This window comes from Gossypium raimondii, chromosome 6 (assembly GCF_025698545.1).
Source record: "Gossypium raimondii isolate GPD5lz chromosome 6, ASM2569854v1, whole genome shotgun sequence".
Taxonomy (NCBI): Eukaryota; Viridiplantae; Streptophyta; class Magnoliopsida; order Malvales; family Malvaceae; genus Gossypium; species Gossypium raimondii.
The window spans coordinates 48,898,332-48,970,420 of NC_068570.1; the positions used below are offsets into that span (position 1 = coordinate 48,898,332).

Sequence of the window (72,089 nt, forward strand, 5' to 3'; positions counted from 1 at the left end):
TTCTCTATTCTTCCCTGATTCTCTTTTTATTTTTCCGCTAACTAACGACTTTTGGCATTTTTTTATCTTTTTTCCTTAACCTATTCACTGACTTCCTTTTTTCTCTTTTGATGGTCCTATTTTATACTGATTTTTTAATATTGTTCTATCTTTGATCATTTCTGCTATTGTTGATTAATCAAGCTTTTATGATCCGTTTTGCATATGAACGAATTTATCAATCTGTTATTCTTTTTTGGTGTCTTCTGTTTGAAAAATGGGAATGGCTCGTGGGCATGTGTTCACACTGGTGGCTCGCTGTGGTGGTGGCAGCGGCTACCGTTCATAAACCCTAGTTGCCGACTGAAAGATGAATATGCTATCGGCTTGGGCTTAAAAACAATTGGACTGACAAAAATAAATAAATAAATAAACCTTGGATGTAAAATTAAAAACGGACTCAAAATTTAAGCAAAGATAAATTGGGTCGCACAAGTTTTTGACTTTTTTAAAATATTGGGCGGCAATTGAAATTCGGTCTAGGTTAAATTCCAAACACTGATTTTGGGCCTTACAAATTGTAAAAAAAGGTCTTTAGTCTTTTAACATTTAATTTGGGAAGCCCCAAAATAATTTTATTTTAAATTGTCTTTCTTTTATTATTTTAAACAAAATTTTAATTATTATTTATTTAAAAAACCATCTCCAATATCCAGTCCATTAGAATAAATCAAATTAGAAATAATTAAAAATTAATTTCAATATAACTGAAATCAAATTTAATTAAATCTAACTTAATTCCATTTTAAATCTTTGAAAACTAAGCTCCTTAATTCTAATTTTATAATTAAATTGATAACAATTTAATCTTAAGATCCTTCAAGTTCTGTTTCCTTTTCACCGAGCCGTTTTGAAAATTCAGTCATATAATTGTCCTTGTTATTTAATAAGACAAGAAAAGAATATTTAACAATGATTAGGTGTCTACATCTTTATATGTTCCTTATTACACAATTAATAATTTAGTGACTGTTATTCAAGTAGACAAGTCTATCATTTGTATATGTGACATGGAACACTTGAATGTAACCCTAATATGAATGGTATGTGTGATTGAGTAACTATATGTTCAAATGATTTCTGTATATGATTCTTACCGTAATGTGCTTAGTGAATTAGTTAGGATATAATGGCATCTCAATAGGGATTTAGATGCATGCTTTGTTTAGATTATATAGTATGTTTGGGAATGTAATCTGATGCCTTTGGGATTTGAATTTCAGTGTACTCTTATGTGTTTGAAGGTTTTGCACTTACGTGTACTTTTTGTTGCCTTTTGGCTTTGCACTTGCATGCTTTTTAGTGTGGTTGGAGATATGCATTCATGTGCCCTTTGCACATATTCGTTTTGTACATTTGTATTTTTTCAACAAATTAGTTTAAAAATTTATTGATTATTTAACATTTAACTAATACTAAGCGGTATTATGTGGTTGGATCGTAATATGAAAATATAACTTGCAGTAGATACTTGTAATAGATAAACCTAAAGATGTCCTTAATCTAATAGGAAATAAGCGAACCGATTGAAAGGCTAATGTGTTGTCTATCAAGTCCAATTGGAGAGATGCTTTGTAACGATCCGAAAGTCAGTGGTGCCGAAAAATGCAGTTTCAAGACCTCATTTTCATAAACTGAGCCCATAAATATTTTATTAAATATTTACGGAGTTATTATATAAGTGAATTGAATTTTGGCTAAGTAAGTTAGCCAAAATTGCAATTAATTAGGGCCTAGAGACTAAATTGTAAAGTCTAATTGCTAGATATTTTTAATTAAGAAATGAATTGAAGACTTAAATTGCAATTAACCTAAGGTCTAAAATGGAAAATAGACTATTTATAAGGACGGTGGGTGGAATGTTTTTATTAAATGATATTAAAATTATAATTAAATTAATTAAAATGTAAAGTTTATAAAATAAAACAATGTAATTGAAAGAAAGAGAAAAACTTTGCCTTTCTCATTTTTTAAAACCAAATATAGCAAGAAAAAGAAAAGAAGAGAATTGGCCTAGGGTTGGAAGTTTTAAACTTTCAAGTTTTAAACTTTCAATTGGTTAGTTTAATTTAGTCATTTTATTGTAATTTTTATATTTTTATATTGTTGTAAAGTTTTTATAATTCATTTTTTAAATTGAATTAAAGGTATGAATGATTTATTAAGTAGCCTCGAAAACCAATGTTATGCTTTGTACTTGGACTAGCTCTTCAGATTGGATATGGGGTGGTACGCCTATTGATGCGGGATTGAAGTGCAGGAAGCGGATCAAGATCAAATTCAAGTTGTTTGACTCAAGAAAGAAAGATTTGGACCTGATCTAAAAAGAAGAAATAAATTAATTTAGTAATAAAGAAGTCAAAAACTGTAAAAGAAGAAATTTGAGAACAAAGAACGAATAAAAATAATATATAAATAAATAAATAGACAAAATTTAAAAGTGGAGGATGGATTGAATAAACCGATGGATAGAAGGATAAATGTCCAATTGAACCCTTTGAGATATAAATCCCAATAAACTCAATTAATGACTCTAATCAACCCTCTAAGAAATAATCCTTGGCAAATTGAAGGGTGAAGAATGAATTCTCACGACTTTTTGAAGAAAATCGAGAAGAAAACTACTTCTAAAAACCACAAGAAAGAAATCTTGCACAAAAAAAAACTCCCAAAGTTGAAAACTTTATAATGAAAACAATTTTCTGCTTAATGAACAATGAAGAAACCTTTATATAGGCTAGCTAAATAAATCTAAATAAAATTCTTACGTATACTAGAACTCTAATTAACCTAAACAAGAAGTGGTTTTAAACTAAACTTTCTTATTGGCATAAAACTCCTAAATAACTTAAAATACTTAATAATTATAAAAAAATTAATAAAAAAAGATAATAAATACAATATTGGACTCATGTATAATAAAAATTAAACCTGGGACCCGAACCTAATATGAAACGCCTAAGCTTGTGGGATTGATTAGGGTCCTTGAAATGAAATGCCTAAGCTTGTTAATATTCTCAACATGGACTTGTCATCATAGATTGAGAGTTTAGGCCCAGAAACAAAATTAATCCATTCTAATTCATCATCGCTTTAAAATCATCGTCTTGAAGCTTCAACTTTTTTTCTCGAATTTTTTTTGTGATAAAGTTTTGAACGAATAAATTGAGGTTTGACTTTAGTTGCTTAGATTTTGATCTCGTGATTCAGCCTTGACGGAGACTAACCACATCTCTATTATGGCATTCGGCTTGTGTTTAGTCAGAAATCATTTTTTCTCATATGGACCCAAACCCAGTCACCGGGCTCAAAGATAACTTCCTTGCGCCCCTTGTTAGCTTTGTTGGCATTCGCTTCATTTATTTTGGTGATTCATTGTCTTGCTTTCTCATGCATGAATTTCACCAATTCAGCTTTCGTTTCTCCATCTAAATTAGAAATGTTTTCTATATGCAATGGCACATGATCAACTACAGTTAGTGGATCAAAACCATAAACAAGTTTAAATGGGGAATAGCCACTTGTAGAGTGAATAGATCGATTATATGCAAATTCAACAAATGGCAAACATTCTTCCTAACTTTTAAGGTTCTTACCCACAATAGTTCATAGTAAAACACATAATACTCGATTGACTACCTTAGTTTGTCCATCGATTTGGGGGTGACATGTAGTAGAATATAATAATTTAGTACCAAGCTTACCCCACAACACTTTCCAAAAGTGGCTTAGGAACTTTATGTCTCTTTCAGAAACAATGGTACGAGGTATCTCATGTAGTCAAACCACCTCTCTAAAGAATAAGTCAGCCACATGTGTAGTATCATCCGTTTTGTAACAAGGAAGGGAGTGGACCATCTTTGAAAACCTGTCAACAACAACAAAGATACTATCTCGACCCTTTTTAGTTTGTGGTAAACCAAGAATAAAATGCATGGATAAGTTTACCCATGGCAAAGAAGGAATGGGCAAAGGAGTATAGAGCCCATGAAACATTACCTTTACAAGAAATACATTTAGAATATACCATTTCAACGTCCTTTTTCATGTGTGGCCAATAAAAAATTTCTTGTAGAATATCTAGTGTTTTGGCGACACCAAAGTGTCCCATTAAACTTCCACTATGTGCTTCACGAATTAATAACTCTCTCATGGAACATTATGGAACACATAACCTGTTTAGGCGAAAAAGAAATCCATCTACAAGATAAAACTTGTTAAAGGCACAATTCCTACAATTGGAAAAAATATTTGCAAAATCAACATCATTTAAGTATAAACCTTTTATATGATCAAACCCTAATACTTTAGCATTTAATGTAGTTATCAAAGAATATCTATGAGATAAGGCATCAACAACTACATTTTCTTTACCTTGTTTGTATTTAATTACATATGAGAATGTCTCTATGAATTCTACCCATTGAGCATGTCTCTTGCTCAACTTACCTTCTCCCTATAACCATTTTAAGGATTCATGATCCGTATGGATAATGAACTCATGTGGTAGCAAGTAATGTTGCCAAATTAGTAGAGCTCGAACTAATGCAAACAACTTCTAGTTTTAAGTTGAGTAGTTTAATTGCGCCTTATTCAGTTTTTCACTGAAATATACGATTAACCTTTTTTCTTGCATCAACACGACACCAATTCCAATACCTGAAGCATCACATTCAAGTTCAAAAGTATTAGAAAAATCAGGTAATTTAAGAATTGGAGCAGAACATAATTTATCCTTTAAGGCTTGAAAAGCCTTTTCCTGAGCTTCTTCCCATGTAAAACACACAGACTTTTTAATAACCTCAGTTAATAGGGTGGCAATAGTGGAGAAATAATTCACAAAACGTCTATAAAAACTTGCTAAACCATGGAAAGATCTCACATCGGTAATTGATTTAAGAGTGGGCCCCTCCCTAATTGCAGTTACTCTGTCCTTATCGACATGAATAACTTGAGCACTTATTATAAAACCTAAAAGGATTAGTTTATCACAAAAAAGTGCATTTATCAAGGTTGGCAAATAACTTTTCAGTTCTCAGAATGTCCAAAATAGATTTAACATAAAAAACATGATCATCTAAAGAAATTGAGTAAATCAGAATATCATCAAAATATACTACCATAAGCTTACCCAAATAAGGCCTTAAAACATAATTCATTAATCTCATGAAAGTACTAGGTGTATTAATTAGATCGAAAGGCATACGAAGCTACTCATATGGTTCAAACTTAGTTTTAAAGGTTGTTTTCTTTTCGTCCCCTTCCTTCATGCGAATCTGGTGATAACCACTTTTTAAATTAATTTTTGTAAAAATTGTTGAACCATGTAACTCATCAAGCATATCATCAAGTCTAGGGATTGGATGTCTATACTTTACCATCATTTTTTTGACTGGACGATAATCAACACACATTAGGAATGACCATTCTTCTTAGGCACCAATAGGACAGGGATGACACAAGGGCTTAAACTTTCTCTAATGTACCCCTTTTGTAATAGCTCTTCCACTTGCCTTTGTAACTCCTTTGTCTCCTTTGGATTGCTTTGGTAAGCTAGACGGTTTGGAATGGTTGCACCGGGTACTGAATCAATTTGGTGTTCTATGCCTCGTAGAGGTGGTAAACCTTCAGGTGCCTCATTGAAAACATCCTCATAATCCTGGAAAAGAGATGTAAAAACATAGGCAAAAAGTTGTTAAGGTTAGCTAAAGATAAATAATTTTGCCTAAGCCTCACAAGGATACAAGGTTGATTGTGATATAGGGTTCTCCTCACATCTTTTTTATTTACAAATAAATTTCGCACTCTATTTTTACCATTAGAGGGTTCACTCACCATTGGGTCGTTTGTATTTTGACTTTTATCACTAATGGTCTCTTCTCTCTGTCTTTTCAGTTATAGTTTCTTCCCTATAACCCCCTCACAAAACTTTTTCATCTTAAGTTGATCATTGTGTACATCTTTTGGATCCAAAGGGGTCGGAGTAAATTTTTTCCCTTTAAACACAAGGGAGTAGCGGTTCAATTTGCCATGGTGCACCACAGCATGATCATATTGCCATGGTCTACCAAGAAGAAAATGAGCGACATGCATGAGAACTATGTCACACTATATCTCATTAGAATAATTCCCAATTTTGAATACAATTAAAGACCGTTTAACTACCTTAACTTCTGAACCTTTATTAAGCCATTGTAAGTGATATGACTTAGGGTGTCTTTGACATGGTAAAGATAAAGTATCCACTCAAAAAATACTCACCACATTGGTACAACTACCACTATCAACAATAAGAGAACACAACTTTTCTTGAATCAAGCACCTCGAGTGGAATATGTTAGTCTTGCACTTCGTCAGAATCGTCCTTTACTTGAATACTAAGGGATTGTCACACTATAAGACAATGGGCCTTAAGCAAATCCTCCCCATCAGTAGGAGGTTCCAAAACCCCTTCATATTTTTTCTCGTCATCATAGTCACAAACAACATTAGTAGCATTTAAATGGTCATTCTCAGAATCAGAAATAAGGGTACCATCATTACTTATCAACATTACCCTTTTATTTGGACAATCACGAGCGTAATGCCCATTGCCATTACAGTTGTAGAATTTAACATCACGAAAACGATTCGAAGAAGGTTTAGAAGAAGTACTAGAAGGTACTTGTACAATAGAAGAAGTACCTTTAAGTGGCGCCCCATTTTTCTAACTATGTTGCTTAGGTTTGTCTTTAGATGGAGGTAGACGATTCACTTGTGGCGGAATGAATTTTGAGCCCTGAAAGGTAAAGGTTGATGTACTCCAATTAGACGCACGACCCCATTAATGACCTTTTAGATTTTTGATTCAATAGTTCTTCAATCGTACAAGCTTTTTGAATCGTTTTGTCCAAATCAATAAAAGTTTGAAGATCTAAAATCTTAGTGATATTTTCATTCAACCCATTTACAAGTCAAGCTATAGTATATTCTCCTCCTCATCCTTATTAGCTCGTTGCATCAAAATCTCCATTGCATGAAAATATTTCATCACATATTATTACCGTGAACAAGATTTTGAAGCTTCCGTTTGTTGTCCCTATAGTAATGAGGTGCTACATACCGTTTTCACATGATTTGCTTTAAATCATCACATGAGCTAATGGATCTCTCATGGTTCATTCGTTGGGATCGTAATAATTGAGTCCACCAACTTAAAGCATAGTCGGAGATTTCCAACGTAGCTAATGGAACCTTTTCTTCCCCTGAACATTTGCAATATTCAAATAGCAGCTCAATTTTTTTCTCCCAATCACAATAAGCGTTAGGATCATGCTTGCCGTTAAATGGTGGAACATTGAATTTTGGTTTATTCACAAAAAAGTGGCTATCAGAACTAGTACTGGAGGTTGCATCACGAGTATGTGAGCCACTTTAATACATCCAGAAGACTGTCGCGGCTCATAACCATCATCATAATCATCAGTCTTATTATTATGGTGAAGAGGCTACTCATCATCATCATCATTGTTAGTTTCCATTCTAGCTAAAGTTTGACTGAAATTTTTTTGGACCGCTTTGTGATGAAGGACTTAAGCTTCCAATGTGGTGAACTTATTTTCCAAGCGTTGTTGCGCCTTTTTGAATTCTTGTCGAAGTTCGTCAAGCACTGTTGTAAGTTGGCCCATGGTAACCATGGATAGATCATGCTCCTCATCCTTACTATATGTACGTACCATTATTAGAGGCTGAAATAAAAAACACTCAGAGAAAAAAATTATCAAAGAAAATTAAACCTCACCGTTATACACTCGTAATAAAAAAACCTCTAAGAGACAAAGAAAATAAATTAAAATTTTCTCGCTTTTAACTTTTAAAGCATAATCAAACTCAATAATATTCAAAAAGAAGTGTGATCACTCTCTATCAAAGTTGACCTAAGGCTCTAAGAAGCCAAAGAAAAACTCGACTCCAAAAGAAGTAAGTTGCGCGGAGAAAGGATAGTCAACTTATTTGTACCTATTAACACAAGAAACGAAAACATGTTAGAATGTGTAATACAATAAAAAAAGCTAAAACAAAAGAAAACTTAATGCTAGAATCAAAGAAAATAATTACCCAACTGAAAACTCATAACAATGGAAAACAACTTGAATTTTTTTCGTTTGAGGTGTTCCCGATTTCCAAAAATCACGAAATTTAAACTGGAGTCTCCTTAAATAATGTAGATCTGATCTGTAAAATTTTGACACAAAATTCGACCCAAAAAATATTCTTATTTTTTGTTTTTTTGTATTTTTGTGTGTGTATTTTTTATCGCTTTTTTGTGGAAAATATTTTTTATACTCTAAAATAGTACCAAGAAAAAGTATGTAAAATTTTAAATCATTTGAAAAACGTTTACCCACTAAAAAATATTTGTTTTCTGAAAATTTTCTAAGTAAAAGAAAAAAATGTTTTGAGATTGTTCGTTGGAAATCAATTTATAAAATCAAAAAGAACACCTAAAAGGCCCGAATCTGATACCGAATGATGTGGGATTGAAGCAGAAGAAGCGGACCAGGATCAAATTCAAGTTGTTTGACTCAAGAAGGAAAGATTTGAATATGATATGAAAAGAAGAAGTAAATTAATTTAGTAATAAAGAAGTTGAAAACAGTAAAAGAAGAAATTTGAGAGCAAAGAACAAATAAAAAATATATATAAATAAATAGATGAAATTTAAAAGTGGAGGATAGATTGAATAAATCGATGGATATGATAGATAGAATGACAAAAGTCTAACTAAATCCTTTGAGATATAAATCCCAACAAACTCAATTAATGGCTCTAATCAACCATCCAAGAAATAATTCTTGGCAAATTGAAAGGTGAAGAATGGATTCCCACTACTCTTTGAAGAAAATCGAGAAGAAAACTATTTCTAAAAACCACAAGAAACAAATCTTGCACAAGAAACAAACTCCTAGAGTTGAAAATTTCATTAATAAAAACAATTGTCTACTTAATAAACAATGAAGAAGCCTTTATATGGGATAGCTAAATAAATCTAAATAAAATTCTTAAGTATATTAGGACTCTAATTAACCTAAACAAGAAGTAGTTTTAAACTAAACTTTCTTGTAGGCATAAAACTCCTAAATAACTTAAAATACTTAATAATTATAAAAAAATTCGTAATAAAAAATAAAAAATAAAAAATAAAAATAAAAGAGATAATAAATACAATATTGAGCTCATGTATAATAAAAATTAAACCTAAGACTCGAACCCAATATGAAACACCTAAGCTTGTGGGATTGATTAGGGTCCTTGAAATGAAACTCCTAAGCTTGTTAACATTCTTTGCATGAGCTTGTCATCATAGATTGAGAGTTTAGGCCTACAAACAAAATTAATCTCTTCTAATTCATCCTCGCTTCAAAATCCATCGTCTTGAAGCTTCACCTCTCCTTCTCGAATTTTTTTTATGATAAAGTCTTGAACGAATAAGCTGAGGTTTGTGACTTTAGCTACTTTGATTTGGATCTCGTAATTGGACCTTAAGGGAAACTAATCCCATCTCTATTACGGCCTTTGAATTGGACCGAGCTGCTCGTATCACTTATAGTTTTTGAATTGGTCAATTTTAGTTCATGGGGTAACAATTAAATACTTTTGGTTAGATTCTGCTATTAGTCCTGTACCATGTGAAAAGTTGTAAATTTAGTCATGTTATCCAATTAGATCATTCTTAGTCCCTATGTTTTTCAAATTTTGAAATTTTATTCATAACACAAACGATAGTAATTAAATCTATTAATTTTTTTAGAAATATGAGGAAATATAAAGCTAACAGGACATTTCACATGATAATATGTTTGTCAACTCAAGTTTTGGAAATAACATAATTTAATGCAATGAATTTAACAATTATCATTTGGTAAGAACTGAAGTTTTAAAATTCAAATAATATAGAAACTAAAATGATCAAATTAATGTATAAATAGTAAATTTATAATTTACTCATAGTATAGATACTAGTAGCAAAGCATAACCATTTATTAAGTTAGTAGTACGAGATAAGATCGTTGGTTAAACCAAAATTTTTTTTGGGGGCGAAATTAAATTGTATATTTTTATGATAGTAAAAATACAATTTCACTATTTTAATAGTTTATATCTTTATAATTTTTAAAGAATTAAATAAAATTTTTTTATCATTTTTAGAGGGCTAAAATACAATTTTATCATTCCTGTAATAGGTCAATTTTGGCCTGGGCCTAATCCAAAAATAAACCAAATAAAAACCCCCAAAAAATAAAAGTCCAAATAACAAATAAAATAGCAGCCCAATCAAAAACCCAATACCAGGCCCAAACTATAAACCTCAAACAGCCTAACCCAAATCACTAACCCTAGCCCAAAACAAAAGAAAAACAGAAAACCCTAGCCTAGCGTGGTTGGTTTAAGTCTGTTAGTGTATTTACATTGCATTACATGATTTGGACGATTTTACCCTTTAAGTGGGAGCAGGAAACTAGTCCTTCGTGAGGTTTTCACCTCCGTGCAGGATAGTGGACCGTTTTCGGAATACATCCATACCTATGTCTTCATGAGATTTTCATCTCCGTGTAGCCATAGGGAAATGTATTCCCTGAACTGAACTCGGTCCATATGAGCCTTTAATGGGTGAGGATCGAGGAATCTGCTGGTTCAGGTACCTTTGCTTTAGAAGCTAAAACCTCATGTAGTGAACTTTAGAAACTTGCCTTAGGTAGAACTATACCAAACCCTAGTAGATTCCTGAATAGGTACTTTATTATTTCCTGTTTGTGTTGAATTCTGTTTTTATACATGGTACTAACTTTTGTGTGTTTTGCTTTGATTGCATGGCATTTTGACTACATAGCATTTCATCCTAAAAGGTGTCGGTTCATATTTGGTTACTAGATAGAGAGCTTATCATGGAAAATGGGTTTCTTGATAAAGTGGAGGATAATGCGGCTGTCCAAACCTGGTCTGAGGCAACACGGAGGGAAAAAGGTGATAGTTTGGCTGAAGGATATGTATCAGAGTTGTGGGACTTCACTAGTATTAGTGTAACCCATAATAGTCTGCAGGAATTAAAGGAAATCTGGGATCAGTGAAATGATGAGGTCAAGCAGCTTTTTTACTCTTCCTATGGAGATCTGCCTTATCTGCTTGACATAAAGGTGGACAAACACTTGTTTCGTGCCCTCGCCCTGTTTTGGAATCCTGCTTACAGTTGTTTCACTTTTGGGGGAGGTGATCTGGTACCTACAGTGGAGGAGTACATGGCTTTACTTCGTTGCTCGAAGATTCAAGCAGATAGAGTTTACTCGAGAGCTGCCAATGTCCCAACCTTTTTGAAGAAATTGATAAATATCACCGGGATGAGTGAGCAATGGGTTGCAGCGCCGATCAAGCAGAAGGGGGATAGCAAATGTATTCCTTGGAAGAATTTGAGGGATCTAATTCTAGCACACCCAAATGCGAAGAAGAAAGTTGATGTCTTTGCCTTGAGTGTCTACGGCTTAGTTGTATTTCCCAAAGCCTTGGGACACGTTGATGAAGCAGTTACAAATCTTTTTGACTGACTTTATAAGAGGGTTACACCAGTTCTGGCAATTTTGGCGGAAACCTTCAGATCGCTGAACGAACGCCGGAGAGTAGGTGAGGGCAGATTCATGGGATGTGCACAGCTCCTTTTAGTATGGTTCCACAGTCACTTTTGGAAAGTTGATAAGGTTTCTTATCGGGTTTTCTCCGAAAATTATTCACCTTTGAAGGAGATAGTGGCTATACAGAGGCGGGATGATATACTGGAGGAAAAATGGATGAAAATTCTTCAGAATCTTCGAGAAGAGGATATCGGATGGAGAGCTCACTGGATGCTTCCAGATGAGATCTTATATAGATGTGATAATTTTGATTGGGTCCCCCTACTTAGGATCTGGGGAGCTGTTGGCTATGTACCATTGCTAGTACTAAGACAGTATAGGTCAAGATAGTTTGTACCTGCAACTCAAGGACTAGCTCAGTGTGAATTTTCATATAAAGGCGATGGTTACAAGAAAGAGATTCGAGAGATGTCCAATGCCTAGAATCAGACTCAATGGATGAAGAGATTGGTAGTAGGTCCGATAACGACCCCTGAATATGTCGAATGGTGGGGTAGAAGGATTAATGATAACATCTCTGAGCCAAGTCAGGGAGACAATTAGCCGACACGAAAACATCCGCAAGTTGTCCCCTCCGAGTTAGAAATTATAAGACAAGATTTTAAAAGAAGGAATGCAGAGTTAGAAAATAAGATAGAAAAAATGGAAGAAGAGAAGATGAATTTGAGACTTGACATGGATGTTCAGAAATTAGAAATTGAAAAATTAAGAAAAGGGAAGAATAAGGGTGAGAGAGATTTGGAGTGTTTGAGAGAGATTTGGAGTGTTTGAAAACAGACTATAAGAGGTTGCGTTGTTTGATGAAAGTTACCGGGTTGGGGAAAACTTCAAAGTAGTGGTGTCAGGAAATTCAAGAGGAAAAGATCAAGGCTGATAGATGGGAAAGAAAGTTTCAGGAGGCCCAGATGCGAAATGAGACCCTAGAGAAGAGTTTGTTAGAAAGTCGAAATAAAAAGGGTGAGCTAAAAGCTAGAGTGGCTGAACTTGAGAAAACTCTTTATCAGTATCGAAACCGTAATTCTGTAATGGAGCTAAGAGCGAGCTTAGAAAAGATTGAGAAAATGAAAAGAAGAGTGAAAGAATTAGAAATGGCATTACAAATCTGTGAAATGCGGATTGAATTCCTTGAAGCCAGTGAAGAGCATAAAAAAGAACAGCTCCTTTGTTGTCAGAACGAAGTCAGAAACAAAGATCACATTATAGGAGAGGCTATGACTCAGATTCGAGAGGTAGCAGATTACTTACAGACTTTGGCAGTATAAGCTGATATACTGAGTGTAAAGTACGAGCTGGAATTAGACCAGGGGCAGGAGTTAGCTTCGCTGCTTAGGAAAATTAAAGCCTTGAGTGTTAGGGCTAAGCCATATATGTAATTTGTTTTATGTAAAGAATTTTTTGTTTTCTGGTAAAGTTTTCTAAATAGAATAGAATTTAAATTGATGCCTTTTTGCATTCACTTCATGCATTTGCATTACATTACATCATATGCATTAAAATCCACAAAAAGGTCCTAATTAGTTAAAATCATTTCAGTTTATCTGGCAACTAGTAAAAAACTTACCAACCAAACATCGTTACGGTACCTGAGCTAAGACAAAAGACAGGGACCAAAGATTTGAAAAACTTGAACAATTGCAAAGAGAGATGCAAGACCAGCTACAAGCTCAAATGCAAGAGCAGCTAGCTAAGATCCAACAAGAAATGACGGACAAAATACTAGAATCCCAAAAAAGCATGATGACCCAGTTAACCCAATTATTGACTGGGGGAATAGATAAAGGGAAATGCCCAATGACCAACCCCAGTGAGGATAATGATGAGCCAATATATCCTCTAAGTTTTACTCCACCTAAAGTACAGGTCCAAGCTGATATGTCCCTGCGGAGACCATCCGTTACAATTAGGCCTCAGGCCGATGCTTCGATGCCAGTGAACTTTCAAACTGGATCAAGTTCAAATCCAGGAAATAACCCAGCTAACCCAGTGATCCCCGATTTTGATGAGGTGGCAGAAAAGGAAAAAGCTAAGGTAAATTTGCCAAAATAGCTAAAGGACAGGTGTAGATGGCTGGAGGAAAAATTCAAAGCAATGGAAAATGTTGATAGTCATTAGGGAATTAACGCTAAAGATCTAAGCTTGGTTCCAGATTTTGTTCTTTCGTACATGTTCAAAATGCCAGAATTTGAAAAGTACAACGAGACTAGTTACCTTGAAGCTCACATCACCATGTTTTGCAGACGAATGAGTGGATATGTTAACAATGACCAGCTACTAATACACTGCTTCCAGGACAGCTTGGTGGGGGCAGCATCCAAGTGGTACAACCAATTGAGTTGTACCAGGATTAGTTCGTGGAGGGACCTAGCATAAGTATTAATGAAGCAGTATAGTCATGTCACAGACATGACTCATGATAGAATTACTTTACAAAACATGGAGAAGAAGCCTAGTGAGAGTTTTAGGCAATATGCACAGAGATGGAGGGAGGTTGCCATCCAAGTTCAGCCAACGCTCTTAGAAAAGGAAACCACGATGCTTTTTATCAACACGTTAAAAGCCCCATTCATCACACACATTTTAAGGAGTGCCACAAAGAGTTTTTCAGATATAGTCATAAATGGTGAGATGATTGAGAATGCCATAAGATGTGGAAAGATAGATGCCGGAGAAAGTAACAAAAGGCTAGCCTCAAGGAAAAAAGAAAACGAGGTGAACACGAGTACATACAACAAATGTTACTCGAAGTTGATCACGGTAAATCAACTAGGAAAGGGGGTTACTAATCAACAAGGCTCATCAAGGCAGGAATCAGGTACAAGATAAAACAATGAGAGGCTCTAGTTCACACCAATCCCAATGTCGTATAAGGGGCTATATCAAAGTTTATTCGATTCACACGTCGTTTCCCCTTTCTATTTAAAGCCCTTGCAGCCTCCGTACCCTAAATGGTATAATGCAAACAAACATTGCGATTATAATGCGAGAATTACGGGGCATTCTATAGAAAATTGCATCGCTTTTAAGAAACTGGTTGAAAGGTTTATCAATTTGGGTATTGTCAAATTTGACGATTCATCCAGTACAGAAAATCTGCTACCCAATCATGCTGTTAATGGAATAAACATGATGAGTGAGGTTATGGGGAGAAGAATCAAGGCAGGCGTTGTAAAAATAAAAACTCCCCAGAGAAGGGTTTAGAAGGAGATGATCAAAAGGGGGTTAATTGTTCTAGATTTAGGGGAAAGATGTGAAGAGACGAGGAATTACTGTGAGTTCCACCATTAAGAGGGGCACTAAATCTAGGAGTGCAAAGAGTTTAAAGTCTTAGTTCAAGGCATTATAGATGACAAGGAAGTGGAATTCTATGAAGAAATCAAGGAAGAGGGAAGTATATGTGTGTCTGAGTCTACAATGAAGGTTTCGAAGGCAAATTATCCTGTGGTTATCATTTCAAGACTAAAAAAAATGACGCTGGGGTACTAGTAGCACTGAAAATTACAATTCGAAAACCCACAGCCTTTTCTTACAAGGACAGCAAGAAGGTCCCGTGGAACTATGAGTGCAATGTAGCCATCTCGGGAAGGGACGCTTCAGTCAGTGCTTCAAAAGAAGATCAGGGTATAAGTTCTCGTACACGTAGTGAGAGATGTTACGACGTGGTAAGTCCTCAAGTAGAACCTATAAAAGGACAACAAATGATAGAACAAAGGAATGAGGAGGCAGTCAAGCCCATCAATGAGCCAGTAGGGGAGGAAGAGGCCAAAGAATACAGTGTAGTAGAATAGTTGCATAAACAACCAGCTCGCATATCTGTACTAGCTTTGCTCTTGAGTTCGGAAGTACATCAAAACGTGTTAATGAAAGTGCTGAATGAAACATATGTGGCTAATGATATCTTTGTCAACAAATTAGATCGGCTGGTTAGCAATATAAGTGCCGATAACTTCATCTTCTTCAATGACGATGGAATACCACTTGGAAGTAGGGGTCTACTAAAGCTTTGCACATTACTACCTGATGCAAAGGGTACACTTTACCTAGGGTTCTTATTGATAATGGATCAGCATTAAATGTACTACCCTTGTCCACACTTAACAAGTTGCCAGTGGATAGCTCGCATATGAAGTCGTGCCAAAATATAGTGAGAGCATTTGATGGCACTGAGAGGAAGGTTATTTGGAGAATTGAAATACCCTTATTAATTGGTTCAACTGTCTATGAGGTAGACTTCCTTGTGATGGACATCAAACCTTCCTACAATTGTTTGTTAGGAAGGCCATGGATACATTCAGCAGGGGTTGTACCTTCGTCACTACATCAAAAGCTGAAGTTGATATCAGAGGGTCGATTGGTGATGATAAATGCCGAAGAGGATATTATTACAGCCGTAACCAGTAATACGCCGTACTTGGAGAGAAATGATAAGGCAGATGAATATTTTTTTGGTCTTTGGAGTTTGTGAATGCCACATTTATTACCGATAGGAGCAGGATACCAGTGCCAAAAATGTCCAAGGCTACAAGAATGGGTCTACAGTTGATGGTAGGAAGAGGAGCCCGCCCGGGAAAAGGACTGGGGAGACATATTCAGGGAAGAGTTAAGGTTCCAATGTTGAAGGACAAGTATGATCGTTTTGGTTTAGGGTACAAGACAAATACAAGACAGAGAAGGAAGGAGATAGAGAAGAGGCAAGAAAGAAGAAGAGCACGCATAAGTGGGGAAGAAATCAAGTGGGAACCGATGATATTCCCTCACATATCCAAAATTTTTGTGTCGGGTGGGATTATCCATCCCAAGCGAAAGATGCAAATTAGAGAAAGTATTGAAGAGATATTGGGAGACTTTCATATAAATGCCATAGACACGGCTGAAAGAGGGACCTTGTTAGAAATCCGCCCTTACGAACCCGGGAGTGAACTAAACAATTGGACTGTGGAAGAAATCCCTGTAGTCTTTAGAGCTTATTCAGAGTAATGTTCAGAACATTCTTGTTGTTTTTAGCCTAAAAATGATAGGAATTCCTTTGTGAAATAGGCTCATGTCTAAACGTTATTATTCTAATAAAATACATTTTTGCATTCACCTTAAGCAAGTATTCTTTTATTATTTCATTTGTTTAATATTGTCTTCCAAATCATTCTTTCATTACATTTATAATCATATTATGCAAATGATTATTCATAAATTCATATATTCTTTGTATATTCTTTGGTACCCACCGTAGATCCCCAGATATCAATGACATGAGTGCCGCTGCTACAAACTCAGAATTTCCTTTTGAATGAGACATGTGTTTAGAGGGATCACATGACTTTGAAGATGACGTAGACTGTGGTTTATATCCGGACTTGTTGAGGATGGTAGAATAGGAAGAGAGACAAATCCTACCTCACAGGGAGTCAGTAGAAATTGTGAGCTTGGAGGAGGGAAAAGAAGTGAATATTGGAACTGACATTACCACAGAGACGAGGCGAGACCTTATTAAGTTATTCCAAGAATTCAAAGATGTTTTCGAATGGTCATATCGAGATATGCCGGGACTAAGTACTGACATCGTAGTACATCGCCTTCTTATAAGAGAGGATTGCAAGCCAGTACATCAGAAACTCTGAAGGATGAGGCCTGATATTGTGCTAAAAATAAAGGAGGAAGTCAAAAAGCAGTTTGATGCTGGGTTCTTACAGCGATCAAGTACTCCGAATGGGTAGCCAATATTGTCCCAGTCCCTAAAAAAGATGGGAAAGTAAGAATGTGCATGGATTACAGGGACTTGAACAAGGCTAGCCCAAAAGATAATGTAATACCCCTACCTGTATTCATCGCCGAAATGGGGTATGAGGCATTACTAGATTTTACCAAATATTTTTTTTGAATTCAATATAACCCCTTTACAAGTATTTAATCTTCCCTGCAATTTTAAACCGAGACCAATCCAACACAACCAATCCATTTCAAAATATTTTCAAGACAGATTTAACGTATTCATAAGATAACCTCATCACATACCAAAACCAAAATTTGTTAACCATACCAATGGCTAACCATACATTCATTTTACATTAACATTTACTTTACTAGCTTATACATGCCATTAATTTCCAAAATAAAGTTTCTTTATATACCGATATCTTGAGGTTGATAGTGTGATGCGTCTCTGACCAAATCCGACCTCCGAGCTCTTAACACTACAAAACAGGGGAAAAGGAAACAGGGTAAGCACTTTGTGCTTAGTAAGTTCATGAACAATAATTATACTTACCTAATATTTTCAATACAATGCAATAAACATTCATACACCCATTCCATACATTTTTCTCCTATCATGCACAAACTCAACATTCAAGTTAGTCCAATAATTTCCATGTATCAATAATTTATACCATGATTGATGAGCTCATCAATTCCATGATTTCTATTTCCTTGTTATTTTTCCATATTTATCCCGTTGAACTACTTGGAATTTCGATGAATTTTCAGGGATACACTTTAGTGTACAAATCCGGGTCCGTCAATTCATATTAATGTGCACACATTTCCATTTCAGAGAACACACTCCCGCGAACCTCATCCTTACAGCGGGATTACCAGTCCAAGCTAAATCTCCTGTAATATAAACTCATAGAGTATTGTCGGGATTACCAGTCCAGACTAAATTCAGACCCTAATTCGGATTACCCGTCCGGGCTAAATTCATTTTCCACATATTTTTCGGGAGGGCTATATCAAGATAGGATCACCCGTCTGAGCTAGATCCTTTTTACCGTCAATTCCATTTCAAAGATCCATCGAATTTTCCTTCCATTCAACCAGGATTTCTTCCCTTTTTATCAAATATATCAGTGTTTCATCAATTTTCATACAATGAACATTCAAATCATATTAACATCAATAACAAACATTTCAGGCATTTAAGAATATAATTCAAGTTACACGAACTTACCTCGATACTTGTTCCTAAACAAAAATCTACTAACCTGCTTGAAGAAACCCTTAGGACATTTTTGGCTGATGAGAATGCAAAAAAAAAAGAGAAATCTAGATAATTCCACTTTAGTCCTAACTTTTAAAGTAAATTTTGCAATATTCCAATTTTACCCTTAATTCTTCAATTCTCATGATTTTTCTCAGCTTATGCCGCCCAAAATATCTTCTTTTAGGCTTATTTGCAATTTATGTCCCTCCTTATTTAACAATTGAGCTATTTAATCCTTCTAGTAACTTTTACACCTTTTTCAATTTAGTCCTTTTACTTAATTGACTATCCAAATAGTAAAATTTTCTAACAAAATTTTAATACCATATTACTAACATTTCATAAATAATTATCAAAATATTTTTGACTCGGTTTTACGAGATTGAGGTCTCGATACCTTATTTTTACCCAATTTCTTCAATAATTTCTTTTTCTAACTAACCACTAAATCGGTAAAATTTTTCTATTGATATTTTCATACAATTTTACTATCATGTCAATTCATGCAAAAATATTAAAGTAGATTTCTCTTTAAATCTAATTTGTGGTTACAAAACCATTATTCTGATAACCTTGAATTTGGGCCATTACAGATAATTTTCCATTACCACATGTTGACACTCTTGTGGATAATACAGCAGGCTACTCCCTGTTTTCCTTTATAGACGGCTTCTCTGGATACAATCAGATAAAGATGTATCACGAAGATATGGGAAAGACCATATTCATCACATTGTGGGAACGTTTTGCTATAAGGTGATGCCGTTTGGTTTAAAGAATGCTAGGGCAATATATCAAAGAGCCATGGTAGCCTTGTTCCATGACATGATGCATAAAGAAATCGAGGTTTACGATGACGATATGATTGCAAAATCCAGGACGAAAGAAGAACACGTACGGGTCCTGAGAAAGTTGTTTTTAAGACTGAGAAAGTTTCAGCTCAAGCTTAACCCAACGAAATGCACTTTCAGAGCTAGGTCAGGAAAACTGTTAGGTTTTATAGTCAGTGAAAAAGGAATCGAGATCGACCTAGATAAGGTCAAGGCGATACGAGATTTACCTTCGCTACGTACTCAGAAGGAAGTTTGAAGTTTCTTAGGGAGATTGAATTACATTGCTCGGTTCATTTCACAACTAACTGAGAAATGTGACCTCATATTCCGTCTTTTGAAGAAACATAATCCAGGTGAATGAGATGAGGAATGCCAGGAAGCTTTTGACAGGGTAAAACAGTACTTGTCCAACACTCTAGTACTGTCATCACCTAGCCTTGATAGGCCACTGATACTGTATTTAATAGTGTTTGACAATTCCATGGGATGTGTGCTAGGCCAACATGATGAGACAAGAAATAAAGAAATGGCGATATACTATCTCAGTAAAAAATTATTGATTGTGAAATGAGATACTAGCCTGTTGAGAAATTGTGTTGTGCTTTGATCTGGACGACTCAGAGACTAAGGCAGTACATGTTGTACCATACGACTTGGCAAATTTCAAAATTAGACCCTTTAAAGTACATGATGGAGGCGCCTGCTTTGAATGGGAGGATGGCCAGATGACAGATTTTTCTTTTCGAATTGACATAGTCTATGTGAGCCAGAAGGCCGTGAAAGGGAGTGCAATAGCTGACTTTCTAGCTAGTAGAGCCTTGGAGGATTACGAGCCCTTAAATTTTGATTTCCTAAATGAGGACTTGATGTATGTGGCAGTCATTGAAGAAAATTCCCAAGTGGGTCACATTTGGAAGCTAAACTTTGATGGAGTCTCGAATGTTGTGGGCAATAGAATTTGGGTAGGCTTAGTATCCCCAGACTGGGATCATTATCCTTTTACTTGCAAATTGGATTTTGATTGCACAAACAACATGGCAGAATATGAAGCATACATAATGGGAATTCGTGCGGCTATAGAGTGTGAAATCAAAGTACTAAAGGTATATGGGGATTCTACATTGGTGATATACCAACTCAAAAGTGAATAGGAAACGAGAGATCCCAAATTAATCAGTTATCGAAAGCTGGTTCTCGAATTGATTGAAGATTTTAATGACATTACTTTTTGCTATCTCTCACGAGATGAAAACCAGATGGCTGACGCGTTAGCCACTCTAGCCTCCATGATCAAAATGAACAGACAGGGGGACATGAAGCCTATCCGGATGAGCATCTATGAAACCCCAGCTCATTGTTGCAATATCGAAGAAGGAGAAAAGGATGACAGCCCTTGGTATCAAGATATATTACGATATGTGAAGAATCTTGAGTATCCTAACCAGGCAGTTGAGAATGATAAGAGGACTCTGAGAAGAATAGCCATTGATTTTGTCTTAGATGGGGAGATCTTATATAAAAGAGGGAAGGATCAGATACTATTAAGATGTGTGGACGCTTTGGAGGCTAAAAAAATCTTGGAGGAAGTCCAAGAGGGTATTTGCGGAACACATGCCAGTGGTTTCACAATGGCTAGACAGATTATGAGATTCGGGTACTACTGGTCCACTATAGAATTAGATTGTATCAATTATGCTAAAAAGTGCCATAAATTCCAAATTTATGGTGATAAAGTGCATACGCCTCATTCGCCTCTTCATGTTATGACTTCTCCATGTGGGGTATGGATGTCATTGGGCCAATATCGCCGAAGGCTTCTAATGGGCATCGTTTCATCTTTGTGGTTATTAATTACTTTACCAAGTGGGCGGAAGACGTTTTGTATGCTAATGTCACAAAGTCAGCAGTCAGCAAGTTCTTGAAAAAGGAGATCATATGTCGATATGGAATGCCCAAAAGAATCATATCTGACAATGCGTTGAATTTGAACAACAACTCAATAGCAGAGGTCTGCAGTCAATTTAAGATCAAACACCATAATTCGTCAGCGTATCTCCCAAAAATAAATGGTGCAGTGGAAGCTGCCAATAAGAATATCAAGAAAATTATGGGGAAAATGACTGAGACTTACAAGGACTGGCATGAGAAATTACCATTTGCCCTCATTGCTTATCGAACATCAACCAGAACTTCCACTAGGGCAACGCCTTTCTCCTTGGTTTATGATATGGAGGCATTGTTACGCATCGAAGTTGAAATCCCTTCTCTCCGGGTGTTGGCTGAGCTAAAGTTGGATGAAGCAGAATGGGTCCAGTCTCAATACGATCGGTTGAACTTAATAGAGAGAAAAAGGCTAAAAGCTATCCAAGACGGTCAGATGTATCAAAGGCGAATGATGCGGACCTACAACAAAAAGGTTCGTCCAAGAGAATTCCACGAGGGGGACCTAGTATTGAAAAAGATCCTTCCTATACAAAAGGATTTTAGAGGGAAATGGATGCCAAATTGGGAAGGTCCATATGTTGTAAAGAGGACCTTTTCCGGAGGAGTTTAATCTTGAGTGAGATGGATGGTAAAAACTTGCCAAACCCTGTAAACTCAGAGACAGTCAAGAGATACTTTACCTAAAAGGAGAAGGGATCAAGGTGAAAACCCGCAAAGGGCGCTTTGAGTCCTTAAAAAAAAGAAAAAAGGAGAGGCCAAGGTGAAAACCCGAAAAGGGCGACTCAGATTTTGATCAAGATGCGACATGAGATGATCAGAGTAACTTAAAATTTTGATTGGCGCATGTGGTGATCTTGCTATGCCTGAATTAACAGGAAAGGGGGTTTACGACGTTTGGGGAATCGACAGAGTACTGTAGATCTCCTAAACACATGTTTTCAGAAAGTTTGTACAAAGAAACTCAAGCTGCGATATCTGGGGCACCTAGTCTTTATACTATTTATATTGAACTTGTTGTCCCTGGAATATTTTATTCTTTTCAAGATACTTGTTCTTAATCAATTCCTTTTTTATTTTTATTTTTTATATACATCCTTCTCGATAATTTATTCATTTTGAGCTATGCTCTAGATCAATTTTATTCTTATCCAGTGCTATAATCTTTTGCAAGCATGTTGCATTAAAATTATGATTAATGGACTAATAAAACTTTCACAAGGGAAGTTTTGCATATTACTCTAGAAGTTTCTAAATGATATAGGAACCTAAAACAGGACTATTGTTTAGAATGCACCAAGTCTAAAGGTTGAAATATCGGAGAAGGAAAAGTCTAAAGGTTGAAATATCGGAGAAGGAAAAGTCTAAATTAAGACTATCTCTTTGAATTTTGTTGTCAAAAGTATTGATTGAACAAAATGACAAGATGTCATGTTGGTGATAAAGCTTCAATCACCAAGCAATAAGAAGGGGTTTCCTTGGAGAAGAGAATCCTTCATTTGTGTATAAGCATTTGGTTTGACACATTGGGAATGGTGTAAAGGACCAAAGAGTTTCACATTTTATATCCTTGAATTGCGATAGGAGAAAATTGAGGAAAAACCAGATTTTTCTACCCTTAGGTTACAGTGGGAGAAAGATGATACAAATTCTGTGTCCCGGTGGATTGAACATTGAAGTTTATAGTGGGGTAATCTGATTAATTGTTTTTTTGAGATGTTGGCCGAGCAGGAAGGCGTTATAGCACTTCAGGGATAAGACCTTAATAAACTTCGAGCAATGACAACTTAAGTGATAAAGAAGGATCATTATCAAAAATAACATTCTGCATTCATGCAAACATCATTCATGCAAGTTTAGTTAGGAGCATTTGATTCATTTTGATCATGGCATCCTAATCATTAGGCATAATTAAGTTCATAAGATGGATTATACAGGTTATGTTCCCCAGAATAGATCGATGAAACCACAAACCCTATACCACTGAAGTTGTAGTGGAATGGATTGAAGAAGACAGTGAATCTTATCTTCCCAAGGTAGTAGGGAAGCAGATTTAAACCACCAATCCTATCTCCCTGAGCAGTAGTAGAGTAGGTTGAAGAGTGTAGATCCCGTCTCCCTAAGCAATAGTGGAGCAGATCAAATGCGGTGAATCTTATCTTCCCAAGGTAGTAGGGAAGTAGATTCAAACCACCAGTTCTATCTTCCTGAGCAGCAGTGGAGTAGGTTGAAGAATGTAGACCCCTCTCCCTAAGCAATAGTGGAGCAGATCAAAGACGGTGAATCTTATCTTCCCAAGGTAGTAGGGAAGCAGATTTAACCACCAGTCCTATCTCCCTGAGCAGCAATGGAGTAGGTTGAAGAATGTAGATCGTTTTTCCCTGAGCAGTAGTGGAGCAGATCGAAAACAGTGAATTTTACTTCCCTGGTGTTGCGGTGGAATGGATTAAAGCTGAAGTGGAGTGGATTAAAGCTGAATACAGCAAATCCTATCTCTTTGGTGTTGCAGTGGAATAGATTAAAGCTGAAGGCAGTGAATCTTATTTCCCTGGCATTGTAGCGGAGCAGATTAGTGAAGACAACGAATCTCATATCCTTGGTATTAAAATAACCAAAGCCAAGTCTCATCTCCCTGAAGTTGCAGTGGGGTAGGTTGAAGGAAGTGAGCCTTGGGTCAGAAAAAGGCTACTTGAAGAAGAACCAAAAAGTCAAGAGTTGGCTAGACAGACAAAATTAGCCTTTCTTTCTTTACTCTATTTCCGTTGCACTGCAATGAGTAAAAAGGGGCAGCAGTAATATGCCAATTTTGGCCTGGGCCTAATCCAAAAATAAACCAAATAAAAACTCTAAAAAATAAAAGTCCAAATAACAAATAAAATAGCAGCCCAATCAAAATCCCAATACCAGGCCCAAACTATAAACCCCAAATAGCCCAACCCAAATCACTAACCCTAGCCCAAAACAAAAGAAAAACAGAAAACCCTAGCCTACGCTCAGCCGCCGCACGCCCCAACGGCAGCCTCCGCATGCGCCGCCTTCCCCACACGTGCCGCCACGTTTGTACCTGTAAAAGGACTAGGAGAGTCCAACAACAACACAAACAGTGTAAAAGTAGAGAAAATAGGAAATTTCGAGCTATAAAAAGGCCCCGAATTTATGTATTTTGACACACACCAATGAATCAAAGAAAAGTGGAAAAAAATCAATTCAAGTATAGATCTTTTTCAAAGGTAGTTGTTTTTTTCGGTCTATTTATTTATTTATTTTTATTTTGAAAGAAAACAAAAACAAAGGGTAAAAATCGTACCTTTATTGCGGAGGAGATGTCGATTCTGATGAAAATCGGTATTTTTAAGGCCGGGAGTTGAAAAAACCAAAAAAAATATTTTTAAAATTTTTCGGCCACCGCGGACGGCGGCGCCGTCGTCGACGATCGGCGACCGCCGCGGTGGTCCGACGCTAGGGTTGGGCCAGATTCTGGAGATGTTTTTGAAGGAAGGAGGTTTTTTTTTGTTGTTTCTCTGTTTTTTTTAAGAGAAGGGGAAGAATGAAATTTTAAGGAAAAATTTTGGGTTTTATAAGTAAGTGAAACGATGCCGTTTTGGGGGAGTCTCTACGGTCCCAAAATAACGCCGTTTTGATCCTTATCCCCTCTGACCTGCGTGGTGACCCGACCCGGGTAGGATCCGCGTGTTTTCTATTAGTGGGTTATGTGCGTTTTAAGTCCTTCCCCATATTCGATTTGTTTCAATTTAGCCCTTTTCACACTTTTTCCTTTATTTTTAAACTGGACCTTGTATTTTTCCAGATTTTCAGTTTAGTCCCTGATGCGCTAATCCCTTAGGGAAGTGACGCGTGTCCAGGAAAAGGATTTATTGCCCTTTTGGCCCTCGTTTCTTCGCGCGTGTTACATATTAATCCTATTTTGATCTGATCTTTAAATTTACTATGAATTTTGCTTCAAATTTTAAATGTGGTCCTTTGACTAATTTTACTTTATTATTTACCTATTAATTTGTCTATTGTCCTTATTTTTTTTATTTAATATTTTTTTTTTATTTTCTTATAAATCTTAATATTTCTTTTACTAACTTATTTTTATTTCTTTTATAATCCTTAAATATTGTCATATGTATGTTTTATTTATAGAATATTATTATTATTATTATCATCATCATCTTCGTCAATTTTTACTGTTTTATTTAATATTTTATTTAATATTTCATTTATTTATTTACTACTTTCGATTTTAAATCTATCTTATATTAGTTTATTTTTTCATTTTGTATATTGGCTGATTTATTTTTCATTTCCTATTTATGTTTTTACCATGTTAGTTGATTCCACTATTAATTTATTTGTTTTTTAAGTTTTTCAAATTCTTGTTATGATTATTGTTATTGCTATTCACTTTGTTATTACTTATTTTATTCTTTTTGATAATATTAGCATTAGAATGATGTTTGTTATGTAATCATTGTTGTTGTACATACTATGAACTATTTATTAAATACATTAGTATTGCGACCATTGGTCGATTTAATATTTTATTCGTGTGACATTTCAAGTATTGTATTAATTTCGACCCAAATGCATATATATATTTCTTTTAAAATAAAATACTTTGCATTTCGAAATTCGGAAAGATCGTATCCTAACTTACGGGGTCTCGATTTTTTTTTGATAATTCTAAATATACGACCTTTTTTTGAAAAACTCATCTTTTAAAAATTTATCTTTGGAATTAGAAAAGGACCGTGTTCCAACTTACGTGATATGATTTCTTTTCTAAAACTAAGATAATCAAAATTTCTAAAAATAAATAAATTTTTGGTGTTTATTCTCGTGTCGGGATTAAAGGTATTGTGTCCTAACTCACGAGATATAATTTTTTTTCTCGATTAATGTGAAATACACCCTTCCTTAAATTTTTGGGTGATTTTTAAAAGGATCCTATTTTTAAATTTCTTTTCGAATTTTCAATTTTTCAACATTAAGACATTAATTAATCAATTAGGTACCAACTTTGGGCGTATCGAGGGTGCTAATCATTCCTCGTACGTAACTGACTCCCGAACCTGTTTTTCTTAAAACTCGTAGACCAAAATCATTTTTAAGGTGATCCGATCACACCTCAATAAAAGATCGGTGACGACTCCAATTTTTCCATTTTCATTTTTTTTAAGTCGACACTAATTTTTGTTTTTAAAAAAATGGTTTCGACAATTCCTAATTTAAAATTTTATTAATTATAAAAGTACCTTAGTAAAAAAATTAATTTTAGGGCCCTTAGAGAAGATGCCGCAAGCCAAATAAAAAAGAGATTAATTACTAAAAGATTAAAGAACAAATGACAACGAACAAAAAGAAAAGAAATTACATTATTTATTTTAGGTTAAAATATGCATGTTCTATTACTCTTCATAAATTTGGAATTTAGTTTTATAAATATATTTTTATGAATTTAGTTCCTTTATTTTTAAAATTTAAAATTTAGGTTTAATTGTTAATATTGTTAAATTTTTTGTTAAATTTGTTGGTATAACATTTTGAAATAAATAAAATATTGACTTAAAAGCGGTGTGACTAAAATAATGGCATTATAATGAAACTTAAATTTAACAAAATAATTTGAACAAAAATAATAATTGAACCTAAAATTTAAAATCTGAAAAGTAAAGAAGTTAAATTTATAAAAATAAAAATATAGAGACTAAAATTTAAATTTATAAAAACTATACGACTAATCACACATTTTAAACTTTTTTTTTAACACGTTTCTCATGCGTTGGCAAAAGAGAGTGTTAAAAAAGAAGAGAAACTCCAAGCGGTCTTATTCTTGGTGGGCCAAATACACTTCAACAAGCCTTAGAAATCTTTCAATTTCTCCAATATTTTGAAAGAAAATAGGACCATTACACTTTTTATCAACGAAATGATATTTTATTCACTCTAAGATGGTAAAAGGAGTGCTCTTAAATATCCATCACTCCTTCACTTCAGAAATCTATATCCATTGCCTTAAATTCTCCGATCATCTTCCTTGTCTCTCAAGCTCTCCACTTATATAAATGATTATGAAAGTTAGGAGGCGTTTCAAGCAGGTAGAAGAAGATAGTGAGGGTGAAGAGGGCAAGAAGAAGAACAACCCCATTTCTGCAAACTTTTGTAAGAGCTCAACAGTTGTTGTTGGGCTGAGAATCCTTACACAAATCCCACAGGGAAAAAAATCTGCTGCTCTCGTTAAGCCTCCATTGAAAATTACCCTTCCCACCTCTACTAACCCTCATCGTGCTCATGAGTTGCAACCTAATCAATATTCTTGCTTTCTCAAATCATGTTATCTGTGCAACAAGAACTTAAGCCTAGATAAAGAAGTTTTCATGTACAGGTAACTAATACTTCCATGCCAATGCCATATTGTATATCTTCTTGCTCTTTACAACAAATGAGTAAATATAAAATGGATTAAGTTAATTGTAATAGAAAAAATGTGAACGCAGGGGTGACCAAGGGTTTTGCAGCATAGAGTGCAGGGGCAGGCAAATTGTTTTGGATGAAATGAGGGAACTTGAACTGTCTTCTAAACAAATGATACCATCTTATAGGCACTGTAATGCCGTCTCTGGCCGACGACACACCCGTCTCCTCAAATAGGATCTCCGCCGGAGAAATAAAACGCCTCATCAAAACCAAAACCATTGGGCAATAATCTCATTATTCATCATTAAATTGATGATTAATTGTTAGTGATTTCAGCAAAAGGTGCACTTGAGTTTCGTTATTAGGAGGCTCCTTTTCTATAAAAACGAAGAACAAATTTGATCATATATAAGGAGTGTTTTTTTTTCTTTTCCTTTTTCAAATTTTGAGACGCAACCAAAGTACAAGTGATGCCAGCTGGAAACTTTTTATTTATTTATAGAAAAGTATGGATAAATTTAAGTTTCTATTTACGTGATATTTCTTACATTGGTTCTTTAAAATGATAAATTTAATGATAAATTTAGATAAAAAATGTATGCTGAGAATAATTGTCTAATTTAAATATATATATATTAGATGGTGTGAAAATGAGAAAGATTTATATTAACTTAAAAAAAATCTCCTAAAAATAACTGGATATAAAGCATTAAAGCTAGATCAATGGCCGTCTTTTTGCATAAAAAATATCCCACTAAAAGGCCGTAATGGGCAGTGTTTGATTGATGTTTGATGGGGGCTATATCCCACTAGATATTTTGCATTTCTGCACAGTCCATTTACTTTGATTTTGACATATATCCTATGGTTGCATAATGAAATGGCTACAGATAATGCTATCTTGGCATTTTTCTTAGTGGTTGACGAGTCATCACTGTCATATGTGGATTGTTACTTGGCTTAGCTGCATGACATTTTAATAAATTCAATTCTATGGTTCTTCAGTTTCTTAAAATCGGTTATTGCAAAAGCCAAATTTATAAATGATCAAAATTACCTATTGTTTTTTCACCAAAAAAAGAAAACTTATTGTTCCGGGAAATTATGCTATCCAGTTAAATTGTAAAGAATTGAAAATTTTATTTTGGTTAAATTATATAAGCAATCACTTAATTAATAAAAATTTTCATACCTAAAATAAAAATATAATTTAAATATTAATATTATATAATCCGATCATTTTAATTATTCCCTTAAAATTACAAATTACAAACAGAAAGCTGACATGAAATTTTCTTTTAAAATTTGATTTTCAACGTAACTAAATTAAAATTCAGGTCATTGTTATTCATTAAAAATTATCATTTTAGTCCCCCAAACTTTTCTTCTAATTTAAATGAGGTATATAACCCTAAAAATTTATATAACAAATTATCATTTTAGTCCAAAACCGAAAGAACCCATCTCATGGTTGTTCATCGTTGGGGTCGATTTCACTCACCTTCAATTCTTACTTCGCTACCAAATCCATCAATTCCTTCACTTCGCTGCAAACATCCATTGAATTCAATGGAAAAACATTGAGGGCAGTAAGGGACGGTCCTAATAAGCCCTCGGAATTGAGTGGCCACCATCTCCGACTTCATTAAAATACATAGCCTTGCCAGCAATCCTCCAAGAAGAAGCTGATTTTCTGGGAAGAAAGACGAAGCTCGAAGAAGAGAAGCACGACCGACTCGAGAAAAACTGAAAAGCGTAGATTATAAGCAATCCTCACCCTACACACACCAACAACCATCAAACCACAAACTGAAAAGAGCAAATTGAAAATAAAAAAGCGTCTATAGTAGAGGAAGAATGAAAAATGATTAAGCAAAAGATGGAGAGCAAGAAGCAAAGCAAAAATAAAAGAAAAATAAAAAACAGAAAAAAAAATAAAGAGGAGAACTATCTTTTAGGGCTTCTCGATTATTTGGGCATCGGAGCTCTACTCAACAATCCAAATAGTGAAGGTAGAGGAGGTACCAAGGAAAATATATCTCGGGCTTGTGGTGATCCAACAGTGGATGTCGACAGATCGGGGTTTTCAACTTCGAACCTTTGCTTGGGGTTTTGTAAGCTTTGGCCGCTTTTTGAGAAAATATAAACTAAAGAATGGATAAAGGTTGTGGAGACCTATTGTTTGGTGGTGGTTTTGTGTCCGTCGAAGCACCGACGGTGGAACTCTTCGACCGACGATGGTTAGGGTCAAAAGAAGAAGGAGAATAAAAAGGAAATATAGAGAATAAAAAGAGGAAATTGGAAAGAAAGGAAAAAGAAAGAAAGAAAAAGGAAAAAATAAAGAATAAAAGAAAATCAAAAGTTAAAAGAAAACTGTCATCTTAAATTTTCATTTGAGATTTTAATGGGAGTAATTAAAAAGATTGAATTATGTAACTTGAGTGTTTACATTGTAAATTTTTTCATTTAAAGTATCTTAAAAATCATAAGTTTTATATTTGGGTAATTGGATATTTTGTATTTAAATAATTAGATTTATATTTAAAATTAAGTTGGTTGAATTTTATGGCAGCTAGTTATTTGGATATTGGGTATTTATTTGGGCCTAATATGAATATAGGTTTAAAGTTTATTAATTAAAAAATTAATCGTTTTATTGGGTTTGAAAATTTAAAACCGAAAATTTACTAAATAAATCGTCAAAAATTCTCAAATTGAATAAATAAAAAATCTATTAAACTAATTTTTTGGTTTAATCAGTTCAGTTTAAATAGTTGATTGAACTTTTGCTCACCTCTAGAGTCTTCATATGCTAGATGGATCTCTCCCTTAGTGATGAGAGAGAGACAACATAAGGAGGAACTTGGACCCTAGCATGGACTTTGCAAAATGAGTGCTCTATCATGTGATATAATATATGCCCTAATAGCAATTATATTGCACTTGAAATAAATGAGGCAATAAAGTAAAATCAACTACTAATGACTAGTATTAACAAGGTTTTTCTTTGTGTTAGTACAAATAATTTACATGTTGTTCAAAGTACTAATAGGACAAAGCTCATAGAATAAATATGACCTTGAAAAGGAATTGCAAACAAGTTGCAATTATGGAATCCTTATGGATCAAAACTATGTTATTAAAAATGTTCCTTGTTAATGTATTGCTAAGAAGGGGCATTGATAATGCATCAGAGACTGACATATGTTAAGCATTCATGCATTGAATGCATGCAACCAATTCCATATGTTTGAAGTATATGAGATATTTGATGATAATGGATGCTAGTTTTGGAAACAAGTTCGTCAAACATGACTCTGTAAGAACTCCACTCGATAGAATCACTTAAGTGTCTTGAAATAAGTTCTCACATACTATCGTGTAGATTAGTTCTTTGACTTGAGATAATAGATCACCTTATATGAGGAAGGTTATGCTTTGATTCATAACGATACATGTTCACAATAATGGATGCTTAAGGTAGGACGTTGGCATGAAATGAATCATATGAAGATGGATAAGTGATTTATAGAGGATCTACCACTCAAAATAATATTGGAGACATATCTCATTTGATATTAACTATGGTTAATTAATCAAGACTCTAGCCAGAACATTATAGATTGAGAGTATTAACTTAGATGTCTTAAGGTTTTATAAAACAATATTTAAGATAAATTTTTAATAACTAAGTCATTTACTAAACAAACATTTTCAAAGCACTTTCAAATACTTGCAGAGTACTCAAAAAACATGTTTCAATTTATCCAAAAAATTTTGAGTTAATATCAAATTGTTCTAAGGTGTTTAAAATGTTTTCAAGGCACTTTGGTAGTTGAGTCTCGATTCCCAACATTGCAAGTATCAAGGCTAGAAAAGTCAGTAGCCTTAGAACTCACGGGAAGGCTAAGTATAGAGACTTAGCTTATAAGTCTCAAGACTTGCAATTCTTGAGACTTAGCCTTATTACGTCTATAAAAAATTATATTTATGAGAGGTATCGACACCACTTTGGTAAGTCTTGAGACTTGAGTTGCAGAGACAGTTTTAAGCTTGACTTTAATGCTTGCAATGGCTCTCATTTGCAGTATGTAGCATCATTCACAATAAATGAATTCTTGGGTCATTACATGATAAATGACTTGATCACTATTTGATAGTAATTGACTTGTCATGGACAAAGATGTAATGGTTACCATAAGAAAAACTAGGATTATATTAGGAGAATGGATTTATCCCAAAAAGATTTGTTTTTATGTATTTTTTTAAATTTTTTTGATGAGATTAGAAGGTTTCCAAACTCGTTTTAAACTTTCGTTAAAAGAATTGAAGGTTACGTTGAATTTCTATTAAAAATAGCCATGGATGTCAAAATTCTTGGAACCATAAGTAAAAGGAGTTTTGGGTGTTTTGAGGGTTGAGATTTGTTCTTTATTGAATAATTAAATGTTTAGAATCGGTTTTAAACAATAAGAATGAATGTGGATTAAGATATTTAAGTTTCGGCTATACTAGTCCAAAATTTAAGTTCTAAGAGGAGCTAGTTTTAAACCTGCATTTTTGGTTGTTTGAGGTGTGTTATTGGTTGTTGATTGTTCGTTTATGTTGTTTGGTTAACATTTGTGAAGATTTGGAATCGTTGGAGCCCTCTTCGAGCAAGGCAAGAGGCAAGGAAAAGCTAGTTTAAACTTTCATCAAATAAGCGAAAGCGTGATCGGTGAGTGTTTGGAGTTGCTGCTGCTATGCATGATTCATAGTGTTAAACAAGAACTTAGGAATAGCCTAAACCCCTATCCTAAGTTTCAAGTGTAAGCCTTTCTAATACTTTTTTTCCTTTTTGTAATATTATGCTTAATGAATGTTGAGTTGTGGAATATGATGCTAATATGACATGTAATGTAAGTGAATACTTGTGTGTGATATGTAATAATCTGATTTTAATGCAAAAATGTGGTTGGATATGTGATGGCTCAGTGAGCATAGTTGTGACTCTTAAACTGCAATTAAATGTGAATCTGATAAGCATGCTTTGTGTACAAGTCATTATATGAATTGATGATTATGAACAGAGATTATATGAATTAAAACAGTAATTAAATATGTGTATTTGTGGATATTTTGGCTTTATGATCTCTTGAAACCATTGGATATAGTTGGCATGCCATAGGATTGTGAGTACTTACCTTTGTGCTTTGTGATTTGGGCGTTGAGGCTCTAGGACAAGTTGGAGAGATAAGGGAATGTCGAGCTAAGCTCTATTCATTAGAACATGTTGGTGCGTTGGAAAGTGTTTAGCTTAATTATACACTGTGGGACATGATAAGCTCTTTGAGACATTATTGTAATGGAGATCCGTGTATCCAATATGTGGTGGTAGAGTCCACTTTTACGTTTTGTAATCTCAAGTTGTCAAATTATAATTAATTGATTGAAGTAAGAAATATGTTGTATGTATGTGCATGTGAGTACTTAAGCTTAAAATGTGAGACAATGAAGCACGGATATGATATTTTGACTTAATGAAAATATGAATGAGAATGTATCGTAGTATGCTCATGTTTAACACATGACGTAGTGTATGCTTATGGTAATTCTGATCATTCACTGAGCTTCTATAAGCTCACACACTCCTCACTAAATCCTTGCAGATAGTTAGCATTTCCGGTGTGAGCAATGCGGCCAAGAAAGTGATCCAAGCTAGGCAATAAAATTTTGTGTAGGTGGTTTTATAATTATTATGGAACCTTGAATAAAGGCAATGTGGGTTAGAATTTGTTTGGTTATCATTATTATTTGTTTATTATGATTTTAGAGTTTTGGTATTGCTTAGAATTATATTTATGAATGATTAGATGATTGGTATGGTGAAAATAATGCATGTTGAAAGGAATTATAGTTGAGTATGAATGTATCCTCTGTTTTGTTGAGTTTTTGTCATTTTGTACAGAGGTATCGATATTCGGGGGCATAAATATCGATATCTTAGTGTTGGAATGTAAGTGCAGGAAAATAATAGCTTAATTTGGTATCGATACCTATTCACGAGTATCAATACTCGGGGTGGAAATACTGATACCTTTGTTTAAGTATCGATAAAACGTTTTGGTTCAAAATTCAAAGAAAAAACAGAATCCTAAAATGGTATCATTTTTTTTGTTAATATCGATACCTCACTTATGTAAATATCGGTACCTGCAATTTTGTATTGATACCTACATTATTTTCTTTGGAAATTTAGTAAATGGTCCTTAAACTCGTATTTAAACTATTTCTAAAGTCGACTAATGTTTGATTAAGTCATGAACACCTCTAGAAATGATTAAGTTATGATCATTTGTCATTGCTTAAAAGTTATGCGTGTATGTGTAAAAATTATGATGTTGATGTAGCGTCCTATAACTCGAGTCCGGCGACTGGGCCGAGTGATGGGTGTTACATTTATTGGTATCAGAGCCTAGGTTCTTTAGCACTCGAACCTAAGTTGTCGATGTATGGACTAAGGTTATGTAACCCATGTATCCAGTAACCCATGTGCCTAGATTCTCTTAATACTTAGACTGTTTGACTTGAATGTCTTTGTTTGAAATATTGTGAAATTGCTTGTTTTGGGGTAGGATTGGGAACACATTGCCTTTATTTAAATGTTTTCCTTTTAGGAACATGCCTTAGATCATTTCCCCGCCACTTTCACATTTGGTTTATTTGTGTGTATTAGATTAGATACAAAATGACTCATAGGCGTGTGAAAGTGAATGCAAACGCTCAAGAGGATGGTACATCCTTTACACCTCCTGTGCCACATCGTAGAGGAAATATACTTGATGAAGTTTTTAGCCCACTAATGTAAGCCATAATTGAGGCATTTTAGAGGTTTTCTAGTGCCAACCCTGCTCCTGCAAATCAAGGATTTTCACTTGAATGTCTGCGGGCGTTGAGCAGTAAAGAGTTTACTATAGTGAAAGGAGTCGTCCTGATTGTAGCAGAATACTAGCTTTAGGGTATTGATAGAATCCTCGAGCAGATGTCTTTTACTAATGAGGAGAGTTTGGGTTGTATCGTGTCCCTACTTGACGGTAAAACTCATTGTTGGTGGAATATTGTGAAGAGAGGTACTATTACATGTCGGTTGACTTGGGGTTATTTCTTAGAAGCATTCAAAAGGAAGTTTATGAGCGATCAGTACATGGAAGCCCGTAAACAGGAGTTTCTAGACCTGGTTTAAGGAAGTTTATCTGTGGCTGACCATGAGGTGAAATTTGTGCGACTCGGTCAATACGATTTAGAAATGGTTCTTACTAAGAGGGACCGGTATAAGAGGTTTCGTTTTGGGCTTAATCGTGAGATTCAAGTTTACCTGGTAGCTCAAAATATAGAGTTGTTTGATGAGTTGGTTGAGAAAAACAAAGTTGTTGAGGAAACTTTGGCTGAGTCGCCACACTCAGTGGTAATTAAATCGATGAATAGAACTTTTGATAGTTCTGGTGCATCTAGACGATCGTCTAAGACAAGGTGTAATACTTAGGGTTCTAATAGTAGTGTACGACACAAGTTTCAAACCAGTCAGTCTAGCTAGCAAAATAGTGTCGTAGTTAGTTCTAGTGGATCATTGGGTAGTTCTGGATGGCCGCTTTGTGCACATTGTGAGTGTAGGCATCCTGGAGAGTGCCGGAAACTGAAAGGAGGGTGTTTCAAGTGTGGCTCTAAGGAACACTTGTTAAGGGATTGTTCGGATAGGGTTGAGGTCTCGCAGACTCAGAGTTCTGCATCTGTACCTATGTCTGTTAGAGGTCGTGACAGAGGTAGATGTGGTAATTAGAGACAAGTTGGGCAATGGGTTACTATTTATACCGTTGCTATTCAGGTGGAGATCGGAGGACCAACTCGCATATATACTGCTAAGAATCCGCAAGATTAGGATTTGGTCAACAAGATTGTAGGTACTTTTGCCTTTTAATCAATTCTTTTATTCTTGTTGGTAGATTTAGGTTCTACGCCTTCGTACATTTTGAGTGGTTTAGCTAATAAGTGGAGAATCTTAATAGAGACAATTGAATTAGGAACAACGATTACGAGTTCTTTAAATAAGAGTGTCATAGTGAATAGAGTAAATTATTTGAAAAGTTACCGAAAGGCAGTCTGTGGTAATGAATAAGATCTTCAAGAAAAACCATAAAAAGTTAAAGAGAACTGGAATCAGAGTTGCGTGGCGAAAGCATCATAAGAAGAAATAACATATTTTGTGATTAAGCAAATGACATGTCAGTAGGAAAATTTCGAAACGAAATTTCTTTTTAGAGGGGGAGAATGTGACCATCTCAAAACCCGACCTAGTAGTTATGAGTTAGTAGAATCGGGTTACTAAACTGGAAGTTGTGTTAGATATCAAAAATTAGGGTCTAAATTAAGTAATTAAAGAATTAAAGTTACATATTCGAGTTTTTATGTTATTGTTTAGCTGAAAACAAAATTCAATTTTAAGGTCTAATTTGGAGAAAATGAGTTTTAATTGATTTAGGACCTATTTGGAAAAGAGAAAAGTTAGGAGTGACCAAAAGGGCAAATACCCTAATTTTTGCAATCTAGCTTTCAAAATTTCAGTCATTCATGTCTTTCCCTCCCATTTTCACGTTATTCAAAAATAAATTTCCCTAAACCCCAAGTCCACTTATTTGCTCTCTAATTAAACCTAATATTTGTGATTTTCTCATCTCCCAAATTCTGAAACCTCTCCTAATTTTAAGAAAACCCCCAAAGACATTATTAATTTCCTCATTCGATTTCCAAATGATATTCTGAAATTTAATCTTTCGTTTGTTCTTCTTCTCTATTAAGGTAAAGTTATGTTTCCTTACTAAGTTTAGATATATTCTAGTTTCTTAAATCAAGTTTTGATTCGTTGTAAAAAGAATTTCATGTTTTTAGCCGAAAATTGGATCTTTAATGGCAGAATCCGGGTTTTTATTATTAAACTATTGTTTTTATGTATTCTTCAACTTGTATTGATGAGATTAAGGTTTCGTTTGTTTGCCAGTAAAATGTTTTTTGGAACATGATTTCTGGAAAATGATTTACTTTTCTGGTGTTTGGATGAATTTGTGTAAAATATTTTCTGTTGTTTGACAAATTTCTTGAAAATATTTTCTGAAAAAGCTGTTTTTGCATATATTAATAAATTTATATTTTAATTTTTTTTACATATATTGCAATGATTTATTTATAAATAAAATTAGTAAGACATTTTCCCTAACGTAACTACACACTCAAACTACATCATCTTATATCAAGTTTAACTAACATGGTCTTACATTCAAGTCCTTGATAATTGGATGATCTGGATTAATCTCTAGTATCCTCCTTCCCCTCATGAACTCCAAACTTGCAGTATCTCCAAGGGCTTTTGCTTTCATCAACCTTCATTATGCATTTGAAAATACTAGTTGAAGAATAGGTTTCAAATATTTCTATGATTCATATTGAGAAGTAAAAGCAAACTGCTTACTTTTCCATGTTGGCTGACCATCCAAACTTGCCAGAAATAAGCACACAAGGTGAAGACGATAGACGCTTCGAAATTTGGACTTTGGCCACTTTGTCTCCAAGTTGTTGCTTTACCCAATCATAGAGAAGGTTGTATTCTTGTTTAGTTTCCCTCTCTTTTACCTCAACTTCATCACCTGTATGATGACAAATTCCATCATATTCACTCCAAAGCAATCAGAAATTAAGAGAAAAAATAAGTAAATGAAAAGATGAAGTCATAAACACCAACCAAGTTCTAAATCTTCCTTGCTAATATCAACAAATTTCTTTTCTTTGTAGGTCTGTAGATTTTGGATGGCAACCTCATCAACAGGTTCTATTAAATAGAGAACCTATAGAACAAGAAGCTATATCAGTTATCATGGAACATCAAAAGCAAAGAGACCATATCCACTACAGGAAAAAGATAAACAAGGGTTTAGTAAAAACAAGAATATAAAGGTATCTTTCATCCTATCATTATAAGAAACAACAAATGTTATCTCTTTTTTATTCTTAAGCTAAGTCTTTCATGGTATTTCCAAATAGAACACTGCCCAAACATGATTTAGGCAATTCACTATTAGATGACATCTATCAAATTTAATCACATGATTGAAGACTACAAATTTCATGTTTGGCAGCCTAAAGACCAAATGCCAAGTTTATTTAGAACCTTGTACATCCAATGCAAATCTACAAACATACCTCAATGTCTTTTTGAACCAATTTCTCTAAGAATGGAGTAGTCTTGGCACTTTTTAAGCTGTCAGTTGCTAAGTAATAAATTGCCTTTTGATTCTTACTCATATTTTCAACATAGGTATCCAAAATTGTCAATTCCTCTTCACTTTTTAATGTGTAAAACCTAAGCAATGGAGTTATACGCTTGTGATTACCAGAGTTTTCAATGCAGCCCAACTTTAGAAACCTACCAAAGTTCTCTCAGAATTTTTTGTAATCCTGTAATCAATTTTCATCATCAGCTAAGTTAATCAACAAAGTTCAAGTCAGACATAATGAAAAAACATATGATCCCCATCATGCCATATACCTTCTTATTTTCACTTTCAGAAATCTCTTGAATCATGTCAAATGTTTTCTTGACAAGCCTCTTTCTCATGATTCTCACCTAACACATAATAACTATAGAATAGTAAATAACACAAGTAACAGTAGTAATTAAATAGGTAGCTGCACTGCTCATAGCCCCTAAACTGAAAATAAGAATTGTACTTGGCAATAAATGAGCATGCTTGTGGATGTAAAATTTTTGTTGGTATAACTATAGAAATGTAAACAAAATTAATCTTAAAATTTGACTCTCTTGAAGGATCTCACGAGAAGCATTTAGGGGAAGATCAGCTGAGTCCACAACACCCTTCACAAAGCTCAAGTATCGTGGAAACTGAAAAACAATGTAAAGATCAAATACAAGTTAAAGCTTGATAACACAACCTACAAACAGAGGATCAACTATTATCACAGCCCCCATTTGCAAAATTTCAGGATTCAGTCAACTATTATCACAAAGCCAACTATTAGATTGTTTAAATTAGGGACACGATTAAATAGATTAGGGAAAAAGAAGAAGATTCTTCAACAGACAGATGCAAAATCCAAACAGATTAAACAAACAGATGCAAAATCCAAACAAATTCTTCAGCAAAAAAAAGAAGAAGAAGGTTTGAGTGAGAACCAGCATGCATTACAAATCTGCCATTTGAAGAGAACCAGGATAGCAAGTAAGACCCCCAACCCAAATCTGGGACACTGATAGATCTAACAAACCTAAGACAAAAACCTATTCATACAGAAGCATTTTGCTTGACACCTTTGCAACAAATAAACAAGATCCTTCAATATAAAACATACAGGAGCAAAAAGGCAGAGAAATGAATAGCAAAAACAACAAAAAAATTAACAAGAACCTGTTGATAACAAGCACACCCAAGAAGAAGAAGCACACCCAAGATGAGGAGGAGAGGCTAACGTTGATGGACGGAGAGGAAATAAGAAGGACTACTCTATGATGAGGGTGAAGGAATGGAAAATGTCTTACAGAAATAAAATCTGTAAGACATTTTATGTAAAAAAAAAGGGGACATTTTCCTGTGTTTTTGAAAATGAAAGACGAGAAAATGAATTCCGGAGGTCAAACAAACACGATTAAAGAAGGAAAATGATTTCTGAAGAATCAACTACAGGCAAACAAATGAACCCGAAAAGGTTTCCAAACTTGTTTTAAACTTTCGTTAAAAGATTCAAAGGTTATGTTGAATTTCTATTAAATATAGCCATGGATGTCAAAATTTTTGGAACCAAAAGTTTGAGGAGTTTTAGGTGTTTTGAGGGTTGAGATTCATTCTTTATTGAATAATTAAATGTTTAGAATCGGTTTTAAGTAATAGGAATGAATGTGGATTAAGATATTTATGTTTCAGCTATGCTAGTCGAAAATTTAAGTTTTAAGAGGAGCTAGTTTTAAACCTACGTTTTTGGTTGATTGAGGTGTGTTATTGGTTGTTAATTGTTCGTGTATGTTGTTTGGTTAACATTTGTGAAGATTCAAAACCGTTGGAGCCCTCTTCGAGCAAGGCAAAAGGTAAGGAAAAATTAGTTTGAACTTTCGGCAAATAAGCGAAAACGTGATCAGTGAGTGTTCAGAATCGCTACTGGTATGCGCGATTCGTAGTGTTAAATGAGTGCTTAGGAATAACCTAAACCCCTATTCTAAGTTCTGAGTGTAAGCCTTTCTAATACTTTTTGCCTTGTTGTAATGTTATACTTTGAGTTGTGGAATATGATGCTAATATGACAAGTAATGTAAGTTAATACTTGTATGTGATATGTGATAATCTGATTTTAATGTGCAAATATGTGATCGGATATGTGATGGCTTAATGAGCATATTTGTGACACTTAAAGTGCAATTAAATGTGGATCCGATAAGCATGCTTTGTGTACAACTTGTGATTTGAATTGATGATTATGAACAAAGATTATGTGCATTAAAAAATAACAAATATATGCAATTGTGGATATTTTGGCCTTGTGATCTCTTGAAATCGTTGGATATAGTTGTCAAGCCATTGATTTGAGCGTTGAGGTTGTAACACCCCTAACCTGAATCCGTCATCAAAACAAGGTTACGGAGCATTACCGGAGTTTACAAATCAAACAAACAGAAAATGCAACATTTCATATCATATAGCATTTATGTCAAAAAACCAATCAAAATCATACATATTGTCCCTTATATGAGCCCTCAAGGCCCAAAATACGCATTAGAAACAAATCGGGATTAAATTGCAGGGGTCACACGGCTGTGTGAGCATTCAAAATAGGGACACACGACTGTGTCTCAGTCTGTGTCCGTTCCCATGTAACTCACTGACTTGTGTCACAAGGCCAAGCCACATGCTAGTGTGCTAAGCCGTGTACCCTTCGAAGTAGCCTCACACACCCTTGTGCTAGGCTGTGTGCAAGGCCGTGTAACAGCCAGACTTGCACTCTTTAAAAGATACAGGGGACACACGGCCGTGTGTCACACATGGCTAAGACACACACCCGTGTCTCTGCCTTGTGGACGGAAGTATGCCATTTTACAAGCCATATATCTCACCCAATTTGGTATCAACCTACAATCAACATTAGGCATATAAACAAGCCATAATTAGGCATCCAAAATCAAGCTTTAGACATATAATAACTTCACATACAATCAATATGCTTTTAGGCACCTCAGATGATAGTTTATAACATGTCTATTCATGTATTCAATATATCCAAATGTATAACTAGCTTATATGCATATTTGTACCCAAAGTTTACCAAGCTAATTTGCATCATTTCAAACCAAGTCATTTGCCTACCAAAACATACCATTTGGAGCCAAAATGTATTTCAAATACTATCATATTTAGATATATATATATATATATATATATATATATATATACCTTACATATCAATGTACCAATTCATGATCAATTCATCACATTCCATAACACATGTATAAAATGCACATTTAACTAACATTTTACCTTTCACCATACAACCATAAACCAAACCACACATCAACCATATAAGGCAAATATGCACAAACCACAATTTGCCAAAACACAAGCCAAATAGGTGGCTAATCTCAACAAAATACATATAGGCCAACATTAGCCAAAACAACTTATACAGGCCATTATAACCGAAAATAACCAACCAAAAGTACCGAATGAGACAATGGATAGTGTGATATAGCTCCATCAAGCTTCCAACCCGAACGAGCTTTCGAATTACTATAAAACATGAATAACACAGAGTAAGCATTTAAGCTTAGTAAGTTCTTATAACATAGAATTTAACTTGCCATTTAATCACAATTTAGGTAAGTTAACATAGCATATCCCAACTCAATTTGGCCAAAAGCCTAAACACGTATTCACCAACATGTTAGCCATGTAAAGCACATATATTATCCAATACACATGGATGAATTCAACCATAATTCCAATTTCATATACATGTATCATACATTTCACATATCAATATATCATGTAACATTATTTCCATGTAATTCATGTAAATAACTATAGTAGTTCGTATCAAACTCATAATTTCGTAATAGAATTGTGCCCGTTGAACCATTTAAAATATCGTTGGATACACAGGTAGTACACACGAGGTGTACTGAACTGTAATCTGTCAATTCTTGTACATGTATGCTCATTCGAGCTCTAAGTTGGTATGCTTTTACAAGCTGTAAACGATAAACTCCTCCGAGCTGAATAACAGTAAGCTCATACGAGCTGAGTATTGGTAAGCTCATACGTGCTGAAATTGGTAACCCTAATGACATGTCATTTGTATCCTACGAATTCCTAAGGTTCAAACCAGACTCGGTAATCGTCGTACGTCGTCGGATATGTGATCGGCATTTATACATGGAAATTATACAAATCACATACATAAAATTAAATTAAAACCTATAAATACTCAATTTAATTACACGAACTTACCACGATGACTAAATCGAGATTTTCTCTTTGCCTCGATCTAACTCTGTACAAGGTCTGAGAGGATATATACGAATGAATTTAACTCAATTAAATATAATTAATATTTAATTTAGTCCAACACACTTTTAAAAAAATACCAATTTGCCCCTATACTTTTGGTTCTTTGCAATTTAGTCCCTAAGCTCGGAAAATGAAATTCATTCAATTTTATCCCTACCCAAGTCTAGATGAATTATAAAAATACTAATAGAAGTCCATATATTTCACAAATTTACTTCACAAATTTACAAATTTTACCACATAATAATTTCTATTTTTTTCAATTTAGTCCCTATTTGACAATTCCGCTAAAAATTCATTTTCAAAAGTTGTTTATCTAACAAAAACCGTTCATTTTATACTATCAAACTTCAAAACTCAAGCATAATCATCAATGGGAAACCCTAATAGTTTAACAACTTTACAAATGAGTTCCTGGGCTAGCTAGATTAAGCTACAATGATCCCGGAAACGTAGAAATCATTAAAAACGGGACAAAAATCACATACCAATTGCACATACAAGTTTGGCCAAGTGTGAAGGATGAAAAATGGTTTCTTTTTACTTAAAAATCGGTTGAGGAAGATGATACCAAATGATATTTTAATTTGGTTTTAATTATTATAACCTTAACTACACAATTACCTATTTAACCTATTAAAACATTAGTAATTACACTTATACCAAGCCATGTACATCCAGTATCACTATTATTGGGCCAATTACCATATAAGGGCCTCCACTTTAAAGTTCTATAGCTATTTAATACCTTTAGCTATTAGAACTCAACTTTTTCACTTTACACGATTTAGTTCTTTTTATCAAATTGAACATGTAAACGGTAAAATTTCTTAACGAAATTTTTATACAGTATTTCTATCATGTTGTAGGAAATAAAATAATAATAAAATAAATTTTTTGATCTCGAATTTGTGGTCTCGAAACCACTATTTTGATTTCACTAAAAACGGGCTGTTACAGAGGTCTTGTGACAGGATGGAGAGATAAGGGAATGTCAAGCTAAGCTCCATTCATTGGGACATGTTGGTGTGTTGGAAAGTGTTTAGCTCAATGCTACACTTATAGGACATGATAGACTATTTGAGTCACTAGTGTGATGGAGATCCGTGTATCCAATGTGTGGTGATAGAGTCCACTTTTATGTTTTACAATATCTAGTTTCCAAATTATTATTAATTGATTTATGTAAGAAATATGTTGTATGTTTCTGCATGTGAGTACATAAGTTTAACATGTGAGATAATGAAACATGAATATGATATTTTGACTTAATGAAAATATGAATGAGAATTTGTCGTAGTATGTTCTTGTTTATCACATGATGTTTTGTATGCTTGTGGTAATCTTGATAATTCGCTGAGCTTCTATAAGCTCACACACTCCTCACTTAATCCTTGTAGATAATTAGCATTTCCGGTGTGAGTGGTGCGGCCAAGGAAATGACCCAAGCTAGGGAATGAGCTTTTGAGTAGGTGGTTTATAATTATTATGGACCCTTGAATAAAGGCAATGTGGATTAGAATTTGTTTGGTATCATTTTTATTATTTGTTTATTATGATTTTTGAGTTTTGGTATTGCTTGGAATTATATTTATGAATGATTATATGATTGGTATGGTGAATAATAATGCATGTTGAAAGGAATTATAGTTGAGTATGAATGCGTCATTTGTTTTGCTGAGTTTTTGTCATTTTGTACAGAGGTATCGATATTCGGGGCATAAGTATTGATACCTCTGTGTTGTAATGTATGTGCAGGAAAACAATAGCTTAATTTGGTATCGATACACATTTAGTATCGATACTCGAGGTAGAAATACCAATACCTTTGTTTAAGTATCAATCAAACATTTTTGTTAAAAATTGAAAAAAGAAAACAGAATGGTAAAATGGTATTGATTTTTTGTTAGTATCGATACCTCATTTATGTAAATATCGATACCTACGATTTTGTATTGATACCTACATTGTTTTCTTTAGAAATTTACTAAATGGTCCCTAAGCACGTATTTAAACTATTTCTAAAGTCGATTAATGTTTGATTAAGTTGTGAACACCTCTAGAAATGATTAAGTTATGAATAATTGTCCTTGCTTAAAAGTTATACGTGTATGTGTAAAAGTTATGAAGCTAATGTAGTGCCCTGTAACTCATGTCCAGTGACAGCCGAGTGAGGGGTGTTACATGATATATAATAAGGGAGATCTTAGTTATGATACTATAGTGGAATAGTTTTGTGATTAAATAGGTTTATAATTAATAGGTTAAAAACGATAACTTAATTATAATTTATGTGAGTCCTAATTGCATATGTCAAACCAGTCCATCCACTAGCTCGTTGAAACCAAAAATGAATTGTATGTAGAACTAAATAAACAAAAATGGATGGAAATGATAAAGTTAGAGAAATGGGTCACATTCTCAAATGAATGTGTTTTCTCACTAAGTATAGAAATGACTTGAGAATTAATTGAAGTTTTTTTAATTATTATTTAATTAAATAATTGAAGTTCAAAATGGAATTTAATGAATTAATCATTGTGAATTCATTGAATATGGAAATTAAATATATTTCATCATAGATTCTTTTATGGTAAAGTTGTCATAAATTTAACAAAATTAGAATTGAGTTGATAAATTTATTTAAATAGAAAATTAATTTATCTAATTAAATTAAGTAATTAATAATATTTATTTTGGAAAATAGAAAAACATGTATTAGGTTAGATTAAATTATAAAATACTGGGTTAAAAGTTTAGGAAATACATATAATTGGACCAAATACAAGAGAAACTCAATTTCCCTTATATTGCATGTGAGGGGTGACACAATCCTAGTGTATTTAACTAGGGTGTGCCCCCTCTCTTCTAATTTGATTAGAAGATTGTTTTTCTATTAAATAAATATTATTTATGTTTAACTAATTCAACTAGGATTCTCTTATATCTCCCTATAAATAGATGGTACTGGTAGAGCGATTTACAAAGAGAGTTACTGGCAACTTTCATATATTGTCATTTTGCTAGAAAGTATAGACAATTTATTTTCTAAGTATAAATTTTATTTTTTGGTAATTACAATTCTACCGGTTTCTATTGAGAGATAATTACTTTTTTATTGAAAGTAATAAATTATTTTTGGTTCTGTGTTTAGTTCATTGTTGTTCGAGCCTACACTCGAAACAATTCGTGGTATGAGAATAGTGGCTAAAGTTGTTTGGTTGAAAGTTGAGAACGTCTAGGATCCGTCTTGTTTAAAGCATAGATATTTTTCAGGAAAAGCTTATTATTATAAAAATCACAACCAACTTGGTTTTCAAAATTTTAATTTTTTTTGCTGTGATAGAAAACCATTTTTTAAACCAGATTTTTCCAACATTCCTTCGATTAACCTTGCCACAGTGACCTCACCTTCGATTCTCGACACACCATCTTCACCTGTTACGCTACAAGACCCCAATGGTAATCTTTTGAAACAAATCATCTATGGCCTAGCCCTATAAACTCAGCCCATTGCCACAACTATTCCCCCAAACCAGGTTTCCCAACAATAAAAAATCCCAAACCTTCAACATCATGTTCTTGAAATGCAGAAAAAAAATGTCATATAGAAGAGAAACTCAAGGCTAGAAAATGTCAATTTTAAGAACAACAAGAGTGTCAGTGTTTGCTAGATAAAAAATGCTCGTAATAAACAACTAATTACAGAGCTACGAGCAACCAAGACAGTGCAAATGGTGGAAATTTACCTATCCCATTAGAGCTAGAAGGTTCTACATAATCCATTATCCGTATAGAAAAGGACCACAATGATAATGAGGTGTTGTAAGACCTTCATTTGAAATTAGAGCCCCGAAACAAAGCTTCCCTATTGAAGAGCAAATTACAGTTCTTAGATTGAAATTTTTATAAGAGGTTAAAGGTTCTAAGCCTAATGAAGTTGAGTTATGCTAATGAACCCTTAGCCCCTTCTATATTGACGTACAACTTGTCTGGCTCTTTCAAGTTTCCTAAGTTAACTTACATTGGTATTAGAGACCAGAAGATCACCTAGCTCACTACAACAACCATATGTACATCCTTGGAGCCTCAGACATTGTGAAAGGCAGAGCTTTTTCTAGACCCGTTCTAGCATGGCTCGACAATGATACCTGTCATTTTTTCAAGATTTATAAACAATTTTAATCAGTTGGCTATATTATTCATGAGCAAATTTTTAGCCAATAAGACCCCACAACAATCCCTGACCTACTTAATGTCCATCGTAGAAAGAGAATGAACCCTTTTCGCGATTTCATGAAAAAATTTAATGCTGCAACTATGATAACCAAGGGTGTCTTTGATGCTTTAGCCATCCAAGCCTTCTTGGCAAGAACCACTCACGAATTCCTCTGATTTCATCTCATCAATAATCCTCAGAAAAGTTATCCCAACTATATGAAATGGTTTATCGCTTCATGAAGGTTATCAAATGGACATTGATCAAGCTAAGCTAATAACCTAAACAACCCAAGCATACCCCTTTTCTAAACGGTCCTACCATCCACGTAATCATCAAGCAATGCCTCACCAACATCAACCCTAAAAAAGAACTCTCTCTTCAATAGGTGATCTACCACAATTCGTTGTGGAAAATTAAACTCATTCAGGCGTTTAATGAGCTTATTTTCGAGTAATTTGATTGTATTTCTATAAGTTTTTCATTTTAGTAGTTTATGCTTAAAATCATTAAAACAAGCATTTTTGCTCAAGTTTTGGTGTTTCGATGACCCATTAGGCCAATCCAGGCCTAGGAAAGAACTAATGAGCTAATTGAGTGTGCAGGCTACCGTTTCGGGCCAGGGAAGCTGAAGAACGACTCTAGTGTTGCGACACTCATAAGTGGTGTTGCAACATCTAACTTCGAAGTTGATTTAGAACCATTAATGGTGTTGTCTTCTTAGTTAACCTCTTCGATCTAGATAAATGTGCTTTCGGCTGATTATCCCTATTATTTGGGGCAGAGTTTACAAAACCGTAAAAGGGAAAATAAACAAACGATTACATAAGCCATCAAGAAAAAAGAGAAAACAATGCATACCCCTCCAAGACCTAGCAACAATGACGTCATACTCGCCTGAAGTAATGATGGTAACAGAAGAAGAAATAGGCTGCTTCAAATTTGGTTTCAACATTGGTACCATTTGTAGGGACCCGAGAGAAATTTCCTACTTACGATTTAAAACCCCACATAATTTGAAAAGAAACTTAAAGGCTCAAGATGCAAACCCCAAAGATATTTGGTGACAACATCCCTTAAGTCATATGGCCAGGAGTGCTTACGCTACTTCCATCATCCAGCATCCCTCAAGCCATCTATTAGATTCAGAGGGTGTACCCTATAGCCCCCTTATCGTAGAGATAATAGCAGAATACCACACGAAGGGAGATGTCGTAAGGGATAACCAAAAAGCCATTGTGATTTAAAAGAGTATAGGTTTCCTCCCCATCAATAATATCCTTTACCCGTGGATGATGAAGAAAACGAGAGGGTACATGTCTTATTTATTCAATAGGAAACCCAAAAGATTCCCCCAACTTTAACTCTACCAAAATACATTTCTTAGGATCTGACTTCAACCTCCCCACTTCTTTATAAATAAGTTGTTTAGTCCCCTCTCTTCGTACTACGAGGTATACCCCTTCGTATCCCATGTTCTCCTAAAGGGTGTACATATATTGAAAAAAAGGCACAGAAGGTCATATCCCCCTTTAACTACATTTGATCATGAATCCAATATTAAACACCAAGAACTCTCAACCAGTTGGCCGAGTGCCAAATAGTAGGAATTCAACAAGTTTATTACAAACCGGTGAAGTGACAAGTGAAACCCCACTTCCAACAAAATAACGGCAAGTGAAATCCTGGTCTCCCTCTACCAAAGTGTGACCCAAAAACAAAAGTTAAGCTATTTTTCCCCGCAAGTACATTGAACTCATACTAGGGGTGCCTTGTAAGAAATCCCCTACATTTTAGCATCCTTCGCATCTCTTGCTCCATTGTCATGCACTTAAACTTGACAACCACCACTGGTTCATCGTAATCCTTTATATGTTCTAGGATTTCCCTTTTTTGGCTTTCAACCGTCGAAAGCCTCTTAGAATCGACCATGGTGAACCTATTACTCATTGTTGCTACCCTATTATTGATGATAGAATACCTAACTCTGCTTTTTTATGATGAAGACATGATACTTCTTGTAACAACCCATTTTTTTGGGTCAAATTAGAATAGTGGTTTTGGGACCACAAATTTGATGTTGAAAATTTTATTTTATTATTATTTTAATAATTACAGTATGATATTATGATTGTGTAAAAATTTCGTGAAGAAATTTTATCATTTGGGTGCTTAATTTGATAAAAAAGGACTAAATCGAGTAAAGTGTAAAAGTTGTGTTCTATAAGCTAAAGGTGTCAAATAGCTATAGAAATTTAAAGTAAAGGTCCTTATGTGGAAAATAGCCCATTTATGAGTTAGTGGATGATAGTGGAGTGGCATTTGGTGTAGTTACTAATGTTTTTAAAGGTTAATTTTGGTATTAAATAATAAAAGATAAAATAAATAAAACAAAGTTAATTATCATATTCTTTCATCCAATTTACAACTGAAAATGGAGTTTGAAGCAGCCATGGATGAGCTTGACTTTCGTCCATGGTATTTTTGCTCAAATAGGTATGGATTTTGATTTGTTTTTAATGATTTCTACGTTTTTGAGATCGTTGCATCTAGTACTAGCTAGCCCGTGTCTTCGATTTCAAAACTGTTAAAGATTTTGATAGTTGCCATTGATGAGCTCATGTGTTCTTTGATGTTTAATGGTGAAATATGAATATTTGATGTTAGATTTTCATATTTTATAAAGTGATTTTTTGATAAAAATGCAAATTAGGGATTAAATTGTGAAATATTGAAATTATTTGGTTAAAAGTGTGATTATTTGGAAAATGTGGGCTGCTAAGGCAATAAAAGGAATTCGGCTAAGCGTGGGTAGGATGAAGTTGCATGAAATTGTGATTTAATGTGATAAGGACGAAATTGCAAAAATGTGAAATAATAGGGGCAAAAGTGTAATTTTTCCAAAATGTGTAAATTGTGTTAAATTGAATGAATTAATGATTAAATAAGCAAATTTTGTTATTATATAGATTGAGAAAAATGAGATTCAGATCTAGAATGAGGGAAAATAAAGTATCGGATTAGTCGACCTAATTCATCGTTACAGCGAACGAGGTAAGTTCGTATGCTAATAACGTATTTAAATTGTGTTATAAATGCTTAATTATTATTGAATTGAATTGAATGATGAATGGTCATGAATACGAGCCAAAATTGACAGAGTTACGACGTCCAAAAGCCCCGAATGAACTTTAGGAATAGAATAAGATACAAATGTCATGACATTAGGATTACTGAGAGGTGATAACATGTAAGACCATGTTTGGAACATTGGCATCGTTATATGATTTCGTATAAGACCCTGTCTGGGACAGTGGCATTGATATGTGATAACATGTAAGACCATATCTGGGATATGGCATTGTATGAGCTATTATGATTTCTGAGTATCCTTAACGATTCCGAATGGTTCAACGGGAAAAGTCAAGACGAGAATGAAAGTAAAATCAAATTAAGTGATACAGATACATACAAAACCTAAATGAGAATCAAATGAAGGTAATCTGACAAGTTCTTAGTGTATCATGTATATGAAATATGATATGTATTATGAGGATGTATGGAAATGGAAATGAAATTTTATGAAATGTATGAATGAAATGCTATATGAGTTGAATGCCAAATTGAAGCATTCATGGATGAAATGTTGGTTATATGCATATTTGAGACTCTAACCTATTAAGGTGTATGTGTGATAGGCATTTGAATATTCAAGTTGGACATATTGATTTAATTGCTTAAATTATGCAATGTGGTAAGTTCCTATAGTTAGAATCGAACTTTCATTAAATTGCAATTGTATGAAATGAATATGTATATATATGTGAATTGAATGATTGAAATAAACGATATTGAATTGCTTAATTCGAAATGTATTGAGTAATATCGAGCCCCGTTGAAACTATAAAAAATTGTAGGATACGAGTGACATGTCACTAGGGTTACCGTTTTAGTCGAGCTCCTACATTTGTTGCGAACTCACCACAGCTCGTATGAGCTTATCGATATATCAGCTCTTTTGAGCTTACCATTTTAGCTTAATAGAGCTGACTGTTCTTCAGCTCGGAATGAGCTTACCGATCATGGCTCGAAAGAGCAAAAATGATAATGAATTGATGGATTACCAATTAATGCACATAATGTGTATCACCCAGTATCCTTCGATGTTTCATTAGGTTCAATGGGCATTATACTGTTACCGATTATATGATTGAGAATGAATTGGAATATGATCTATGTGAATTGTATAGATGATATGTGTGATATGAGTTATAATTGTTTTAACTAAATATACATATGGCACATAGTGTGCGAAATATCGTTATTTGATGATAATTCACTTGGCTAAAGAAAATGTGATGAATATTGAATTGAATAAATTATATATATAATTGCTTATGCATATGAAAATGTGAATGAATTGATAAGAAGTATTCAAACTATATGTGTTTTGAATGAATAAACTCATGAAAATCTAGATTAACTATGTGCATGAATTTGAAATAGAATGGTGCAATCATATGAATTATATCATATTTTGAATAGTTGTTTTAAATGCGGTTATTTAATAACATGGGTTTATTTCCATACGAGCTTACTAAACTTTATAGCTTACTTTGTTTTCTTTCCTATGTTTATAGAATTTCAGAGGCTTGCTCGGGTTGGAAGTTGTCGGAGATCTCATCACACTATCCAGCTATGATATTGGTTATATAGCATGTATAGGCTTGAGTCTTTTTGATAAAGGTTTTGGTGATGGTTCAAGATGACCATTTGGTCATTTGGTATATGATGAGTATTTAATTATGAAAAGCATGTTTTAAATAGGTTTGAATGTGAAAATGTGTTGGTTTCAATATTAATTGTAAATTGTCCGTTAGGTCCGATAATGCTCCATAACCTTGTTCTAGTGACGAATACGGGTTAGGGGTGTTACACTTCCCCCCTCCACTCCTCATTTATTTGATGAAGATTGCGTAAACAAGTAAAAGAAAATTTTAAAGTACTTTTGAACCAAAAAGGAATCTCGAGCAAAGAATCTTGAAACGATAACGTATTATCATAAAAGGTAGGACAATTTATGGACTTCTCAATTCTCTTTCATAAACGCATCGTTTTGAGGATTTAAGGTCATGACCAATAACATTTGGCTACCTAAATAATGTCAAACGCTCCTCATCATGACCACACTCCCCAAAAGAACATCACATTTATGACAATTGTTAGATGATGTTTTATTTTCTTCGACTAGATAAGCCTTTAAGGGGCCCTAAGAACATGTCTCACGAAAGGCTATTTTATGAACTCTTGCTCGACTTGGGTGGGGGGAAGGGGAGCTATTGTTATGCCCATCCACCAAGAAGACACGTGTAAGCATAAATGGCATGATTGACTCTACATAGACCTTCTGAGCCTAGCCAAACGTCCCACTTCAAACGAAACTTACCACGCGGGATTAAAGGAGAATTCTATCCTAATGTAAACACACTTCTAAAATAATAATGAGTTTATTTCAGCTTGACTATCTCATACTAATAGAATCCCATAATACGTATCTATGACTATCCATTACGCATTTAACGGGACTAAACGCTTATCTAGCCAAAGATCATACCAATGGACAAAGAATCTTGTAAATACTCTAAAAAACTATGAACAAGGATCAACACTTGAACATCCTAAGATTACTCTAAACATTTGCCCTCTCGATCAACCTATCATCTTATTCTTGTTCAAGCTCTCGGCCTTTATAGGTGAATCAGCCTTCATAGCACCACCTTGACCTTCTCCTTGTCCTCCTTCCTTACTATATCTTGTCTCAACAAAGCTAAAAGGAAAAATCCCAAAAAAGACGTGCAACTAAATGACAAGCAAAAATAATAAATTAGTTTTATTCACTTTTAAACTGCCATTTTTAATAATTATAGACAGATCGGATCACGATCAAACCAGAAATCCTATAATTCAACTTGTTAGATCAATGATCCAATTATGAAAACCTCAAGAGTATGAAAAATTAATAATTTTTCTATTTTCTTTCTAAGATACTAAGGCTGCCGTTTTTGGCACAACATATCTACCCTTTAAAACTTTTACTGCTGGTTTCCCTTTGATCTGTTAAAGAACGAGTTGCGTCAGTAACCCTTGCTCCACTGTCTCCAATCCCTAATGGAAAGAATTTATTGGAAGTAATAAGCTTCACTAGCAACCAAACGAATTCTCGAATATTAAGCACATAGAAATGATATAAGTGGTGAAAAAGCAAAGAGGTTTTAATTATACAACCATAAAACTAACGTTATACTTAACATTACTTCTCAAAAGTATTTTAAGAACAAAAAGCACTTAACAAAAGCTAATATTTTCTACTTCTGCTTTTGGCAAAAAAAAAAAAACTTTGTAAAAACATTTTTTATCTCAAAACACATTTGAAAGTCTCAAAAACATCTTGTTTAACAATACTTTTATCTCAAAAGAGCTTAAAAGCAATGCTAAATTAACCCTTAACTTTTATCCAAAAGGATTGAACCAAATCCAGTTTAACAAGAATACTGAGCATTAATCTTAGGCAAATGATATTTAAATCGTGAAAAAACACTTATGGCACAGGGAGAAAAATACGAGAACTGAAAGCCTTAGGATGACCGAATAAAACAAAAATCTCTAGCAAGTCATTCAAGTCTATGGAAACTACAAACTAACCCGTGTCAAAATCACAGATACCATCACAATAACAAATTTTTTTCAATAGGAAAAACATTTGCAAAAATAAGAAAACCTCACTCCCAGCCAGTGGGAGCAGGAGCAGATACATCGATTCCAGGGCCAGGGATTTGTGGTGGAGCACTTGCAGGATCCCAAACATCAGCGCTAACAGCAACTGCATTTCAAATTTTAGACAACATTAGACAAAGGAACAATCATCAATACGTACGTCAAATAAAATCATATGAACAGTAAAACATCAGACCTTGATCACCCCAGTTAATTGCAGGGACACCCGAAATTGGTGGCTGAACCACATCAGCTGACCACTGATCACCCATTTGGGAGGGCCATTGGTCAGTTCCTAAAGCACTCATTCCAAAATCTGCAGCAGGGAGTCCATAATCAGGAGCAGCAACTGCTTCCTCCTCTTCCTGTTGTTTAGCTTCCTCAGGCTCCCTGTAGAAAAATAGATCCACCTACATAGAATATACAGTATGTGAACAAGGAAAATACATAAATGCAAATCGTATTGACAAGATTATGATGGTCTTCTCTTTTACCATCACATCCCACTTCTGTCCAGGAGCAATTGTACCACGCATCTGAAGAACCATCCTAGCTAACAGCCAGAAAAGACAGCCAATGCTGTGCTTTCCCTTGTTATTAGCAGGAATACCAATGTCAACATATCGCATTGGTGAGTCTGTGTCACAAAAAGCAATGGTAGGAATATTTCCAAGAGCTGCTTCCTTGATAGGCTGCAGAAAATATACAAAAATTTGAACTTACTGTCATGATAAAAACTCAACACGACTGTAATGCACAATTTACCTGGTGGTCGGTCCTAGGATCTGTGAGGATAAGAAGGCGTGGCTCACTGAAAGATGTCTGGAGTTGGTTAGTGAATGTACCAGGAGTGTGCCTTCCAGCAATGGCATGACAACCAGTGTACTGAGCAAATTTCAAGACAGCCCTCTGACCATAGGGTCTTGCAGATTGGACAATGATATCTTGAGGGTTCTCTATAGCGACAATTACACGAGCAGCAAGCTGAAGCTTCTCCCAGGTCTTGCCAAGGTTGATGATGTAAATTCCTATGGAGGACAAAAAGATAATTCCATTACTGAAACAGAAACCAATACATATGACGAGTGCTGTCGAGAGCACAAGATGCACTCTAGGTGGTTTAACCCTTATTTGTGTCTACCATTATTTTCCCAAGGCATATGATGTTAAAAAAGAATTTACTTACTCGGATAAGTAAAGCAAAAACGTATTAATTGACACATGTCTGCATGTGTATGCATATAACAAACTTAAGGCATGGAAGCCTATCCAACTTATTCTACAAAACATGCATTTTTTTCCCTTTTGTTGTCCAATGTACATGATTATTGTGCATGTTGTTCAATATGCAAACACTGAAAAGTAGAGAATTTGATACTGTCTAGCTTTTTTTAATACTAAAATTAGAGTTAATATAAATAAAATTAAAATTAAAGAAATTAAAGAGAACTTCATTTCTGCATCTAATACCATGTTACAAAATAAAGTATGCTAACAAGCACCAAGCTCACATCTAATCAAAAAGACATTGCATGCGCAAAAAAAATTGTTTTATACTAAATAGAATTATGTAGCTTATAACTAAGTAGACTAAAAGATAGCTCATGCTGTGCTTAAGAAATCCATTGCATACAAATATCCTCCTCTGAAGAATGAACAAATAATTATATCAGGTCTCTAGTTGTAAATTCAACTGGAAAAACAAGCCAATCGTCAAACATGAACAACAAAAAAAGTATCCAGCATTGTAATAACAGCATGTCACATCTGCAAGAAACACATTGCTCCAAAACCATCCAATTGTCTAAATTCTTACACGCCAACAAAAAATGTGGTTACACTAGACACCTGCTGTTTCGGACCAATTCAGCATATAACACTTGAAAAGATAATTCTAATCTTATAACCTAATAAAAACATGTTCATAAAGTATAAACAGATTCTTCAAATGGAATATATTTTGAAACATTAATGATATAAGAGCTAAAACCGAAGTCTTTACCAGATCTCATATCTCCTAAAAGTTACAAGCTTTAGAAATCAAATAAAACAAAGAAACGCCGACATTTACAAACATAAAACCGAATTTATAACAACCCAAATCCCAAAACACATCAAATTTAAGCAATAAAAAAGGGAAACTTTAAGTTTCAGCAATAAAAACGCAAGAATTCAAACAACTGATAATTCAAATAAAGAACAAAACTGAATCCAAATTATACAAGAAACGAAAAAAAAAAAAAACTAACCGTCATTGCGACGCTTGAAGACGTAACGCTCCATTTGGAAATCACAGTTCTTGGTACCGAGATGGACCTCGGCAGCCAACATCATCTGGATATCGGCTTCTTTAGGAGATAGCTGCCTTGCGGCGGCTGGGACCGTGGTAGCAGCCATGATTTGCTTTTCTTAACTGCAAACAGAGGATATCGTTAAGAGGACGTGAAACAAATGAGGCTCTGGTAAGAGTATCAGAGTAAGTTTTTTCAGTTTATAAAGTAGGGTTTTCAAGGCAGAAAGGAAACCCTAGTTGATACTAAATGACGATTTAACCTTCATTTCTCTTCGTATTTTCTAAATACCTACCGCTAAATTGTACCAAAGTCCATTAAGTTTTTTTGGTTACATGAGAAAGGCCCACAATTATGTAATTTGATTTTTTTGAAGCCCAATTTATTTAGAATTATTAAATAACCAAAAATCCTGTCATGCTTAGGGAGATCAATACTCGATTTTAATTAAAAAAACAAAAAATCGAGAACACTAGCACAATTGATTATTTCGAAAGCATGTTGGTCGGTTTTTACCTTGGTTAATTCTCGATTTCTGAATTTCGAAATCGAGTTGAACGAAAAAATTGATTTATTTTATATTTTTTTAATTATAAATTATATAATAAATATATTGCCATGTGAATACACTCCATTAACTCTAAACCCAACAAAAAATATTTGGGTCGGTTAATCGAAAAATTCAATTGAATTAATGTCGATTCAATTTGGTCAGCTTTTTTAATTAAAGTCGATTAGGTCAAATTTCTCATGTTAAAGTCAATTAAGTCAGTTTGAGAAAAAACTCGACTAAATCAACCGACTAAACCAATTGTTCTCTCCTAACCAAGCCCTTCATTGAAAGTAAGAATACGACCCAACTTTTAAATAAGTAATCTTTTTTAGGGTTAATATATATGGAGGTATCTGAACATAGCAAATTGTATTTACTTGGTGTCTAAACTTTTCTGTTACCTAAATGGTACCTATAATTGGAAACCATAAGTCAAAATGATACTATTTTAGGTACTTGACTAATCAATTCGTTTGTGTTACATGAAAGATATGAATAAAGTTTTAATATTGAAATAATATGATAGTAAAATTCATTATTTACTTTTAATTAATATTTAAAACCATTTATAATTAAATGTTTATATTTAAAAGTTTTAATTAAACTCATAACATTTGCCCCTTTATTTCCTTTCTTATTCCTCCTCTCCTCTGATCACTTTTAAATTCTCTATAAAACCCTAAGAATGAAATGATTGAAAGGAACTTGTAGCTATTTATTTGCAGTTTTTAACCCTAAATACATAGCCTATTTTCATTTTAATCCCATTAATACATAGCCTTTTTTAAGTTCAAGTTCAAAATCAACACATATAAGAGTAAATTTTTGTCACTGTGGTTGTAGGGTTCTAATATGTTGTTGTAACATTCAGGAAAGGAAGAAGGTTTTAGACCTACGGAGGGTTTCCTCTAACATCATCTCAAAGAGGGTAGGACTGTTGTGACTCAGCTGAGTTGACTAGTTGGAGGAGGAGAAGAGGAAGTAGTAAAATAGGGCCTTGAGAGAGTTATTCTTGATGGAGAGAAAGATAGAGAGAGTGTTGGGTCTAATAAACCTTTGTTTTATCATTTATACTTCTCTTGAAGCTATTGATTTTTTTCTTTCAAAAAAAGCTTTTTCAGTAAATAATATATATCCACATATATAAACCTGGTTTTGCTTGGACTCAAGGTTGAAAGATAAAAGGAATTATCTTGATACCATTGATTATAAAAAAAAATAAGCTTTTTGAAAATAGTATCAAAGAACAAAAATTGGGTTTTCTTAGAATCAAGAAATGATGATTAACTTCTTACCAAGAAGGCTATTAACAAATACTCTGATAATCTAACAAAGATTGTAGAATTTAAAAAAAAAACGTATAGGACTTTTGGAGATTAGAGGTTTGGTATATTGATTAAGAACATATTCGGAGATCATCTTTATTCCACAACACCAAATCCGACTTAAGAGAAAATGGAATTGTATTATTCTTTCATGCAAAAATTTCCATTCTCAGCTTGTTTTTTTTTTTCTTAGAGAAAGGATTGTATGAAACTATGATTCCACGTCATCCTTATCCCTTTCCAGTGGGAGAATGACAAATCAGATTTTTCCTCCTGATTTTCAGCTATGTTGGATCTCAATTCATCATGAAATTCCCTGATCAAACCTATTTTTTGGACCCTAATGACATGTCATTCGTATCTAAATCGTTTACGAGTTCACACGGGCGTTATTATTGAATTCGTACCATTTCAATCTTTGTAACATCATCATATATACATATCATTAAATCATATAAACATTTCCTATCCACTCAGTATCTCGTAACTATTTGTAACTGTCATATATTTCATACTTCACGATTTAGTCCATTTGATGCCAAAAGAAATTATATTCACATCAATTAAAACTAATAAGCAAAATAATACAATACAAATATAACATGAGTTAACATAATAAGTTCCATATGAACTTACCTGGCAAAACAACAAACAAATAACTCTCTAAGGATTAATCAACAATTTTGCCTCTCCCCCGATTATCTTCGATTTGGTTCAATTTTCGATCTATATAATAATTCGATTCAATTTATCAATTCCAAACATCTTATATCATCCAATTATATTCATGCATAAATTCAATTTCAATTTTTCAATATGCCCTAAAGTTTTGCATTTTATTCAATTTATTCCCTAAAAGTAAAATTGCAATATCTTTCAAACTTGGGCTTCGATTTTGAAATCGATCTCAATTATATCCTTTTAATACCTTCTAATATCTATAATTATGGAAATTTCATATGAATTTCAAAATCTTTGCACTTTAGTTCCTATGTTCAAAACTAACAATTTTTACTTTACAAACTAGTCCTTTTTCATTTCTAAGCCTAAAATCTAACAATTTAATATCAATTTCATCAAGAACTCATCAATGAAAACTTTTAGAAACTTTAATAGTTTTGCAAATTGGCATGTGGACTAGCTAAATCAAGCTCACACGACCTTAAAAACATAAAAATTACAAGAAAATGATTTAATTGAACATACCAATTTTAAGTCAAAAGTTTGAACTTCAAAATAGGGTTTCTTCTTTCTTTCATATGGCTTGAAGAAAAATATGGAGAGGAAATGTTTTATTTTCATTTTATTTTTGTCTGTTAAACTTGGTTTAACATGTAATTAATCATAATTAGTTTAATTAAACCTTATTAAACCAACTTAAGCATAATTAACACAAGTGGTGGATGCTTATTGTCATCCACCACCATTTGACTAAATTTTAGTGGTCTACTTACTCATTTGGTCCTTCGATTAATTAAAATCCATATTGATTTACTTTTACAACTTTTACAATTTAGTCATTATACTTTAATTAACTATCAATGTGGCAAAATTAATGGACCAAACTTTAATTAAAATTTATAATAACCTCATAAATATTAAATAATAATACTTACAGATTCAAACATTGAAATGGGGTTTCGAAATCATCATTTTCGACACCACTGAAAAATAGGATGTTACAATCTCCCACTCGCACATAATGGAAAAAAAGACTCTCATGTGTAAGTATTTGAATATCACTATCTCCTCTCTATTTTCTTTTTATGTTTCTTACTATGAAGTAGGTCATGTGACTTGTAATGCCCCCAAAATTTCCAGTACAACATCTAGTACTATTACGGCATCAAACACAATGAATATTTTAATAAATTTGGAAATGAGTCGATAAAAAATATTATGAGGAATTTAATTGATCTTGGAGATAGGAATCAAGGTAGAAGATTATGAATATGAAAATGTGAAAATGACCAAATTGTAAAATTTAAAATGTATAAGGACCAAAATGCAATATAACCAAATTAAGAAAAAGGAAATGATTATGTGGCATGGAATATGTATTAGTATGATAAAACCACTTTGGGACTAAATTGGAAAAGATTAGAAAGTATAAAGACCAAATTGTAATTTTACATTTTATTATAAAAGGGCATAAGTGTAATTTTCACTTAAGAACTTATATTAGAGACTGAATGTGATTATGAAGTTTGAGTTTGATAAGAGCCTATTTGTTCTGAAGAAAGTGTAGTAAGAGGTAATAAAGGGACTAAAGTTTGAGTTTGAGTTTGATCTAATTAGTTTATTAATTATTAGATTGTCTGGATCTTTTGCCGCCTCAATGACAGTGTCTTTGATGGCGAACCTTTTAGGAAATTATCTTAGCACCTTTGTAACCGAATTAGAATTGTAATATTCTTCTTCGAGAACAAATGTTTGATTAGACAAATCACAAAGTTTAGCATAGAACTCACCATTGGTTTCTGAATCCTGCATTCTCAAGGTCTCGAATTTAGTGGTTAATATTTGCGTCTTAGATTGCTTTACTAAGTTAGTTCCTTCATGGGAAATTTCAAGGATGTTGCTTGCCTCCTTAATAGTTGTACTGTAATGACCCGATTTCTAGTGGTGTAACTATTAGAGTATGCCCAAAGATCAATCATGAGATGATTATAATCACATACTCGTTTTACCTTGTTTGTTATTATAAGGCACTATCTTTGTTATTTCAGTTTCTTTTTTATATGTATAAATAAATTGGTTAATAATAAAGTCCTAAGAATAATATGATTATTCTTAAAAGGCCCTTACTCGAGTATTATTGTGGGCTTGGACAATAATAATGCATTGAGACTAATGTGTAATTGATTGACGAAAAAGTGTTGTCATTGGTATAAGGATGTCAAAATCAATACATGAGTATGTGCTAGAGAACAACATACTAGACTGGCCTGCCATGAGTAAGTTTCTTGGATTATTATGTATAATCACAAATATTACTCACAGTGATAACTATGCATATGATCCTCCGACTTGAGATCATCATTGTCTCAACATTGTGAGTCGTATGTTTTGATGCAGTCAAACATATACCGTAACAGGTTGTACTATAAAGACTGATGTTGGATATACCACAATCCATGTAGAAAGATATGGTTAATCAAGATAGAATTTATCCCTCCAACATAATGGGAGAAATATCTTAGGCCTCTTGATGGAGTAAAACTAGAAATGCATGACCATGCTCGAATAAGTTGATATGAGATATTACACTTATTTATTTATTTTAGTATACTCAGAAAAATCAAGAAATATGAGATTGGACTATACAAGTGTACTATTCCATGACTTGTGCCCAATCTAAATATTAAGGATAAAATGATATAATACATCAAAAGATTATCACAGAAAGGTTATGTCGAATCATGACTTCTTGTAACTTGGGTAGCAATGATGCAATGCTAGATGTCACTTATTGCTTATAGTGTTAAAAACGTTCTACTATTACTACCAACATTACAAGAGTCTACAGGTTTACACCCTATAGTTGAAGCGAACAGAATCCAAATACATTTGGCATTGTATTTAGATGTCACATTAATTAAATTAATTTTTGAATTAATTTAATTTGATAGTTAAATATTAAACACATTCTATGTACAAACTTGTTGTACACAAATAGAGAACATAGATAAAGTTAATTTATGAATTTGATTGATACAAAATATTAACTATATATATTTAACTAAAATAATTATTATAAATAGTTATAATAGTTTCAGTCAAAATATAAAAGGACAAGGAAAGTCATATTCTTTTGGAAAGAATTGTAACACCCTATACTCGACCCAGTCACTGAGCCGAATATTAGGATGCCACACCAACGTCTCACATCATACACAGTACAAATGAGTTCATTATTACAAAAACATCTTCCATTTTAACATTAACACGAGTTTTAAGTCAAATATACTCTAAATTATCATTAAGACTTACTACACACACTTTAATTGATCATATAATAACAATTGTACATACATGAGAACCACTTAGCAAAATTTTAAAACTGACTACATAGGTATCAATACTGGAACATGAGTATCGATATTTTCCTTACACGATAGATGCAGTTTGAAAAATCGATACCAAAAAAGAATTCAGTTTCTCGCCTAAAAATAAAACACCAATAGTTATCTGTACCTTTCAATATGTATCGGTAATTTTACCTTGAGTATCGATACTCGTGATATGGTATCGATACCAAATTACGATTCTATCTTCCTGCACATTTGAAAATCATAGAGGTATTTTTTTAAAAACTCGAATATTGATACCTCTACTTCAGACAGTAAAATTTAGCATATAAAATCATCAAAACCATTCCAAGACAAGTCTATTCAACATGCACCCTTTACCATATCAAATAAACGTTAGAACAACTACAATAACAGTTTCAAACATCAAAAATAAGTTTGAATAATAACCAACATATCACGATTCAAATATTTAAAACCTATGAACAAATAAGCTATGAAAACATCCAAAATATCATGGCAAATACCGGCGGAAAGTCTACGACATTGTTCTTATTTTCCCAAAACATAAATTGATAATAAATCACCTACGAAGAATTAGTAGATCTAGCTTGGATCAATACCTTGTAACCATACCACTCACATTGTAAAGCTACTAATCTACAATGGTTTAAAAGGAGTGGGTGGGCTTGACAAGCTCAGTGAATGCCCAAAATGACTACCACGCAAACAAGTCATCATGCATTAATGAAACATCTATATAACATAATTACAACAATACTAACTTTAATGCCATATTATACTTAATCATTCATTGTTTAATGATTCATTTAATTAGTAATCACTTAAACTTTAAGTATATATCACATTACACATATAATCACATTTAAAGATAATTTGGCACTTGCGCTATGAAAAATAGAAGTGGGCTCTATCACCACATATTGTTTACACGAATCTCCAGCACACCAATTGACTTATAGAGTCGAACATATCTCAAAAAATGAAGCATAAAGCTAATACTCTCCAACACACCAAACATGTCCCCTTGAATGGAGCTTAGCTCACATTCCCTTATCTCTCCAATCTGTCCCAAGGCCTCAATATCCAAAAACACGATAGATATAGGTGGAGTACTCACAATCCTATGACATGCCAACTATATCCAACGGTATCAAAGATCACAAGGCCAAAATAGTAGTTACTAACACACATATTTACTCACTGTTCACTGCACATATTCATTGCAAATATAACATTATAAACATAACACTATCTTTGCCATTTAGCATGTATAACATACCTACATTTACACTTAACAATGGTAATCATGAAAACGTAACACATGCTATAACACAATCACAATCACATTAGCACATATTTCACAAATTAAATTAAGAGTATGAGAAATCTTACACTCTGAATTTAGAGTAGGGCCTAGTCTACTTCTAAATTCCCAATTAACGCAATGAATCGGGTCCACAAGCAGCGATTCCAAACACTTACCAATTACATTTTCGTCGAAATGCTGAAAGCTCAAACTAGTCTTTCCTTAACTCGTGGAAGGTCTTAATGAATCTGAGGCTTCAACAACATAAATCACACAACAAAACAATCACAATCAGCTAAGGACTCATATCAAGCAATAAAAAACACAAGCGTAAGCTAAGTTCTCAAGTAACCGAAACCTTCGACATAACAAACTTAAATTTCAAATATCTCGGTCTATACTTAATCTTTTCCCTAAAAAAATTCCATTCTTCCAATTATTCACTTACGACAGATTCTCAATCTTTAAACTATGCAAAACTACTCAATTCATGGTATCAAAATTTTCGACATGTTTATGGAAATTTTCACAAAAATTCATTAAATCCTTAGAAATCTTGAACAAAACTTCAAACTAAGTTTAAAAACCTTTTAATCTTATCATAACTAATTGAAAAACACTTTGAAACCATGTTTTTACCCAAAACCCTAAAATTCACCATTAATGACCCAATCTTTGGATTTTATTAAAAACATGTGATTCAATAGCTAAAAATTCAATTTTAAAGACTAACATTAAAAACTAATGGGTAAACAAATGGTTACCTTCGAGGGAAGAAAAATGAGCTTTTGGTTGAAAACCCAGAAAACCCACAAACTTGACAATGGAGAAATCTATGGTGTTTTGGATGTTTTTCTTGAAATTTTATAGAGGTTAATGGCTTGGGTGTTGATAGAAATCAAAGGAATATAGTTTTGGAAATCAAAATTTGATGAACTAGGGTTTGGGATGCAAAGGACGGCATAAGAATGAGGGGAGAAGAAACTAATGTGATATGCTTAAGGTGGGGGATGATATGAGGTTGTAATTTTAAAACTTGACTTAACTGCTTCATAAGGACACAAAATTTTGCCCCTTTTACAAATCAGTCTCTGTTTCCAAATTGAAAACCTTTTGAACATTATTTTCAAAAATTGATTAGATTTTCTAAATATAATAAATGAGAATATATCCAATTATGATGATGACAAAATTTTGAGCTCACTAGAACTAAAATCCTTAAAATACCCGTAAAAATTCTAGACCCAATTTTAGGGTGTGACAAGTCTCCCCATTTAAAAAGAATTTCATCCTCAAAATTTACCTGAGTTAAACTAATAAGGATATTGTGGTCTCATCGCATCTTCAGCTTCCCAAGTAGCCTCTTCTGTCTTGTGGTTACGGTACAAAACCTGAACCAACAGAACCCTTTTATTTCGCAAAACCTTTTCTTCACGAGCTAGAGTCTCAATTAGTTTTTCCCCATAAGTTAGGTCGGTTTGAACCTCAATCTCCTCTACTATCACAATATGCGACGGATCTTAACGATACTTCCGCAACATAGACACATGGAAAACGTTGTGAATTCGCTCAAGTTCTGGTGGCAACTTGAGATGAGAAGCTATGGAACCAACCCTCTCAACAACTTCATAAGATTCAACATACCTTGGACTCAATTTTCCCTTCCTGCCGAACCTCAAAACCTTCTTCCAAGGTGAAACTTTCAAGAGCACCTTATCGCCAACTTGAAACTCGATATCTTGACATTTCAAAATCGCATAAGATATCTGCCTATCTGACACTGCTTTCAAACTATCACAAATCAACTTCACTTTCTCTTTAATCTCACGAACTATATCTGGTCCAACAACTTGCATTTCGTCCAATTTTGTCCAACACAAATGAGTTCTACACTTCCTACCACACAACACCTCAAACAGTGCCATACGAATACTCGATTAAAAACTATTGTTGTAAGCGAACTCTCCCAAGTGCAAATATCGCTCCCAACTACCACTGAACTCGATCACACAACTTCGCAACATATCTTACAAAACTTGAATTACCCTCTTCGACTGGCCATCAGTTTGAGGATGATAAGCCAAGCTGAAACTAAGCTTCTACTCCAAAGCCTCTTGCAAACTTTCTAGTACCTCGATGTAACACGCGAATCCCTATCTGAAATAATAGAAACTAGAACTCTATGAAGACAAACAATTTCAGTAATGTAATACTCTACCAACTTCTGCAAACAATAACTGGTATGCAAAACCAAGAAATACACTCTTTGAGAATCGATAAACAATTATCCACAAAGAATCTTTCTCCGATGGAGTCAAAGGCAAACCTGAAAAAATTTTCATAGTGATCCTTTCCCACTTCCATTCAGGAATCATATCTGTTGCAACAGACTTGAAGGAAATTGATGTTCTGCCTTCACGTTCTAACAAACCAAACATAGAGTTAATAAATCCGTAAAATCATGCTTCAAACTAGGCCACCAATAAATCTCTCGAAAACCATGATACATTTTCCACTACTGGAGTGCTGAGTGTAAGGGCTGCTCTGTGCCTCAGCAACAATCACTTGCCTCAAAGCCACATCATGCGACACATATAGTTTACCTCGAGAGTTAAATATACTATCACTGTCAACATCAAAATCTCCCTTAACACCTTGCTCAACCTGTTGAATCCTCTCAATTCCTCATCTAATGGCTACTTATCTTTAATCTACTGCGACAAGGTTGACCTCTCTTCAAGTTCAACTAACAACCCACCATCACTAGCTAAACTCAAATGTGCATACATAATTCTCAATTCCGTCATCGACAACAATATTCACCTTGCCAGGATGATACTCTATCACACAATCATAATCCTTTAAAAGTTTAATACAACGCATTTGCCTTAAATTCAACTCTTTTTGGGTGAGGAGGTACTTAAGGCTTTTATGATCTTTATAGATAACACACATCTCACCATAAAGTAATGGCGCGAAATATTAAATGTGAATACCACAAGCAGTAATTCCAAGTCATGAGTTGGATAATTGCGTTCATTCGTCTTCAACTATCTCGAGGCATATGCCACAAATTTACCCTTTTGTATTAACACACAACCGAGACCCGAATATGAAGCGTCGCTATACACCAAAAAATCTTATCAGTCTCTAGTTGAATCAACATATGTACCTCAGTCAAAACTGCCTTAAGCTGTTCAAAACTTTTCTGCCTTTCATCAGTCCATTCAAACACCACACTCTTTTGAAGTAGTTTCGTTAAGGGTGTAACAATAAGAGAAAACCCTTCAACAAATCTACGATAATAGCCAACCAAATCCAAGAAACTTTGAACTTCGATAACACACCTAGGTAGCTTCCACTCTAAGATCGTCTCAATTTTCTTTAGATTCACTAGAATCCCATCTGTCTACACAACATAACCTAAAAATGTCACTTTTTTAAACCTATTCAGTCTACTAGTCCATACCAAGAATAACATTAAACTTGAAGAAAGACAATTCCATAAGATCAACAGGGAAAACGTGCCCTATTATCATAAAGGGAATCTATGTAAACTTTATTCACTATCACACTATCTCTAAAGGAACTAATCACAATGATACCCAAATCAATAGTCTCTCAGGAATCCCTAACTTACAAGCCAATTCACTCAAAATATATGAATGTGTAGAACTAGAATCAACCAAAGAAAACAATGGAGTAGACTGCAAAGTAAAAGTACTTACGATAACATCAGTCGGATCCTGATCCTTCAGTTTCCTAACAATATAAACCCAAGCTAGACCTCCCAACTCAACCTGTGAAGTAATAGTATGAGCAATAATTTGTTGCCCAATCGGTCTTCCATTACCTTTATTTGGAAAATGGCCTCCAATAGGCACAGAATCAGGTGCTGAAATCTAAGTCTACCAAACCTCAATTATGTTTGGGAAATCCTTCAGAAAATGTTCCTTCGAACCACACTTCAAACAATCACCTATCAACTTACGACACTCACCAGAATACCTATGCTCACAATATGCACAAAGCTGCCACCCAGAACCACCCGTCGAACCACCAACACTAACCACAACACTACTTTGCTACCTAGACTAACTTGATTGAGACCCACGTCTCGTACCCCTACCGAAACTTTGATTATTACACCCTCTGTTAGGCGATAGACCTGATGTACCATCAGAAGTCCTCTTACCAAATTCAATAACCACAGAACAAGGTAGCTCAGCTAAAGTCTCCTCAACTGCTTCAGCTCTATCAACTAACTTATCAAACATCTCCATGTTCTAAGCTACCAAGTAAACCCAAGTCTCACGATTAAGGCAAAATCAAAACCTCTTACAACGGTCCCTCTAAAAAAAAACCATATTAGAAGCATAATAAGTCACACAAACTTTGCCTCGTAGTCAGCCACTGACAAATCATCCTGAACCAAATCCAATAACTCACGTTTATGAGCCTCCATATACTGCTCACCTATGAACTTCCTCTTAAACACCTCAAGAAAGTAACCCTAAGTTAAACGATAAGCGGTAGTACCTCTCTTAACCGTATTCCACCAACGATGGGTCTTGTTGTCGAGTAGGGACACAATACATCCCAACTTTTCCTCATCAGAACATGACATCTGCTCGAGGATCCTTTCAATTACTTCTAACCAGTACTCAGCTACAGTCGGATCAAGACCTTTAACCCTTGAAAACTCTTTACCATCCAACACTCGAAGACGTTCAAGCGGTAACCCTCGATTAATAGGTGCAATATTGACATGTGCAGGAGAAGGATTAGCTCCAGCAATCCGTTAAAGTGCTCCCATCATAGCTTTCATTAAAGGGTCAACACCTCATCAGGTATGTTCACTTTACGCGACGACATAGGAGGTCAGAGGAAATACCATCCTCTTGAGCACTAGCTCTCACATTAACACGTCTAGGAGGAATATCTAATAATTTAACAAACAAACAAACAAAAAAGAGTATGAGTGGTGGGGAAATAATCCAAGTCACAATCTTGCAAGAAAACTTTAGGATTAAAGGCAATGTGTTCCCATTCCTACCCTACATGCAATTCAATTAGAGATATTTTAACAGTTTTAAAAATCAGAATAATTTAAACACTTAGGTTTCTAAATCCTTGAGTTGTGAAACCCCAATCAACACATCAATAGTCACCTAGGTCCGAGTGTTACTGAACCTTGACCCTGATACCACCAAGTGGAACACCCTATACCCGGCCCAATTGTCGAGCCCGAATATTAGGATGCCACATCACCGTCTTACATCATACACAACACAAATGAGTTCATTATTAAAGAAACATCTTCCATTTTAGCATTTACACGAGTTAAGTCAAATATACTCTTATTTCTCATTAAGACTTACTACATACACATTAATTTATCATATAATAATAGTTGTACATACATGAGAACCATTTAGCAAAATTTTAAAACTGATTACGTAGGTATCAATACTAGAACACGGTATCAATATTTTCCTTACACGGTATCGATACCGATTGAAAAATTGAAACAAAAAAGTATTCTATTTCTTGCCTAAAAATAAAACACCAGAGGTTATCGGTACCTTTCAATATGTATCGGTAATTTTACCCCAAGTATTGATACTCGTGATATGGTATCGATACCAAATTACGATTCTGACTTTCTGCGTATCATTTTCAAAACTCGAATATCGATACATTTGCTTCAGACAGTAAAATTCAACATATAAAAGCATAAAAACCATTCCAACATAAGTCTATTCAACATACATCCTTTACCATATCAAATAAATGTTAGAATGACTATAATAATAGTTTCAAATAGCGAAAATAATTTTGAGTAATAATTACAATATTACGATTTAAATTTTTAAATCTTATGAACAAATAAGCTTTGGAAACATCTAAAATATCATGAAAAATATCGACAGAAAGTCTACCACATTGCCCTTATTTTCCAAAAATTTAGACGGATTATAATTCACCTACGTAGTATTACTACAGTCTAGCTTGGATCAATCCCTTGGAACCATATCGCTTACACTGAAATGATACTAATCTTCAATGGTTTAAAAGGAGCGAGTGAGCTTAATAACTACCATGCAAACAAGTCATCATGCATTAACGAAACATCTATATAGCATAATTACAACAATACCAACTTTAATAACTTTAATGCCATATTATAGTTACTCATGCATTGTTTAATGGTTTATTTAATTAGTAATCACTTACACTTTAAGTATATATCACATTACAAATATAATCACATTTAAAGATACTTTGACACTTGAGCTATGAAACATAGAAGTGGGCTCTATCACCACACATTGTTTACACAGATCTCCAACACACCAATTGACTCATAGAGTTGAACATATATCAAAAAGTGAAGCATAAAGCTAATACTCTCCAACACACCAAACATGTCCAATTGAATGGAGCTTAGCTCACATTGCCTTATCTCTCCAACCTGTCCCAAGGCCCCAATGCCCAAAACACGATAGATATAGGTGAGTACTCACAATCCTATGACATACCAACTATATCCAACGGTCTCAAAGATTACAAGGCCAAAATATCCGTTATTAACACACACATTTACTCACTGTTCATTGCACTTATTCACTACAAATATCACATTATAAACACAACACTATCTCAGCCATTTAGCATGTATAACATACCTACATTTACACTTTAACAATGGTAATCATGAGCACATAACACATGCTATGGCATCTCGTCTCAGTTCACATTTTCATAATCACATTAGCACATATTTCACAAATTAAATCAAGAGTACGAGAAAGCTTACATTTTGAATTTAGAGTAAGGGTTTAGGCTACTTCTAAATTCCCAATTAATGCAATAATTGTATCCACAAGCAGCGGTTCAAAACATTTACCAATTACGCTTTCGTTGAAATATCGAAAGCTTAAACTAGCTTTTTCTTAACTTATGGAAGGTCCTAACAAATCCAAGGCTTCAACAACATAAATCACACAACAACACAATCACAATCAGCTAAGGACTCATATCAAGCAATAAAAAACATAAGCCTAAGCTAAGTTCTTGAGTAACTGAAACCTTTGACATAACAAACTTAAATTTAAAATATCTTGATTTATACTTAATCTTTTCCCTTAAAAAAACTTCATTCTTCTAATTATTCACTTACAACAGATTCTCAACCTTTAAACTATGCAAAACTACTCAATTCATGGTATCAAAATTTTGACATGTTTATGGAAATTTTAACAAAAATTCATTAAATCCTTATAAATATTTAAAAAATTCAAAGTAAGTTTAAAAACCTTGCAATCTTATCATAACTAATTGAAAACACTTTGAAACCATGTTTTTACCCAAAACCCCAAAATTTACCATTAATGACCCAATTTTTGGCTTTTATTGAAAACATGTTATTCAATAGCTAAAAACTCAATTTTAAAGACTAAATAACATTAAAAACAAATAGATAGATGAATAGTTATCTTCTAGGGAAGAAAATGATATTTTGATTGAAACTCCAGAAAGCTCACAAACTTGACAATAGAGAAATCTATAGTGTTTTGGGTGTTTTTCTTGAAATTTTATAAAGGTTTATGGCTTCGGTGTTGAGAGAAATTAAAGGAATATAGTTTTGGAAATCAAAATTTGATGAAATAAGGTTTGGAATGCAAATTGCGACACAAGAATGCGGGAAGATAAAACTAGCGTGATATACTGAAGGTGGGGGATCGCTGAAATAATTTTCTGTTGTGCCACAGGGTGAACCTAACCGCCTTCAGATGTACTAATGTCCAGAGTGTGAACACTGCAGTAAAATATTGAAATACGAGGCTGTATCTGCAAGTATATGGGTTGAGTTGTATTATTGTTTTAAAACGAAGTAGGTGAGTACTCTGAAGATCGTACCTAAAGTAGGCGAGTGCAAGATCAATTCTGACCTAAGCACTAAAAGATCTAATTGTTATTTTAAATTGGTTATAGTACGGAAACATAAAATTAAGGATTTTTGGGGTTTTTATAGTAATAAAATAAAATATCAAAAAAGAAATAAACTTTAAGAGATAGAAAAGGAGAATGAATCAAATCTTGATTATGGGTGATTACCTCGCTTTAGTAATCCCCATCAACTGTCGTTTTAGATTCCTTGTCAATCAAATAGTCGCCACCCTAGCAGGATCTTCGGATCTTTCACTAAGATAACGAGTCAGCAAATACTACTTATCTTTTGACCTCACAGTCCAGACTGGCTTTGGGTGAAGGTGTTCATGTATGGGCCATACCAAGTTTTGGTTAATTCTCACCTTGATGAATTCCCAGGGTTTTCTGGCCTAGGGTTTACGTTCTTCCTTTCCCAAACAGCTGATCTATTGAGTAACCCTACAAAACAGTCAATAGATCATACCTCCACTTGATAATCCCCCATAAAGGGATTTTTTTCCTCATGGTTTTCATTATAGAATCAATATAAAGAGAAAAAAATGCTAATTAAATTGATAGTATAAATTCTATGAAAGAGCTTGATATTATTGAGATTAATTGCGAATCCACAAAGTTTGAATGCTTTCCACAATTCAGATCTCTTGAGAACAACAAAGAACAACTGGAATAAATTCTAAAACCAAAAAACGAAAGAAAAGCTAAACTAAATTTACTAAATAAAATCTAGGCTAAGTGAATGATGTTCATAGTATGTGCCAAATGAGCCTATTTATAGAGTTCAGGTGGCCGTCGTCCTCAACCCTAGGTTAACTGACGTTTCCGAGCTTTAAGTTTAATTGTGCAGACTAAAATACCTCTGTTTTGTATTTAATTTCCATTTCAGGGTCGATGTCGCGACACACCAAAACCTGTGTCATGACATAGTAGTCAGCATACTCATCTTGAGCGACCTTTGGGGTATGCTACGACACCCTCAGGTTGTGTTGTGAAATTGAAGGCAATTTTGAGGTTTCTCTATTCTACTCCCTATGTTGCAACATCGGTCATCCCGTATTGCAACGTAGTGACCAAAATCAGTTTAATATGCCTTCTAAAGGCCTTCTGCACATTCACAAAGTGTGTTAGCTCACCCTTAGGCCTTATT

General features: G+C 34.0%; 2 protein-coding genes, 1 long non-coding RNA gene and 1 pseudogene across 3 annotated transcripts; 1 reads left to right on the forward strand and 3 right to left on the reverse strand.

Annotated features, from left to right (window-relative positions):
- Positions 1 to 27,394: 27,394 nt before the first annotated feature.
- LOC105774555 (FCS-Like Zinc finger 17) lies at positions 27,395 to 28,399 on the forward strand. Its single transcript, XM_012597089.2, has 2 exons — positions 27,395 to 27,840; positions 27,953 to 28,399. Exons 1-2 carry the CDS (start codon positions 27,521 to 27,523, stop codon positions 28,104 to 28,106), a joined length of 474 nt encoding a protein of 157 aa, XP_012452543.1. The 5' UTR covers positions 27,395 to 27,520; the 3' UTR covers positions 28,107 to 28,399.
- Positions 28,400 to 29,194: 795 nt separating this feature from the next.
- LOC105774556 (uncharacterized) lies at positions 29,195 to 30,348 on the reverse strand. The gene is made up of 2 exons (XR_001127414.2): positions 29,898 to 30,348; positions 29,195 to 29,650 (listed from the first exon to the last, which is right to left on the reverse strand). It is a non-coding gene; the product is annotated as an uncharacterized LOC105774556 (long non-coding RNA).
- Positions 30,349 to 37,123: 6,775 nt separating this feature from the next.
- Positions 37,124 to 38,886, reverse strand: LOC105774760 (heat shock protein 90-5, chloroplastic-like; annotated as a pseudogene).
- A 14,417-nt stretch (positions 38,887 to 53,303) lies between these two features.
- LOC105773515 (40S ribosomal protein SA) lies at positions 53,304 to 55,937 on the reverse strand. Its single transcript, XM_012595491.2, has 5 exons — positions 55,709 to 55,937; positions 54,225 to 54,487; positions 53,954 to 54,151; positions 53,656 to 53,869; positions 53,304 to 53,565 (listed from the first exon to the last, which is right to left on the reverse strand). Exons 1-5 carry the CDS (start codon positions 55,854 to 55,856, stop codon positions 53,465 to 53,467), a joined length of 924 nt encoding a protein of 307 aa, XP_012450945.1. The 5' UTR covers positions 55,857 to 55,937; the 3' UTR covers positions 53,304 to 53,464.
- Positions 55,938 to 72,089: the final 16,152 nt, after the last annotated feature.

Excerpts from the sequence above, each read along its gene's own strand:
- LOC105774555 (XM_012597089.2), top strand. The coding sequence starts at position 27,521 with ATGATTATGAAAGTTAGGAGGCGTTTCAAGCAGGTAGAAGAAGATAGT. Across the intron at positions 27,841-27,952 it reads AAAGAAGTTTTCATGTACAG|GGGTGACCAAGGGTTTTGCA; the intron begins GTAACTAATACT and ends ATGTGAACGCAG.
- LOC105773515 (XM_012595491.2), bottom strand. The coding sequence starts at position 55,856 with ATGGCTGCTACCACGGTCCCAGCCGCCGCAAGGCAGCTATCTCCTAAA. Across the intron at positions 54,152-54,224 it reads ATCCTAGGACCGACCACCAG|CCTATCAAGGAAGCAGCTCT; the intron begins GTAAATTGTGCA and ends TATTTTCTGCAG. Across the intron at positions 53,870-53,953 it reads GACAGAAGTGGGATGTGATG|GTGGATCTATTTTTCTACAG; the intron begins GTAAAAGAGAAG and ends TATTCTATGTAG.